The sequence below is a fragment of the Megascapheus bottae genome, chromosome 19, assembly GCF_031878675.1.
Source record: "Megascapheus bottae isolate mThoBot1 chromosome 19, mThoBot2.hap1, whole genome shotgun sequence".
Lineage (NCBI taxonomy): Eukaryota > Metazoa > Chordata > Mammalia > Rodentia > Geomyidae > Megascapheus > Megascapheus bottae.
Window position 1 is genome coordinate 5,159,740 of NC_143527.1, and position 72,089 is coordinate 5,231,828.

Sequence of the window (72,089 nt, forward strand, 5' to 3'; positions counted from 1 at the left end):
AGGAGACAAAGAGAAGAGAGGAGGGGAGCCCGAGGAAGGGAAGAGAGTCTCCAAAAACACTACACAAGGCCTCTGCCTTAGAAAGAGAAGAGGCTAGAACGGCAGAACTGCCCTGACAACCCACAACAGAGAGAAATTAGGAGCTAGTGTTTCAGCCTCTGTGCTTTGGAGGTAGTCTGACTTAACAATCGATGAATTAGATGTGCAAACAAACCCTAATTAAGACTGGGGGGGGCATGAAGGGTGCAAGAGTCTTCTATAAAAGGTTTATCTAGTGTACAGCATTCTTCGCCCCCATCTTGGGGGGAAGGAGCGACAGGATGAGGCGATGAGATTATACCCACACTAACCAAGACTTCCCTTTGCCAGGTTGGCAAATATTTCTCTTGATAACAGTGGGGGGGGGGGAGAAGTTACTGAATGTAAGGTATCACAGTGAAAAGCTAGGAAAATGGAGTTGAATCTAGACATTAAAGTGGGCCAGAATTGAAGACAGAACCTAAAGGGTCCTGCTGGGCTCAGGCTGACCACAGCTTCTGCTATCCACAGCTGGCATCAGCATGTACCATCTAAACCGTGTTAGTTCTTACTTCTCATTTCCTCATCTTGTGCAGGTGCCTTTTGTTGCAGAATTCCTCCCAGAGGCTTGTTTGCAGGGATTCTGTTATCTGCAGCCTCCAGCCTCTAGGACCTCAGCCCCTAGAACAGAGGGAGGGCACAGTACACAGAAAGGGAGACCTGACATCCTTCCTCCACCCTCCTCCTGATACAGGGAAGGTCCAGACGAGGCTCTCAGCTCCCCCCCTGGACCCCACCCTTGTGTTTGCTTCTTTTGGCCACGATGGTAGGGACCCCCACTCTGTGAATTCTAAGAACAGCCCTGCAAAATGAGAATTAAGATCGTACTTAGCCAATACTTGTTTATTGATCACTTGCTCTTGGGGACAGTGCTCTTGGCATAGGGGTAACTGCTGTGGTCACTAGCCACGCCTCCCCTCCCCCGCCCCCCAGTTTTTTCAGGTCCTGTCCTAGTGTCACCACTGACAGAGGCATGTCTGGGATCCTACTTGCTCCCAGACAAACCCAGACGCCAGGTGGTATTTGACGGAGCAGTAAAGAAAGCACTTCCACACTTGAGGAATTCATGCTTGAGTTTTGAGGCAGACCCAAGTGTGTAAGCACAAGACAAGAGTCATGGCCTTCCCTCCCTCAGGGCGACTGATGACAAGCTCTTTGAGGTCTTCGTATCCATATTGGTTTACTTACTTAGTTTGTGAAAGAAGCAAGTTCCTCTGTTTCCAGTGGGTAGAAGAGCCTTCTTGAAGCTTAGGACCTAGTTTTACTTTCACAAAAAAATCTGGTGCCTGGTACGGACGCATGCAGAGGTGGGCTGGCTTCACAGGCTAGACGTAAAGCTGGGTTTCTGTCCTTCTCAGGACCTCTAGGTTTGGGGGAGGCAGATGGAGGCTGGGGGGCCTCCCGGGCTGAGACCTTGGCTGATAGCTGGTCTTCTTGGGAGAGGTGGCTGGGCTCTGGGGGTCTTGGCTGTTGGGATAACCAGTATCACCACCCATCAAGACACCACTTCAACAAGTCCTATGGATCTCATAAACGTGAGTGTAACCGCATTAGTTTAAGTCAGACAGGGAGGGGCTGCGGGGGGGGGCGGCGCTGGGCTGGACACCTTCCCCAGGCCCTTGCTAAGATGGTGGGCTATGGAGATGAGGGCTAGATTGCTCAGATGTAAACTTCATGACTGACTTTCTTATGGTCAGTCATATCCTCAGGGCTTCAGGAAAGCAGGGAAAGGGCAACAGAAGTTCAGAAGTTGATGTTATTTTGGGGTGTGTGTCAGGGAAGGGGAGAAGAAAGGATATATCTCCATGTAGGCATAAATAGATTTTCTGTCATTTTTGGAAAACCAAAGTTTCTTCCAACAACCTGGGCTGCAGTCGTGGCCCAGTGGCGCAAATACAGCAGGCTCTTCAGCATCTGCTGTGTTAGGAGTAGAGGAGCAAGAAGAAGGAGCTGTGTCAGGGGACTGGGCCTGGAGGAAAGAGATAGTCTGTCCACAGAGTGGGCTCGATGCTGCTTCCTGGTGCTTTTTAAGAATATTTTCCAAAGAGGGCCTTAGCACTCTTGAATATCTTGTCAGATGCGCAGGACCTAGAGTCCCTGGAACACATGTGCAAGGTTTCCTCCCCCAGGAACCTCGGGTCCAGGAAGAGCGTGGAGGTGAGGAAGAGATGGGAAAGATCAGGAGAGTGCCAAGGGATTTGTGGTCAGGTGGGCCTGGGCTTCAGGATGCTTCCTCTCCCCTCGTGGTGGCTGTCATGGCTGCTCCTTCCTGTCTGACTTGGGTGGGGCAGTGCTGAGGAAAGTTCTTCATGTGGAATTGTGCAGAATGCACGCTCCTGGCACAACTATGCAGTCTCTGCGTGTGGATGGATGGTGACAGTGAATCCAGCAGGTTCATTAGAGGCAGACGTGTGGGTGCTTCCGGTCCTTATGGATACGAATATGCTATAATCAACGTTCATATATTTTTACATATATGTCTGCTAAATTTACTTCCCCCCCTCCTTAGGATAAACAGTTGAGGTGGTTTTGGTAGGTCTATGGATATAATGTCTTTTTATTTTTACATTTCATATAGGTTGGTTAACTCTTCACCTGTAGAGCAAGTGTACAAAGTGTAGTCCAGGGCATTCACTTCTTCCTGGAGAGACCAGCCAGCTCCCTCCCCTCTGAGCTCTTGCTAACAATGGGCTTTACTATTTTTTTCTGTTTATATATTTGTACATTTGATTAGCAAAAGTTGGTTTATAGTTCACGTTTTGTGACTTTCTTTTGATATTGATTTAATAGCCATTGGGGTTTTTTTTTTGAGAATGTCTTTTATTGTGGTTGATATTTTAGTATTTATATGTTATGTTTTATTGTGGTTGATACCGAAATACTTATACTATTGCTTATCTCTTTGCTTTGTTAGTGTATGTTTGACATGAGAGAAGTCTAAGTTTTCCTCATTGTAGATATGTGTACATACATACATACCAGTGCATACATATACATATTTATAGACACATAATATATATCTATAAATGCCATACAGATATATCCTCTAAGCCCCAATTCTATCTCTAGTCCTAGGTTTATAAAATATGTATTCTCTACTTTTAAGAGTCCATTTTTCTCATGAAAATTATGAATACATCTAAATTTTGTTATGTTACATTTTATTATGCGGAATGCATTTTTCTGAGTTGTTGCTTAGGAGGCCCTCCAGCTGATTACACCATTTTTAGGGGAATTCTAATTTATCATCAGGTTTGTTTTGCATGTCAGGAATACTTTTCATTTAAAAGTTTTCCATTCACCTTTCACCAGATTCTTTTACCTCCTCTTAACAGATGTCTTGATTTACTAACTTAGTAGGGAGGGCAAAATTGTGATCCAGAAATGTATCTATGCTTTCTACTTAATAGTTTTGCTAACCAAGACCAATTTGAGTTATGCAAAGATTTGCAAGGAAAAGCAAGATTAAGTGCTTGACTCTCTGCTTTCCTTGCCCTGGGTTATAAGAATGAATTGGTGTTCTGGTTACTTTCAGAAAAACAAAAACAAAAACCCAGCATGAAGTAGGATTTAATGTGAGGCCCCAACCCGGGCTGAAATGGTTTTTGCTGTTTCTGGCTCTGTTTAGAGATGGTAATGTTTTAGAGAATTCTTGCTTTAAAAGCCTTTCCTGAGCATCACTAAAGTTCGAGGAGGAGTGGTCTGTCGTTGTCTCTCAGATGAGCTTCCTTCTGCCTTGCTGTTTTTCTACCTTGTGTCTGTGAATTCAGGACTGTCATCCCGTTCCTTATACAACCATTCAAAGCTAACTGTTAGGTTCTCTGTATTACAACATTTCAAGATTCTCCCAGAAGGAAGTATCAAAACTAGATAGATGATCTTGACAGAGAAACAACAAAAGCTGTCTCCATTCTGTCTCCCTTAATAACAGCAAAATGTTATGATGGTGTCGCTGATGAGACGTGACGTTGATGACAAACATGATGATGCTCATGTTGGTGGTTTGTGTGTGTTGTTGTGCTTTTGTGTGTGCTTCTGTATGTTTGCATATGGATGAGAATTAGAAGAGGTAGAGGAATTTGGGAATAGCTCTTGGCCTATATAAATCTGGATTATGTGGGGCAAAACACTCACAGATAGGAAACACTAACCTCCAATCTTAGCTCCGCAAGGGCCCCGTAAACATTTGTGCAGCAAAGGGCACAATTGTTGTCTCCTTTCATGACAGAGAAATGGGATCACAGAAGACTCCAGCTCTTTTTCTGTAAGCTCAGATGGCCCCAGAAAGCACTTTCCTGTCTGCCAAATAAAGCTTTTTATTTTATTTTATTTCTACTAGTGCCTGTGTTGGAACTCAGGGCCTCATACTGTTGTTTAGCTTCTTTTTTTTACTCAAGATTGATGCTGTACCTCTTGAGTCACCTCCACTTTCTGCTTTTTGCTGGCGTTTAGAGATGAGTTTCGTGGACTTGCCACCATTCCATGGCAATGTTGCCTTTTCCTCCCAGTATTGTGAGTTACATGGCCTCAAGCACAAAATCTTCATGGAGGACTAACCAGTAACTTAGTACATCAAAGTAGGAAACCAAACCGATACTGCTGTTCCCTGATCCACCTGGAAAATGAAGGCATTCCTAAACTCTAGAAGCCACTAAAAAAGGGGAGGCATTTCTCTGGAAATATCAATCTGTGCCCTTTTGAGAATGTTAAGTGACTTTTTTTTTAAAGAAAGAAACCATATTCAAAAGGAAAGACAGGAAATATGTTTAGATAGGGGAACAGATAAGAAAGCTTACTGAATTTAAGAGAACACTGAATATATTGTGCTTTGATTGGCAGGGGGAAAATGGGGAAGGTCAGGAAATGAACTTCAAGTACAGTTTTTAGGTAGTTTCCATTTAGAGTTAGCTTAGAGCATAAGAAGTGTCCCCTTTCAAACTGGAGTGCCCGAAGGACAAAAGTAAAGAGGAATGGACCTGCATCTGAGTTGAAACGACTCTGAGTAGCCCATCAGTAAAGATGCTTCCAGAAGCAGGGAGACTTCCTGGCTTCTCAAGTGGTCTCATCAGAAAATACTAGCTACAGCATCAGGTGGCGGCGAAGGTGAGGACTTGTCTGTGGTGGGGAAGAGGATTCAGAGCAGGAGATGAATCTGCATCCCGCAGGAGGGCAGCTAGCCAAGCTTCCAGCAACATGAACTAAGGGACAGAGACCTTAGGTCAGTGGCCCCGGGGTCAAACCACCTGAAGTGGGAAGACCTTATCCACGACTCAGCTGGAAGAAGAGGCAGGACACCTGAACTCACATCTCAAGGCAAGTCACATCCCACGTAAAACTCTGGTAAACAGTGAGAGCAAGGGTCCTGCTGTACGGAAAGCAGAAGTGGCCGCCAAGGACAGCTATGTCTAATTGACTGAGTTTATCTCCACAAGTAATTTTGTTTTCCTTGTGGGTCACGGGGCTTGAACTTGGCCTGGGCGCTGTCCCTGAGCTCTTCAGCTCAAGGCTACCACCCTTCCCTTGAGCCAAGCCCCACTTCCCATTTTCTAGAGGTTAATTGGAGATCTGAGTCTCAGGTCCTTTAGTGCCTGGGCTGGCTTTGAACCTTGATCCTCAGATCTCAGCCTCCTGAGTAGCTAGGATGACAGGTGTGGGCCATTGTACCCAGCTGTTAATGGGTTTTTATAAAAGTTCCACTTAAGTACTTTTTGTCAGCCTATAGGAAAATTGTATTGATGACTTGATACATTTTTTTTAACAGTCAGTGTCTGGGCTGTTAGATTTAAGTTCCTTTTCTTAAGGAGCAAGTAAGGATAAAATTAAATCAAGCAATAACTGTGCCTTGCAAGGATGTATTATACTATGCAAAAGCCAGCTAACTTTCTGTGGAGAGCTCAGGAGCTCAGTCCAGAGCGGTCTGCCGACCTTTTGACCAAAGACAAACAGGACACAATAGGAGTGTTCAGTTGCTGCAGTGGTGGACCCTCTGAAAAACTTGGTCCTGAAGGTTTTCCACGGAACTCGGTCAAGCTTGTCATGTGACTGGAAGTGGGTACAGCAGTCTCATTCTGAGGGACAAGATCTAATTGTTGCTGGGGTTCTAAGGAAGCCATGGTTTAAAGGACCCTGTGGTTCCTGATTTGAAGGAATCTTATTGGAAACATGGGCCTCCATGCAGCTAGCATGGCCCAGAGAAGGTGCCTTCAGACCCTTCCATCTGAGAAAAAGAGGAGAGAGCAGGGATCTCACACCTGACTTCCCAGGGTTACCAAGTGCTCTTGGCCCCTGTCTCCCCTGTACTGTGCTGGCTAGCAGGTGATCAGCTATGTGAGAGAGTGCAGAAAGTTATCACCAAATCTTTTAGCATGAATTGGGAAAGTGTCATTAGGATAACTGAGTAGTAACCAGACTCTGTGCAATGTTCTGGAATAGTAGGTGAAACAGAAAGCAGAAGTGTGGAACTGCCTGTTGAAATAAACAGCATGTGTGAAAATGGCTGTCCAGGTCAACGGGATCTCCCACTTAGAGGAAGCTCCTGAAACAAATGCTTGTGGGCTTTGCTGAGATGTTTTAAACCATTGAGAAACCCAGTAATACTTTGATTAATGGCTTCCTGGAGGACAAAGTTCTTTTATACAGACAGCTCTATTAGGGGTGGGGGGGAAACCTCCAGCCAAAACCCCTTCATAAATCATGCAAAAAAAAATGGCTGCCAATGCCACAAAAATAGCTCTGACACAGCCTCTATTTGTCTTTGGTTAGATGTTGATAAATAGACTCATCTCAAGCAAAGTTTAACAGTGGAACTTTATCTCAGGCACATGGCTCTCCAGGCCCCTTGGTTTCAGAATGTGTGTGTACGTTTTGGTCACTTTCCATCCCGTGGTGCTGCATGCCTTGGGCATGCACTGATCTTTTCTAGTTCTTCTCCACTAGCTCCCCGTCTCCTCATATACCAGGCTATCTCACTCCCAGCTAGAAGAAGTTCTCTGGTGAGAGCCGCTTGGAGAGTACAGGATACTGTCACATCTAATTTGTTTTCGTATACTGTCACGCTCCATGTTTAGTCCTTGTGCCTCTTAACTCCTACCTATACACCTGCCACTTTTTACCCAACCTACATTTCTGACATTCTTCCTGAGCCCAGGCATAGGTGCACACACACGCATTTGTTAGTGCGTAAGTAAGCATTTCTCTGGATTTCTATACCTTCCATTATTGACGTGACATCCTGGACTCTGGTCTTCTGCTACTGTGGAAGTGGGGCATGCTGTCTGACACCAAGCCTCTGCTCTTAGAACGTGTGTGGGGTTCATTTTCATTGTGGACCAGGGTGATCGGGAGAGCGCGTAGCTTTAACAACGCACAGCAAAATGTGGTGGCTTCTGCAACTGGGAAGACATGGGGGAGCCTTTGAACTTTTGAGATTCACGAGCAATCATATATTTTTAGTGGAAATTTTCACTAACACAAAACTAACCATTCAAATGCACGATTCCTTAGCATTGGATGTATTCAGGATGTTCTGGAGTGGTCACCCTGATTATATTCACGATTGTCGCCATCCACAAGACGAACCCATTCCTTAAGCCATCACTCCCTATTTTCTCCTCTCTATAGCCCCCAGTAACCAGCAATCTATTTTCTATGCCAATGGCTTTGCCTCTTCTGGACATTTTAGATCAATGTCATGGCATTTTACAGGACCTTTTATGTCTGCCTTCTTTCACATTACATAGTATATTTTCTAGATTCATTCACATTTACACAAATCACTACTTCATTCCTTTTGTAGCTGAATGGCATTCTCCTGAATATGAACTTAAAGCTGTCTATTCACTTGCTGGTGGATGCTCAGGTTCTTTCTCCCTATGGCTATAATGGAAAGTTTTTCTATAACACTAGTGCACCAGTGTTTATCTGAGCCTCCAGTTTTAATTGTTTTAGATGTGTGCCTAGCAATGAAGTTGTTAGGTCATATGATAATCCTGTTTGGAACGTTCTCAGGCAATCTTTCTCACAGCAGCTGCACCATTTTACATCCCTTTGAGCAATGTACACAGGCTCTAAATTTCTCTGCAACATGATTGCTTTCTCTATTTTTGATTGCAACTGTTCTAAGTATAAAGAAATTTCTCATTATAGTTTTGTGGTGTGTGTGTGTGTGTGTGTGTGTGTGTGTGTGTGTGTGTGTTGGTAATGGGGCTTGAATTCAAAGCCTGGCCACTGTCCCTTAGCTTTTACTGATATTCTACCACTTGAACCACAGCTCCACTTCTGGATTATTTTGGGGTGGTTAATTGGAGATGAAAGTCTCAGGCTTTCCTGCCTGGGTTGGCTTCAAAGTGCAATCCTCAGATCCCAGCCCCCTGAGTACCTAGTCTTACATGCATCCAATCTTGGCTTCTCTTTATAGATTTTATTTTCACGTTGACTAATTATCTTTTATTTTCCTTTTGCCTCATTTGACTAATTTCTTCTATTCGTAGGCCATGTTTTAATTTTTTTGGTTATTTCCCTATCCCTGTATGTGACTTCTTTTCTTTCCTAATCATATAGAAGCACAGCTGATCCTGAGAAAGACATCCTAAGCAAAAAGAGCAGTAATCATTTAAAAATTATCATCCCATCCATAGTAACAATTCATGGCTGCAGCAGAAAACCAGACTCAGAAGCAATGGACTAGAATGGAGGGCTCAGAAATAAGCACACATAAGCTGGGCATGGTGGTTTATGCTTGTAATCCTAGATACTCAGGAGGATGAGATTTGAGGATCTCGGTTCAAAGTCAGCTCAGGCACAAAAGTCCATGAGACTCTTACCTCCAATTAACCACCAGAAAACTGGAAGTGGCATAGTGGCCCAGGGGTAGGCAGTAGCTTTGAGCTAAAGAGCTCAGGGATAGCGCACAGGCCCAGAGTTCAAGCCCCATGACAGACAGACAGAAAAAAGAAAGAGAAAGAAAGAAAGAAAGAAAGAAAGAAAGAAAGAAAGAAAGAAGCACACACATATAGCCAGCTGACTCCTATAAACAAATTAGAACACATGTTGGACAGCAGACGTTAAGTCATGCTGGGAAAACTGGTTATCTACAGGTAGAGGAGTGAAACTAAATCCATATCTCTCTGCCTACAAACAAAAACATCTATTTTCAGTGGATAAGAGACCTTAAAATAAGATCCCAAACTTCAAAATACTAGAATAAAAATATACTGGTATTTCCTGATTGGATTCCAATTGTCCAGGATATAAGAGCAAAAAGTCACTAATGGGATTGCATCAAATTAAAATGTTTCTGCACATCAAGGAAACAACTATAAGAGTGATGAGGAAGCCTACAGAGCGGGAGAAAATCTTTGCAAGCTACTCATCTGATGAGGTATTATTATCCAGAATGGGCAAAGACTTCAGAAAATTAGACACCAAAAGAATAAATAGCCTACTTAATAAATGATTCAAATAAACGAATCAAACAGCTTTCAATAACTAGAATGCTTCCAAAGGAACAGACTAGAAGAACCAAAAATAAATCCATGTATTTACATCCAATTGAATTTTGACAAAGGAGCCCAAAATATTCAATGGAAGAAAGCCTGTTCAACATATGGTAACTGGGGAGAGGGGCTACTGGGAGAGGGAGAGAGAAATGGAAAGAGGCAAAGTAGATGAACATCCAATTAGCAGGTTACATGTGTATATGTGAAAATAGGGCTGAAGCTGGTAGGCGATGGGGACATGACGCAAAACGGCTGCTCAAGATGCAGTATAAAAATAATTGAACCTATGAAATCAAAACCACTTGGGCACTTATTTGATGATAATAAAAATTAAAAATTGTTTAAAACCAGGGGAGACGGGCCCTAGCCTCTAAGGGTGCCCAGGCTGCAGCCTTGAAGGCTGCCCAGGGCCCTGTGAAGGCCCCACAAGAAGCCCTCTGTCTGCTGGTGACAGGACTGCTGGCCAGTGGCCAGTGTCATTTCCACCAATAAACCTGAGGCAGGATCTGGTAGGCTGAAAACAAAAAGAGGCGAGAGAGCCAAGAAAGAATAATGGGTGGTAAATTTAGTCAGAGGATAGTAAGTGTATGTTTGGAGCTATTACAATGAACCCCCTTTGAAGAATCAATGTACACAATAAAAAGAGGTGAGTAGAAATGATTTCACACAACAATTGCATCGTTGTTTCGCTGTCATCTGTGTGGAAGTTGTCCTGGCCTAAGATCCCTTCCATCTGACTTAGATTACGGTAATAGTTTGTTAGATGTTGCTCTTTTTCACTCTCCACGTAGCAGCTAACAGGTAGTCACACTTGCCTATCCTTTGTAGTCTCATCGCTAGACTGTGCTCACATTCCTAGACTCTAATCACAGCTTCAGACTGTAGACAGGCCCTAGAATGTATTCACAACTCCAGACGATAGTAATACCCCAAGACTGTGCTCATGCCATATCCTGAAACTACGCTCTGTCTTTATTTTCTTTTCCCATTTTTCCAAATCAGGTAGCGTGGAATTGTTCCCAATTTGGATTCTCATGAAAGTTAACTGGATAATGTTCATAGATGATATCAAGTTTATTTTTTATTGTTACTGCTATTATTGTTATTATTCCCTATTGCTAGTCAGTTGTGGGACTTGAATTCAAGGTCTGGGCACTGTCTCTGAGCTCTTTTGCTCAAGGCTAGCACTCTAGCACTTTGTGTCAGCACCACTTCTGGTTTTCAACCGGTTAATTGGTGCTGTCTCATGGGGACTTTTCAGCCTGGGGTGTCTTCACACTGCAGTCCTCAGATCTCAGCCTTCTGGGTAGCTAGGATTACAGGCCTGAGCCGCTGGCACTCAGCTCAAGTTTATTATTATAGGTCACTTTTTAATGCTACCTGCCAATTATGTGAGACATTTCTTATGGGCAAAGACCATGATCACTCTACGCTTGTGTTACCAAGACACTAATTAATGTTTCTACTAATAATGTAGAAAAGTTTAGAGGTCATTATTGCATTAAAATCATTTACAAAAAAGAATACTTTTTAATATGTAACAGAGTGACTAGAGAGATAATATCATAGGTATGAAAGGTTTATGAAAATAGAGCACTACATAAGCATAAGAGAGCATGATACATTATTATATGTGCCCACTACAATTGAATTCTAGTTCTCATTACGTTGTGGATTTCATGTCATCTGAAAAGGTTGCCATATTAGATGTGAACATGGAGTAGTTGATGCTTATTTATAATTATTTGGACTGAATCACACAGGAAATTCAGAGTTAGCATTAGGCAAATCACCTTTAATGATTCCTTCTTTTCCTAGATTTTATATTTACTTATATATTTTTACATATTTATGTAGTTAGTTTGTTTGCTTGTCTAACAGTCCTGGGGCTTGAGTTCTGGGACTCAAGCTTGCTCAGTTTGTTTGCTCCCTGGTGGCACTTTACTACTTGAGTTACACCTTCAGCTAGACATTTTGTTTGTTAACAGATGATGGAGTCTCTTGGACTTTAATTCCTGTTGGCTTTGAACCTCAACACTCTAGATTTCAACCACCCATGTAGCTATGACTGAGCCATCAGTGCTCCACCTCTTACCATTTTTATTGAGTTTATCAGTGGGCCTAAATGCTGTACAATCAGCATTTTATATAGAGGTGTAATTTTCATATTGACAAGTTAAATATCCTTCACAAATTCTTTTTTCATATAGAGGTATGATTTTAATATTGACATGTTAAATGTCCCTTACAAATTCTTTTTTTTAATTGCAAAGATAATGTACAGAGAAGTTACAATGACTGCGCTTCCTTCAGTAAGAATGACATCACCCCACTGGTAAGGGCACGAAAAGACTTGGAAAAAAATCATATTAAAGTGAAGAAAGCCAGACCTGAAGAAATACAAACTCTGAAGAGTGAGAATTGTTTTACAAGGGAAGGAAGGCAGCGGTGATGAACTTGAGAACCCATCCTGCCTTGATGTTGTGTTGTGGTTGGGTCAGGGTGTAACCCCTCGGGGAATGAGTTGAAGAACACAAGACGCTTCTGTCTAGTGTGTAACTTCTCGTAACACTATAGTTCTTTCCAAATACAAAGTTGAAAACTATCTCAGAAGTTAATGGGAGATTTGTGTAAGTCCTGGCTGCCATGGTTTCTTGTGTCTGGAGGACATCTGTGCTCTGTTTCTCTCTGCCAGTGCAAATGCAGGTAGTACTGGAAGGAAGGCGAGAGATTGTGGGTGCCACATCAACCCTTCTCCAGTCTCTGCCTTAACCTCAGCTGGACCTTTCTATCTGCAACATGTTTACTAGCACTTTTATGCTTTATTTTTACTTGGCAACTAAATATGAGAGTCAAGGTCAAAATCATGCGCACACATACACACATGTATCTCAGAGACAGATGTAGGATGAATTGTATATACATATATAAATGATACATTATATCCAGAATATATAGTCACTCTGTAATGATATGTGATATATAATATATATGATATTTGTAATAATACATCATATATTATAGATGATATAATAGGGAAAAATAAGTATCATATTAATATATTATATAATATAGAAAAGAATATAAAAATATTATAAAAGAATATATTATATATCCTTTGTAATATAGATATTCAATATTATATAGACTATATAATATATAACATATATAATATAAATACATAGTCTATATAATATACTATATACTTTATTATATATACACATATGTAAAATTCCTTTTAGTTTTTATGCCTTCCTACTTGAATAGAAGTTCCATGAAAGGAAGTGTTGTGTTTTTTTTTTTTTTTGCCAGTCTTGGGCTTGAGCTCAGGGCCTGAGCACTGTTCTTGGACTTTCTCAAGGCTAGAGCTCTACCACTTGAGCCTCAGCACCACTTCCGGCTTTTTTCTATGTATGTGGTACCGAGGAATCGAACCCGGGTCTTCATGCATGCTAGGCAAGCACTTTAACCACTAGGCCAAACTCCCAGCCCGTAAGTGTTGTGTTTTGAGTATGTTATCGTATCCTTACTGCCTAGAACAGAAGTGGACTTGCTGAATGAAGGTTTAGACAATGCAGTCTTGAGAATAAGCTGTTTCTCCGAAAGAGAAGCACCTGCAGCCTTCCATGATAGCAGAGCTGTGATAGAAGCGCGCTTGTCTTTCCTGTGTCACACTTCAGAGGAGAAGTTGCAGCTGATAATATCTGCAAGGAAGGAAGCAGCACACTGTTCTGGGTTCTGGCTTTCATCATATACAAATGTTTATTTATGTTTTTTATAGACCAGCCTCCTAAACAGTTCCCGGGATGGACTCCCTTCCTTTCCTTTTGGCTCTTCTTCATGTACACAAAGGTAAAGACAGTCTTTATGTCAATCTTTATTACAATTGCATATCGTTTTTGGTGTCAGGGGTGACACACCCTAAACATTTTAGATAATTTCTTCACTTTTTCTAGCAAATTAAAAGTTAATGAATGTCTGTTCTCAGCATCCCTTCATCTTTAGTATAATATCAGTGGTATCTGTCCTCTCTTGGCAATTTTGTTTGTTTGTGGTCTAACCGATTCTGGGTGTGGTTGTCGATTTCAGCTCTCTCTGGAGAGACACTGTGGGACACAACTGTGAAACTGACTGAGAAGCTGACCCTGGAATGTGCATACTCGCCCACGGAGTTACTGACCCAGGTAGAATGGCTCAAGGACAGTGGCCAAACGAAAGAGCATATTGCCACTTTCAACCCTAGTTTGGGTCTGGGAATAATGAAACCCTATACGAACAGGGTGTTCATCAGAAACTCAACAGAGGCTCCCAATGTTATAACCCTGAACTTTAATAATGCCTCCGAAGCGGACACTGGCTTCTACACCTGCCGTTTAAACACTTTCCCACGAGGGAGTATGGAAAAGGTCATCCAGGTGGTCAAGACAGGTAAAGCACTGAAGAGTTTTATTTTCCTTTCCTCCACTTGCCATATTTAATTCCGTAGATAACATAGTTTATTTTATTTTATAGACAACATATTTAGTTCTGTAGAAGGCCCATCTACAAGTTGCTGAGGGCTTTATCCTCTTCTGGTGTTTTCCAATTTCCTATTGAAAGTCTAGGATGCCATTCTTTCAAAGCAGTGCACCAAGAATCCACCTCATTCTTCCTAAGATGCTGTCCCCTCACATGTCTGTATGAGGGAGCCCTGCGTTTGTATTGCCTTCCTGGTGACAGGAGTTTAACCTGAATTGATGTTATCAGCAGGTAAGTAAGAGGCGAAGCCCCTCACTCTCATGGCTTTGTCCCAGCCATGTGGCAGCACTTCCTTAAAAGAGCCATTCAGCTCTAGCTTCCGTTCTTCCACATGATCCATTCATGAGTCCCAGGCAGGCTGACTTCATCTTTCAGTCTTGCCAAGTTTGACAAGAGAAGACTCTCACTTCTGAAAAAGCCAATCAGAAAGTGTCTTCTGATACCTTTGAGTGTTTCCTGCTGTGTTCACCAGATTTATTACCCCCTTCCCCAAGTTAAGGAAAGAAAGCCCCAATTTTGAGATTGGTTGTAAGCTGTGGTATGGGCAGTCAGAGAAATAATCCATGTTGGTGTGATGATAAGAGTAACACCGGTTGGCACGTGTTGTCCCTGTGTTTTTATCATGTGAGATTTTGAAGAACCTATTGAGTAAAGGCCAGAGAGGATTCTTCTACTGTTTTGAGATTTGGAAGGCTGCATTTCCCCCTCTTTCATCTGAGGGTAATCAGTTTAAACACCAATTGATTTTCAAAATATACCTTAAAATTTCCTTTTGTGCATTATTACAATATGCCCTCTATGTTATACTGAGGGAGTTCATTGCCAGATTAGCATTGAGAAATGTAACTCTTGGAATCAAGAAACTCTGTTACCTCCGACCATAAGAAAGGGAAGTGGGTGAAGGAGCTGAGCCATGTGGTCCTGTGTGTACTGACTTCTATTACTTGTCAGTATGGAACAGTGATTTTTTTTTAACCATCATTCATCTGAATGCCGACAATGCCTCAATTTTGGTGACGCCAAAGAAATGAAGTCTGTGGGTTTTTCTCCAAGGCCTTAGACCCACAGTGTCCTTGGACTTGTGTCCTGTGGGGGTAGAGCTGTAATCAGATGTCAAATGCCAGCCTGGGCACTGAGCCCCTTGAAGCTCAGAGGCGGAGCCATGGGCATGCAGCTCCTTCCTCCCTCTTCTCTCCTCACACGCTCAGCCTAGACTTGGGCAAAGACCTTCTTTTGAATCAATGGTATCGTCAGTGTAGAATTAATGTGCTAGCTACGTGACAAATGTAACCGTAACCCCTCTACACGTTACCCCAACAGTAAAACACAATTTTTAAAAAAAGAATTAACGTGCTAGTTTCAGAAGATACATTTCTTGATGTTAAACAGCTTAATGTTATCGCAATGGCTGCTTTACATGATTAGTGGGAAAAGATGCTGAGATGACGTAAAAGGTAAGGTTTCAGGACAGAAGTAGGGTCTGGGGAAAAACACTGTCTTTCCCGATTCTCTGGCCACAGACAGTGAAAGTAAATTTCTGCTCACAGAAATGCCCCTCAGATGCGTGATTCACGTAACATGTCCTACTAGTCAGCATCTCCTGGGTATCTACTAGGTATGAAGTTACCAACGTTTCCCTGAGGGCTAGGAGCACAAAGGGGCTCTGCTGGGACACTGCCAGGCCTGCCTCCTGCGACCTTCAATACATAACCCTGCCCCATTACAGACCTTAATCCTTCTCTCCTTTGACTGAAACTTGCAAGTGGTCTATAGCTGAATGTCTAAGTTCAGGATGAAATCTCCATTCGAATTTGGACTAGAAGTCAGGGAAGAGGAGCTTCAAGAATGGTTCCATGGTTTATGATGCAAGGATTGAAAACGGATGGCTTTATTTATTTGAAAACAAAACAAAACAGTGGAAATCAGAGTCTGGTTTGGCTTAGAGGAGAGGAAACCTGTGTGTTTCGGGCATGAGTTGTGATTAGGCGTCGTTGTGACCATCAAGCCGAAGGAGGTCCAGGGCCACCCAGTGCACGTGGAAAAGGTGGTCAGCAAAGGACGTACTCTGAGGCTGTGGGTAGGAACAGGAGTGTAAAGCCGTAGCTTGAATGACGGCCATGTTAAGTGTGCAAAGGCATGTGTGTGGAAACACAGGAGGAGTGGAGGGAGGGAAGCAGTGGAGGGACCAAGGCGAGGCCGATGGGCCATCCGTTGAAGAGGAGCAGCACACGAGGCAGAGTGACTGGTTCTCTCACCGTTGGGGCAACTCTCTGTCTTCTGCACTGACTCTTAGCTGGCCTTGAATTCCACTCCCTGCCGGCAAGGCATTCTCAGCCGGGGCACCATGGGTAAGCAAGCTCCTAATCATTCCCTGAGTTGCTGTTGCTGGCTCTTGCCGCTCACCGCCTAATCTTGTCACCTCCAGGGTGGATGGCAGTGCTGAGAACTCTGGGGGTGGAAGGGACTCTGAAGGCCCTGCTCATCTCCATGCCATGTCAGTTTACGCGTGCAGTATATCTTGATTTATGTTATCGCTCCCTCATTCTCTCTCCTCCAGCAGCAAAATCCAGAAGACAACTACTAATTTGGAATTGTTTGTCAGTGGACTCCAGATAATTCTTTTGTTTTGCTATGTTCTTTGTGTGAACCATTGTTCACTTACACCCATTCTACTTTTACTTGGTAGGTTTTTTTTTTTTTTAATTCCAGGTTGATTGCAGGTGATGGGGTGGGGAAAGCACACATGGCTGAATTGCTAGAGAAGGAATTTACAGCTTTGGGACACCTCTCCCTGTTGCCTGAGCATGTGCTTAGCCTGGCTGGAGATTTCTTCCTCTAACTTTTAGTGATTGTGACAACTCAACACCTCTTCCTTCGGTCTTTACCACAACAGCTCATCCCCCAACACCCAAAGAACTTGCCAACCACACGATGGGAGCACATTTCCTCTGCAGAGCTGTGTGGGTGCTCCTCCAGGGTGGGGAGGTGGTTTTGTGCATGAGTAAGAGCTGACAGACGCCATCTTTGGGGCTCTTGGGGTCACTGTGGAAAAAGTGCAGCCCACTCAGGCCTGAGCACTCCCCCCGCCATCCCTCTCTAGGTCATCACAGGTGGTTTTCTTCTTTCTTCTCAAATTCCTGCCATCAAAGGCTGAACAATAGAGAGAGAATTGTTCTGTAGCACTTTCCCTCGGAAACATTTCTGGAGGATTGGTAGCACTAGATATTGGTACACTTGAGAGAAACCTTATAGGAGTTTACCCATGGACAGGACACACTGTCCACTGGAAATAAAAGTTACAGTTTGCCTTTCATAAAATAATAATGAGGGAAGTGTGTGTGTGTGTGTGTGTGTGTGTGTGTGTGTGTGTGTCCCAATGCTAGGGCTTTCACTCAAAGCCTCCATTCTTGCTGGTTTTTCTACTCAAAGTTGGGTTTTTTTTGCTGGTTAATTGGAAACAATAGTCTCCTTTCTGCCTGGGCTGGTTTCAAACTGTGGTCCTCCAACTCTGCCCACTTAGTAGTTTAGGACTACAGGCATAAGCCACCAGTATCCAGCAAATGGGGGGGGTGTTAATGTGTATATAAACAAGAAAATAAGTCACCGAAAGACAAAGGAAAAGCAAAGCTTCCAACTTTCCTTGCAGGTGTTTTGGGGAGAGGCTCCCCTTGATTTTCTCCGAGCCAGTGCCTGCCCAGGTCATAGGAGACATCAACAACCATGAAAACCATTCAAAAATAGGACTTGATTTCTAGGTTATGCTTTTTGCTGTTGGTTGTTTTTGGATTGTTTTTATAGGGAGTGGAAACTGCAAATAGAATGTTTTTTTTTTCCTTCAAGAAATGGTAGGAGACTATTTTTGAAGACATTACAGATTAGGAAACTGTTAAGGATTTTAAGAGCATCAAGTCAATCCTTCAGGGATCAATGCAAAAATGGCTTCCTCAGGCAATGTCTTTTGTACTTACTCTAGAATAGTTTTAATTAAATAACTCAGCTGATGGTGCTGTTGTCCCTTCCCCTGGAGAAATTATCCACAATCCAATAAATTTCAATGTGAGAAAACTTCCCCTGACCTAAGCGATTTAGCTAACTTCACATTTTAAAAGTCAGATACACCAACTGCCCAGAGAGAAAGACCCATATATACTATTGGTATGAGAGAGTGCATAAGGATGGAGATATCATAGAACTGTATAGAAAAGAATGAAGAGGACGGCCTATGAGAACAAAATCGGGGCATAAGTTCTGTATTTAAATGTTTCATCTAACTAGCAGAATAGTTCCAACATCTAACCTTCTCACTGTAGTGGACTAGTTTCTAAGGACACACCCGTTTCTTCCTGGCAGGCTGAAGGAAGTTGGATGAGCTACCAACGCAGGCATTTCAGAATAACTGAGTGAAGGTGTGTTTGTGCATGTGTGTGTCCACACATGCTATTAGTGTAATTTCCTTCATGACATATAAGGAACCAATGACTAAAACATTCTCGATCATCTTCCTAGTTCTCCTGTATGGTGGCATAGGATAAATTGGTTTTTCTTTAGAAAGTGTGTGACAGTTGGGCATACACTATTTTTCATCTGAGGACCCCTGAACAATTCTATTATGATCTTAGTGACGGAGCTTGGCAATAGCAGTTGATGTCCACAAAGGCACCATTTTGTCGGCTTCATTCGTTCCTGGCATCAGATGCTCACACCATCCACTTACTATCTTTTCAGAAACATAGTTGGTCATTTTTCATCATTTATATATCATGAGATTTGTAACTTCTTTCTTCTTTCATTAAATCCTGGTAATGGCTTTTAAAGGAAGGGACATTTACTATGACAAACATACAACCACTGGCATTGAATTTTTAATTCTTTTCCTTTTTCACCAGTCCTGGGGCTTGAACTCAGGGAGCTTCTTTTGCTCAAAGCTAGTGCTCTACCATTTGGAGCCACAGCATCACTTCTGGCTTTTTCTGAGTAGTTTCTTGGAGATGAGAATCTCATGGACTTTCTTGCCTGGCTTGCGATCCTCAGGTCTCAGCTTCCCGAGTAGCTAGGATTACAGGTGCAAGCCACCAGTGCCTGCCTTCAAGCTGACGTCCTTTTCAGAAGTGATTATCGGACTGAGAGGAGCCAGGGAAGCTGTTCTGAAAGCTGAAGCGGGGGAGGCGCTTGAAGAAAATCAACTCTGCTAGACCTGAAGTGCGGATTGCCAGCCTCCAGAAGTCTGAAATAAGCGATGCCATCTGTGCCACTTGTTGATGATGGTTGCCTAGAGGCTTCTGTTGGCTGTCTTGCTTTCCATGAAATGGAGAGAGAAAGTTTGCACACACAACTCCTGTGAAGCGAAGGCATTTTCCTGACTGGTGCTGGATGTTTGTGGCATATCATATTTCCTGAAAAGTTTTGAGAGAAGAACCAGGAGGGGAATATCAGATGAATTCCCTTATGGAGAGTTAGCTTAAGTGTGAGCTGGAATAAGGAAGGCTGGGAGAATATTTTAGAACAACAAATGGGAAAAAATGAGAATTGTGTCTAGATGCTACTCTAGAGAGGTGTGATTGGGAGAGAGAGAGAGAGAGAGAGAGAGAGAGAGAGAGAGAGAGAGAGAGAGAGAGAGAGAGAGAGAGAGAGAGAGAGAGAGAGAGAGAGAGAGAGAGAGAGAGAGGGAGGGAGGGAGGGAGGGAGGGAGGGAGGGAGGGAGGGAGGGAGAGAGAGAAAGAGAGATCGAGCAGGGTACATGTTGAAAGAAATAAAAAAAAAGAATCAGGACCTACTGACAAAGTAGATGAATGAGAGAGAGATGATAAGGGAGATAAAAGGAATCAGTTTGAAGAACGGACTGTGACCCTGAGTGTCTGTGATTAAAGGTGGAGAAGATTGTAAAATTTGATTCTTTTTGTGATTGGTTTGACTCTCCTTGGCATGACACTTATCTCTGTAGGAATTCTTGGGAGTGAGTTGGTTATTCCTTTTCTTTGCAAGGTCTTTCTGCACCCTCATTCGAATTTATATTTGGTATATACTAATTACCAGAATCTTCTTCCTCCTTTCTAGTGGACAAATGAGGCTCATTGTTTTTCATTTCATGTCTGATGTAGAACTCCCTTTTGGGGCAGGACTATTGAAAAGCTATGATTGCTCTGATATATGAAGACGTTTTGCATATAGCAGGTGTGGATTGTGTCACAAATGTGAACTGGTAGTACCTGCAGAGAAAGTTGAGAAGAAGTTTCCTTCTTGTGGTGAGATCAGTTTGTCTAATGAAACTCAAAGGAGGAGAACTTCTAAAGGGAGAAAGAAAGCTTCTACCTGGCTTTCAGGCCTGTGATGTTATCACAGAAGAGAATGTTTAGGGCACATTGAAGTAGAAACCAATAGAGTTGCTTAGTAAAACAAAGGAGAGAGGGTATATACACAGACAAGGGTGCAGACATAGATGTTAATGGGTGTGATTAATGCTCTGGCGCTCAGGAGTACTTATGGTATGAAAGCGGGCTGAGGATGTAGTTGAAATTCCCCTTGGAATGAGTGCTTTGTTTGTTGGTTGGATTGGTTTGGATATTTGTTAACCTTAGCCATTTTTGCTTTTATTCTGCGATGTCAATTCTGTCACTTGGACCTGGAGACTTTAAGGTTGGCCTATGGATGAATTCTGGTGACATATGACACAAAAGACAGGTCCTGCCATGTGCTCCCGTCAACACAATTGTTCTATCTTAAGATAATCTTCTTTATCAACACTTCTTGCACTGAAAGGAGACATTTTCTCTAATATTCTCCCCATCCTGGCAAAGGTCTTAAGAAAAAACTATTCTTGTTCTGCTTCTAGAGTGTATTCACTCTAGAAGTTCAGAGAAAAAAAATCAATTCTTCTCCTTTTAAAAAATGCACCTATGTTGCAGCTTAGTGAGAGCTTAAAGCAAAGAAAATCATTTCTGTGTGCTTTGAGTCAAGTTAGTTACTCCTTAGTAAAAAGAACTTTTCTCAAAATTCCTGGCTTCTGTCTCCCACACCTCATTTTCCCTGATTTTTCTTGGCTCAAAACCACATTATCCTTTAAGAGTTCTTGACCCTCCAACCTTATTCCCTGAAAATGTTCTGTTGTTTTTGCAGTTTTCAAGTTCTCACTCCTATTCTGAACTTGATGTGTTCAAAACTTTCTGGAATTTACTTACAATCTTTTGCTAGATACTTCTCAAACAGTCCTTTGGCCTTGTTACTTGTTTGTGCCTCTGGGCTTTATCATTTTCCCCAGTTGAATTAATTAACTTTATTTTGGTGGGATGCCTTCATTTGATTGTCACCCTTTGGCTCTGCCATTCAGCCAGAAGAAGTTTTGTTTTAAGTACTAGCCCTTAACATCAGTTAGCATATATTTTCCCTGTACTTTCAAAAAAATTTTTTAGTATTGAAATTTCATTTGGGATTTTTTTTTAGCTCTCTAACCATACCTTTTAGGCTTTTTTAAAAACCAGAGTATTTGCATTTTATTATAGTTTCCACTTGTAACTATGCAAGATTTCCAGTGAACTATTTTGACTTGCCTTTTTAGTCAGAACTGCCCATAGTCATTTGATCATGGTGGTTCTCCCAAGTGCATAACCTATGCATCTATTCCAACCACAATGCTGAAGAAAACCCTCACCCTCTTCTTCCTATGAATCCAGCAGCCAAGCACGAGCCCGGTCCAGATCTTCAGGGACAGGATTCATCATAAAATGTACATAATGTGAAGCCTGTCAGTCTTTCCTACTCTAATGCTGCTGTCTGCTCTGTTTTGCTGCACGGGCAGCCTGGGGTTGGGTCTAGGTGCTCAACAGCAGAACACAAGGCATAGATTCCACGGCACAAAACCCAGGCTTCGGTCACAGTTGCAAGGTAGATCTAGATAACCTGACTTCATAAGGTAACACTGTTCTTTTTTTTATGATTATAAGTGTGAGGACTCAATCCTCCGTTGATTTTTATTGATTTTCCTTTATCCCAAATCAGATGTGTCATATCCCTTCAGATATGAAGGTTATGCCTTTTCTTACCAGTTTTCTACAAATCCTCTTAAATGTTTAGACCTATGGATTTTGTGGAGATAAAATTATGCATTTCTGCAATTCTATGATAACAGGGCTTCCCACAAAAATAGCATTAGTATTTCTTTTTAAGGCCAGAGAAGATGCAATAAAACAAAGAAAGAAGGAAAGGCAACTTTTGTAGTTTGTGGTCAGACATGTCAAGAATCCTGTGTTGGGTTCCTGTCAGTCTAGACCTCAGTCCCCCCCAGTCCCAGCCCCAGTCTTGGCTTCCTCTTTGTGACCTGCTCTCCATATTCAGGCTGTATTTTGCTTTTGCTACCACATTTCTCCTTCAACACTGCTCTTATTTGCTTTTTTTTTTTAAATATTGTTAGCTTTGCACCTTTATTGGCTTGCCTCATTTCAGGCCTCTCTGGTAATAGACCTGGATAGGCTGGCATTTGTTTTCTGTAGTATGTCCTTGAAATGTGGCCTGAGTCTCAGGTTTTTATTGACATAGTAGAAAAGATGGTTTGCAGTTTCTATTAAATCCCAGTGTTTCTAACTTAAGTCTTTAACTCTTCAACATTAGCTCTTTCATTTATTCCAGAAGGTTTTTATCTAAGACTTTACAGACTCCACAAAATACTCAGGGCTTTCTTCTTGGCAGTATAATTATTTTTTGTTTTGTATAATATGTTTGTGTTTATCTTGAAAATTACACATATCCTTTGTAGTCAGCCCAATTAAAAATCTTGCAATCCGCATCCCCAATTATACAGTGCAAATTTTCTGAGTGAATTCTGTTTTTCTCCCGTTTTACACCTTGTGCACCACTGAGTAAGTGATGGCTGGATGTTTATCATGAGCATTTCCTGTATTTGATGCAACTGATACTAATGGGGAATGAAAACAATGAAGCGTTTCAGGGGTCCCTTGTGTATAGCAATCCAGTGGCATAAATACTCTCAGTCTCTTTCATGTGTTACACTCTTACTGAATCTTTTAACACCGAATTTGCAATTGCAGTACGATACCTGCAATCTCTTGTAGTATGTTTCTTCAGGGACCAGGTAGGGTTTGCTCACAGTTATTGCCCACAAATACTTCACCATGAATCATTTAATGTTAGATCCTTAAGGGCTGAGACGTTTGCAATGAGTTCCCCTGAGTGTTAATGACACAATGGCTGGTGCCGTGTGGGGTGTGACCTTCAGTCAGTTCATCCTGGGGTGGCCCTGGACCTCATCTCAGAGCACCTCCCTCAGTCAAGGCTCTTAGTAAGTGTGACGCTTCTTCAGGATGAATCTAAGATGCTCAAGTCTTCCTTCACCAGCCTTCTCCCTGCTACCTAGAAGCAATGAATTCACGGCTAGAGGGGGAATTCTAGGATTGGTCTCTCTTTCACAGACTTTTGTCCCTCAACAACCTCCGTGTGTGTGTGTGTGTGTGTGTGTGTGTGTGTGTGTGTGTGTGTGTGTGTGTATCGTGACATCTGAGGAGGAGGAGGCTGAAAGAGCTTAATGGAACAGGACTCTCCAGATTGCATAGGCCAGAGGTAGAGGTGGGGGGATGGAAGGAAACGTGGCTGTGGGGAGCCATGTCTAAAGCTGGGTAGAGTAGGAATGTGTGACCCTTGTTAGAGGCCCTGAGAATTAGGCTAGGGGCAAGGTTGCAGAGGCCATGGCTGGTTCCATGAGGACTAATGATAGTGCTTGCAGGTGTGGATTCTCACTGTGACTACTGTCAATGATTTTTCTAAGCAAAATTAGTTGTATAAAGTTTCACAATGAAACCACTGTAATGTTTGCAAATTGTGCTTGGATAAAACTCTTGCCATTTATATTTTTTTTCTTAACTTCCTTCCCTTCTCTTTCAGTGATTTTAGTGGACTTCAAACTTCCTTCATCCATATGCATAATGTATTTAAACATATTCACCTGCATTACCCTCATGATTCCTGTTTTCCTTACTACTGCTGCCTCCCTTTTACAATCCTATTGTGTTATTAAATTCTAGGTCTTGATTCTGCATATGAGTGGAAATGTGATCATTGTCTTTCTGAGCTCTGCTTATTTGGCTTAGGATGGTGCTTTCTATTGGCTTTTTTCCCCCAATGAAATAATTTCATTCGTCTTTATGTTGAGGAGTACTCCATTGTGTATATTTACCATGTTTTACTCACCCACTCCCTGGTCTTTGGGCAGCTGATCCATAGCTTGGCTCTCGTGAACAGTGCTGCTGCACGTCTGGGTACCCAGGGGTGTCTACAGTGTGTCACTAACGTTCCATGGGCTATCACTGCGTGGAGTTTTAGGCTAAATTTCACAAAAACTGCTGGGGCTGCATCTGGAAATGAATGGAAACCAGGAGGACGTGGGTAGAGAGGACAGGGCTGGTCTGCAGTCAACATCACCCAAGGATGGGTGAGAAGGGGCTCTCCACGTGAGCACGTGGACCCCTAGGTAGGCTGGCAAGTGTGAGGAGGGAGTGAGGAATGCTGGGTGCGTACAGGGGATGATGGTGGACAGAGGCGAAGGCTAGATTCTTACTGGACACATGGGGATGCAGAGATCACCAAAACACACCACATCACAAACTGTCCAGCCTTTCATTTCTGTTCGACATCCTCTCCTCAGAAGCAAAATGGAGGCGAATGCAATGAACATTCATGGGGTACACGTATTTCATATAGAAATCTCTGGCATTCTATTACTTACAAAAGGACAAAAACGTATGTTTCCTCCCCTTAGTGGGTTTAAACTGTGGTTGATAAATCATTTACTCACCATAAAAGATGTAGACCAATGACGCATCAGAAAATATTAGTCCTTGGTTCAATTCTTGTATAAATATTAAGAAAACATTCTTTTCCCATACTCCGTGAATCAAACACATCACTGTTTATTGTTGAGATGACATGTCTTGAGTCTGTTCTTTCTGGAAACCATTTTATTTCATACAGGTTAGTCTGACAGCCTATTTTTTTTTTTAAGCTTTAGACTTAAATTTTAGAAGACATTTTTTTTTTCAGGGCCCACACTCAATTGCAGAAGAGGAAATAGGAAGATGGGCAAAAGTGACATTAAATTATTCCCCAGGGCTACAGCATCCCCAGATTCCACTCTTGAGCAGTGGCTTTAGTTTATTTCTCTTACATAGCTTTCAAGCTACCTGGGTGACTACCTAACCTCCTTCCACCCTGTAAGGCAAGGATTTTTAGTTTGTGGCACCTCACAAAGGAATTGCCATCTTGAAGACTTTTCTCTGGTTGTTTAAGCCCTTCGTAATTTATTTATATGCCTCTCTTAGATGCCTTATTTCAGCCCATGAGTAAATTACTTTTGCTGTTGAATACAATTGAAAGGAAGCTTTGTGCTCCTATTACTCTATACCAATATGCCTTGAAATGAAATTGCATGCTGTGATAAACTTCACCTTGATCCAAGCACATTAGGATATATTTGTAATTGCTACGACTGGCTGGGGCACATCCTGTGATTAGACTGAGATCCCCAAATTTTATGGCTTTCTGTTTTGTTTTGCTTTTAAAAGGCAAACCTATAAATGTGATAAATGTAATTCCAAGATAATGGAGTTAGGAGGCCATTACTGAAGGCAATTGTAGAAGAAAATGGAGAGTGTAAAATGATGACTTTAAAATATTTAAAATTATGTATGTGGAAATTAAATTACAGACTTTGGAGGGAAGTTGTGCTCTGAGCCTGTGAAATGGAAGTCGTTCCCAATTTAGAGAAAGAGTTTGCAGTGAGACAAAAGAGCCAGAGAGGATGGCAAACATTATGTTTAAATATTTCAAAAGGAACCATCTCAATTAATTTAGACACTTAAAATGTCATGTAGCAACAAGCCATATCAAGTTGTAGGAGGCACATTTGCCTGAGCTCTTTCTGAATAACTAACAGGAAGAGGATCGTGTTTTTCTTTGAAAATTTTATCTTTGCTTCTAGTATTTGTAATTTGAATGTAGTTCTTACACAAATTCCAACAAGTGGAGAATTGAACCACAATTAAAAGCACTTAGGATTTTTGGTTAGTGACATTAGCCCAGTACTCATTGTATTAGATTAAAAATTCATGCACTCTGATAATTCAGCAAAATGTTTACACATTTTCTTAGATTTCTATGTATGCTACTACTAGTAAAGTAAATCAAGTGGCAGTAATTCTCTTTCACAGTAAGTACTTTTGCAAATCTTTAACTATTTTTAACTCATATTGGAAAATATAATATAATAGGTATAGTATAATATAAATAGGAAATAAGTGGCTAGCAATTTATGATAAGATGGTATGTATTGTAATATGATTTTATTGCTATTATTAAGGTGTTATACAGAGGGGTTATCATGTCATGGAGTCAGGTAATGAGTACAGTTTTTGGGGGGCCGTGTCACCTCTTCCTTGACTTTTTCAGTTTTCCTCTTCCATTCCTGTGCACATGTTGCTTAGTTCATTTTCCACATAGTGTATCCTGAATATCATGGCTACAATTGTTCCTTCCTCCATTTCTGCACCCCTCCTTTTACAACACTAAAAAGAAAAGCAAGCCTCAAAAAGGAAAACAAACATCATTATTACCAATGACAACAAATCCACTTTTCAGAATTTGTTTTGATAAATAGTAGTTAAATGTTCAGAGAAATTGTGCTCTTGCGTTCATCCACTGAGAGTATCCTCCTGTATGTGAATGCCTAGAGTCCTGTATAAATTACCATGTCCAGTGGTAGTTTAGATCTCGCTTCCACATCTGAGAGGAAATGTGATCCATGCAAGACGGAATGTATTTTATATGCAAATATTCAGGTACTACTTGTATGAGAAGGCAAATGGAGTGGTAAATGTATTCACTGTCATTTACAACTACCACAAACTATGAACTGTGACTCAGTTACCCTAAATTCCCTAGTGATTAGTGCTGCTAGTTCCAAAATGAGCAATTTCTGATGAAATCCTAACTAACTTGCCGAAGGGAGATCTTTCATGGCTTTAAAATAGACCTGGGAATTCCTAGAAGAGCCAGATTGTGCTAATATCATTCAAAACAATTTTGCGAACTTTTGCTTGCACCAATTTTCTTTCAAAGGAGTAAGGACCGTTTTGTGTTATTAACTGTAATTCCTCAGAGGGTTGTTAAGTGCGGTCCAGAACTCAAAGCATACTCTTGAATATAGAAAGTTCTTATTTGACTGTGTGCTAGTTACTTTAGAGCCTGAACAGTTTTATTTTCTTGGGAATAACAGAGTGACAACAGGATGCACCTGAAATGGTTTTGGTAGTCATTCTCAATTAGCAGAAAGTCAAAAGTCTGATCTCTCAGGGTCTTCTTTTAATTTTTTTTCCCTTCCAATTTCTTCCAGTAGAAATGCTTTTCTGAAAGAGCAATCTATAAAAGACCCAACACAAATGCTGAACTCTGTAGCACTTTGTGAGAAAATTAGCAACCTGCAGAGCCATTGCAAGGCATTGTAGCCATAGGTTCAAGTCAAGATTTGAAAAGAAATACTTCTCCCATGGTCCACGAACACAGTGGACTTATTGCAATAGGGAGTCCATTGTGAGTCTCTTTTCTACTGGTACTACGTCCCTCTTCTTTCTGACATTGCCAGTGTCACTCAAATGTGGTAGCTGACTGGAAGCAATCGAAGGAGGTTTCACTGAACTCCTGGAACAGGCTAAAAAAATCCCGGTCCATTTTGCACACATCCCAAGGAAGATGGTGTGGCAAGGCAGGATGTCAATGTTTCTCATTTTCTGATGAAATATATACAGCCAAATTTTAGGATGGAAAAGTACTGTGAGTAATACTAGACATTTTAGGTCGTTGCTCTGAAACAATGTGATAAGCATTTTTGATTATAATAGAACCATTTTTCAAATTTTGAAAATGTCACGAATGAAAGGAATGCAGTTCTCTCAAGTCATTTTGTTTCCAGAAAGTTCCTTAAGAGCAATAGAGATGACAGAGGAGGCAAGCCCCTTTTCTCCTGTGAGGAGGTCTGTCATTCTCTTGGCCTGCCTAAGACTGCTTCTGTTTTTCCTGGGCTGTTCCATTGCTCACTGTTACGCAGTGTGTGTGTGTGTGGTGTGTGTGTGTGTGTGTGTGTGTGTGTGTGTAGAGTGTGTGTGTGCAGCCTTGACTCTGTGCTCTCTACTCCCAAGCAGCTGTTGCTTCTCCAAGGGACTTTACCAGTTATGTGCTGTTGGCGGTCCATGATAGCTAACTTACAGAACACGACGATGCTGCATCAGTGACTGGATAGAAAAGAAAGATGGTCTATGTGCATGCACAATAGAGTTGGGTCCAGCCATGAAGAATGACACAGGGAAATGGTGAAACCGTAGGTCATGTTCTGAAAAATAACATCCTTCATTTGTGGAATTTAGGATGGTAGAAGAATGGACATGAAAGTAAGGTGGATACTATTTCTGAGTGAAAGGGGAGAAGACCGAAATGGAGGAGAAATTGGGGGGCAGTGGCATGAGGATAAAGTCCATTATGTGCATGCACGAGAAAGTCATATTGGAATCTATTTTGTAAATCAATATTTGCTTATAATAGTAAACTGGGAAACGGAAATGTCAAAATAATCAGCTCTCTGATCTGTGACAATAACAAATCCTTTAGGAGTATTTACCTTCCCAATTAAAGTTGTGTTTTGTTTTCAAAGCTCTGTTAATCCAGTGTCTCAAACGTTCCCAAACGGCCTTTCCTTTCTACCAGAGCCTCCACATTCTCCACAGGAAGCGTTCCTCTGCAGGTTTTTGTAAAGGTCCCGGGGGAGGCCAGGGCAGGGAACCTGACAGGTCTAGGGAAGACACTGCTGGGGGCAGCAGGCCTGGCAGAAAGCTCCACAGGTGGCTTATTTGCCATCTGCCTATTGGTGCCCACAGCATCTGCTAGTGCAGCTCTGTCCCCTGCATTCCCTCCAACTGCTGGCTTGGAATTGTGGACATGGGTTGTGCTTGTTAACAGAGCATAGTAGGCCAGAAAACACTGGCTCTAGTCCTGCTGCCCTGGCCTAAGTGATGTCGTCTATGACATGATGCCTGAATGTGTAGCTGACTAGATTGTTTTAAGTGTTGAAATGCAAGGCACTTTCTGGGTGTCAAGCAGGTAACTAGTACTCAAGAAAGTGTGAGTGTTACTATAATCTGACACAGAGGTTAGATTCTTATCAGCCTCTTGGGATGGATCATGTTTCTGACTGAAGAGGAGAAGGTGAAACTCCCCACAACCAGGTAACAATCTTAGTCCTGGATTTTTTTGGGTCATAATCCAGATATGACACTTTCCAAAAATGTAGTTTTATTTTTCTCTTCCTTTAACAAGGCATACACATGGGCGTCATCTTGAAAGTCATCACCGCTTGCTTCATGACGACACTGATGATTTTGGTTTCTCTGGGCTTTGGGCAACATTCTTCACACACTAGAGCTTGCTAGTCATAGACCCATTTAATAGCTACACATAAATATATATATATATGTATAAAATTCCTCATTTCTTTTTTTCATATATTTTTATTGTGGTTAATAGAAGGGTTCCATTATATTCACCAGATAGAAGGCGCATTACTTCACAAAACTGATACCCTTTCTCTTGTCTTGGTCCCCATTTCCCTCCTCCTACCCCCGCCCCTCATCTTGGTTTCCTCCCTTCCCTATCTGATTTCAAATATGCATATATACAATATATCAGATAACAAGGTGAAATACTGTAACAATATGAGATAACCAAGGGACAGCAGATGAGGTGAGAGATTAAAATTCCTCATTTCATGTTCAATTTTTATCCATGTGCACAGTTTTGGTTGTTGGTGGTAGGACTGAACCAAGAGCCTAGGTTCTGTCCCTGAGCTCTTTTGCTCAAGGATAGTGCTCTACCACTTTGAGCCACAGTTTCCAGTTTTCTGGTAGTTAGTTGGAGGTAAGAGTCTCACACACTTTCTTGAGTAGGCCGGCTTTGAGCTGCAGTCCTCAGATCTCAGCCGTCTGAGTAGCTAGGATTACCCTTGTGAGCCACTAGTGCCCAGCTAAGCACAAGACAATCTTTTTATTTATTTATTTATTTATTTTCCAGTCCAGAGTCTTGATCTCAGGACTTGGGCACTGTCCTTAGACACTTTTTGTGTTGTGCCACTTGAGTCACAGCACCATTTCTGGATTTTTCTGTGTATGTGATACTGAGGAATTGAACCCAGGGTTTTGTGCATGCTGGGCAAACACTCTACCACTAAGCTACATTCCCAGCCCAATCATTTATTTTTTTTCTGTGGATTATTTTATGAACATTCCCACATTGAGGTGCTGGTATCTTTATCATAATTCACTCAATCTTATATTTCTTGCCATTAACATTATTTCCAATATTCTGTGTTTCTACTAGTACTTAGCAGCCATATTCATATGTGTGCTATGTCTATGAAAGAGATTGTTTGTTAGGATTGATTTGTAGACATTTCTTCGAGCGTAGATGGAGTGCAAATTGAATGCTGAATAAATGTGTTCTTTCCTTTTGTTTTATTACTGTACTCATTCCCTTATTTCATATGTATAAAATTATTGAATCAGCGATAATACTGCTACTACTACATACATCCATACTCCTTGACATTTATATCTGGATGAAGGGATGTGGCGTTTTTTATTTCCTTCGTACTCTTCTGATTTTTGTCTATCTAGGACCACTTGCCGTTCTGGAAAGATCCGATGATCACATCTATCCCAGCCACACTCACGTTGCTTTCAATGTCAGGGTGATTTTGTTTTTTAAATTAGCTTCATGATAGCCTGACTTTCCCCAGAGGGCTAAGAGAAAGCCTGGAGATCTTGGTAGAAAAGGTATTGAAGTCCTAAACCCTGCCATGCAGACCGGTGTTAAGCAGATGTCACACCACCAGGGGCAGCTTTGGGGTTTCCTTCCGCTGACAAAAGGGAATGAAGGTAAACCCATAGGACCCAATGTCCCCACTGAGGTTATGACCTGTTGTCATCTTGGGATATGGTTTCTCACCCATTTTCCCACAAAATTCATTGACCAAGTCCCTGTACCTGGCATTGTGATGAGACTGGATGTGGTTAGGTTTACTCCTTCCTAAGCACTTAAGGGTTTCTTACGATGGGGATAAAGGTGACAAATAGAATATAGGTGCCAAAGTGGAGCAGAGGGGTACAAAGTTAATGTGGGCTAGGACAAGCAGGAGGCGTTCTCCCAGGAACTCTCACAGGTGAGCTCTGCAGCTCAGGGAGCAGGGCTCCAAGGACCAAGGTTTGTGATGCAGAGACACTGCTGTGCTGAGATCAGAACCGTGAATGCTGTTCATAGGCAAGAGTCCAGTAGGAGGCGATGCTGAGCCACAGACTAGAAGGAAAAAGAGCCAGATGGGCAGGGTTCACTTAGAAAGTTACTCTAACCACTCCATTGAAAGCCCAGGAGGAAAACTCCCAGAAGTGTCTCATAGTTTTCTTCTGTTTGATTTAGAAGTTGTTATTTTTGCTCTGCAGATTCCTCGGCATGGCATTTAACAGCTACACATGAAATACATGTTTTTTACCCAGGTATTATTGGCCACCACGTATGTGTAAGGCTTAATGGAAGTTTATTTATTTATTTTCCCTGCAAGATTGAAATAAATGCAATTCAGGTCTAATTACTTTGTAACTGCTGGGTCACAGTGGAGTAATAAACAGAGAACAAATATTTCAGAATTATTTTTGCGCCCCCAAGGAACTTGGTATAATTGAGTAAAGCAAGATAAATTCCTCCCCTCCCCCCGCAGTAGAAACCACAGTGGTTTATAGGTTGCAAGTACAGCAGTATTTGTTGTGCACAGTTATAAAGTAAGAAGAGAAAATGAGATTGCTGTGGGTGTGGCATGTGGAAAGACCCAGGAGACAACCCTGGCCTTGGAGACTGATGGAATGAAGCTAAGTCAGAATGGCTCCAAAATTAGACTTTTTGTGCATTTTGGCTAATTAAATGGCACTGACTTCAGTAAAGAGCATAGTTTTCGTTTCACTATGGTGCGGACACTGAAGGCTATTTTTTTTAAACAAAAAAAAATTGCAGGTGAGGCTCCTGGCCTCTTCAGTGTGGGCAGCTCTCTGACGCTGTCGGGACCATTGGCCCAGTGTGAACTGAGCGCTGCTCTGGGATCTCTGGTGTCCTTCACCGTCTCCGGGCAGCACACAGGCCTGCGGTCTGATCTGGGGGTCTGCTCAGGTGCATTGCATGATGCAATGCCTGCAGGCCTTTGTGTTTTCTGGGCCAAGTCCCTGCTTTGCTACTCAGCCCTGTTCCCCAGTTCTCTTACCTTTCATTCATTCAGACAAATGACCTCATGGCAGGCCGTCACCGGGGCTCTGTCAGGTCGCATTTTATCTCGACTGTAGCTCTCATCCTTCCAGCATTATCTGTACCTTGCAGTCAAGCAATCTTTTAACTCACTTTTTCTTGTTTGCTTCCTTTACTTCTTATCTGCACTTTAAAGGAAGGACACAACATGACATTGCATGGGGGGGGTGGGGTTGTAGAGATGGCTGGGAAGGCTTATTACTTTGCACCGGGACTTTTGAGGCCCACAGCACCCTAAATGCTGACCCTGTCTTAGGACTGAAGTAACAAAGTGACAAAGGCAGTGGGGATGTGTCCTTTCCCAGGTCTGGAGACAAGAAAAGCAGGAGTGGGAGAGGGCAGTGGGTCAAGATGAAGTTCCTGCGGCTTGAGGAGGAACCATCCAGAGAGGAGAACGGGGTATGAGGTCAAGCCTGGAGATGAGCCCTGGAACAGCGCCCAGGGCGCCCCAACACCTGCCGAGAAGGTCCAGGGGCACTTGCAGAAGCCATCCCCATTTCTTTTGATTATGGCTTGCATACACAATTGTCATTTCTTTAACAATCTTCCAGCTGCCCAACACAGTGTGTGTGTGTGTGTGTGTGTGTGTGTGTGTGTGTGATTTACCTGTTTTTTTTTTCCAAATTGTCCCTCATTTCTTCATTTTCTGTCCCTTTCCCTTGCCCATCTTAATTTGCTTTTTATTTCCTTGTGACTATGACTTGTCTGGTCATTATTTTCCCCATTTTTCTTATTCTGAGTGATAATTTAGAGATGAGAGATAGTTTTGTGAGCTGGTAGTGGGTGAATTGTTACCGCCTGTGAATACTTTTATGGCCACAGACTGAGAAACTAGACAGTTGTGGCATTTCTTTACAATAAGATTTTGACATCAGAACTATTTGCTATTTGGCTACTACAGACCTGGAGTTCTTGTTTAACATAGAAAACAAATCTTATTTTAAAAACTATCTTTAAGCTAGGTGTGGTCGCTCACGCCTGTCATTCTTGCTGCTCAGGAGACTGACATCTGAGGATCTCGGTTCAAAGCCAGCGTGGGCACTAAAGACCATGAGACTTTCATCTCCAATTAACCTCTAGAAAACGAGAAGTGGGGCTGTGGCTCCAGAGGTAGGGCCATAGCCTGGAGCTGAAGAGCTCAGGGACAGAGCCCAGGCCCAGAGTTCAAGCCCCATGACTGACCAAAAACAAACAGACAGAACACGAAGGGGCCTGCAGTTCTCTTCCCCTTTCTGGCCATCACTGATGCAGGAGTGACCAAAATGAGATTCAATCCCTTTATCACTTCTGACCAAAGCAAGAACTGGAAAAGGCATTTCAATGCACCTTCTCCTATTCACAGGAAGATTATGTCTTCCCCTCTTTCCAAAGAGCTGAGACAGAAGTACCACGTGCCATCTCTGCCCATCTGAAAGGATGATGAGGTGCAGGTTATACGAGGGCACTAGAAAGGTCAGCAGATTGGCAGAGTAGTTGAGGTTTACAGGAAGACATATGTCATCTTCATTGGATGGGGACAGCGGGAAAAGGCCAAAGGCACCACTGTCCATGCAGGCATCACCCCAGCAAGGTGGTTATCACCAGGCTAACACCGGACAAGGACCACAAAAAGATCCTGGAACGGAAAGCCAAATTCTGGGCCAAGTAGGAAAGGAAAAGGAAAAGAGCAAATACAAGGAAGAAACAATTGAGAAGATGCAGGAATGAAGTAATCTTATATACAACTTTCATTAAAAAAACTTAAGTGAAGATTGCTGTTCAAACAAACACCCACTATCTTTAAGTAGTTGGGGAAAAGGGTATCAATTCAACATGTCTGTTTATTAGTACAGTGCACCTTGATCAATGGAACCCCTTCTTGTATTTCAAACTTACTTGTATTTTTCTTTTTGGTCATGGAGTTTGAACTCTGGGCCTAGACACTGTCTCAGATCTTTTGCATAAAGCTAGCAACTCTACCACTTTGAGCCACAGTTCCTTGAGTGATTAATTGGAGATAGGAGTCTCATTGGGACTTTTCTTCTTGGGCTGGCTTTGAACCTCAGTCCTCAGATCTTAGCCTCCTGAGCAGCTAGGATTACAGGTGTGAGCCACCAGCACCTGGCTTCAGACTACTCATTTTTATTAGAGATTAATGTGGAGCAAAATTTTAAACGAGAATTTTCAAACACTAATCTGTCAAGCTGTCTGAGGTCTAGAAGTATCTGCTCCGTCCTGGTGAGAGATCCAGAGAATCAATCACCTCTGTCATGACTTGAAAACTTGTTTAACTTTGCAGGTTTTTAGAAATGGCACCGGGATCACCTGGGCCTCAGCGCACAGTAGAGCTGTTGAGTTTGATGTCTGATGATGAACATTAAATACTTCTGCTGGAGCTCCAAAATATTTTAGCATCAGGAATTTATGGATGTTTGCCGGCCTAAGACAATCATGTATATCTGAAAAGATGACTTTGTGTATATATGCAATGAAAAATGACTCGCCATTTTCTTTTTATGACCAGTAAGAATCTTAATTGTTGGTCTTTGCCACTTGAGCTTCAGTTTTGTGTTTCTCATTAAGATGTAATGTGTCAGAAAGTTTTTGTCTAGAGGGTGCCTTTCCAAAATACAGTTTGTGAATTTTTGTGAACTCTTCCACCAATTCAATAAATTTATACCAGTTTTATATGAAAAGATATAAAATCTTTTAAGTGAGAAAAATCTTGGTGGTTACAAATGTATTAACTGAAATATTATAGACTCTAGAGAGAACTCAAATAATGTAATTTCTTAGAAAATCAAAGTTGAAGCCCAAGAAAATCAGCCCAGGAAATAGGTACTTACAGGGAGTCATGACAAGGAGAGAGAGGTAGATTAAAAAAGAGAAGGTGGAAGGGAAAATGCAGTCAAAAATTCATTGTATATACTATGGAATTAGGTAGAAGAGGGGTGCGCATACTGAAGGGGTGACACTGGGCAAAATGGGTTCTGTTAGATGGCACCTCCTTTGTGCAATGATGCAAAGATAATCTTTAAAAATCTTGCTACTACAACGTGAAAACTTGCTACTGGAAGTCAGACATGAATCATGAGCTGGTTGATCTTGTAAAATTCAAAGGAAACAGAGTTTGGTTATGTTTTTCATTATTTGGTTAATGTAAAGACACAGGCTAGCTATGTGTGAAATTTCATATCCTCTTTTTTTTTATTTGCCCACTATCGTTTCAAAAATTCTTTTCTCTTTCAAAAAACTGCAAGATAAAAGTCACATTTAAACTTACCCCTGTGTCAGCTTACACCAGCAGCCATTCCGATAAAGGTTTCTGAGGAGATTGTCCCTCTGTGTCCAGGCACTAGAACGCCTGTTTCTAATCATGTGCTTCTTCCTTCAGATCATTTTGAGAGCATTGCATTACTGAATGAGACCATCTCCGACCTAGACTCAGAAACTGGACAGAATATCACACTCACCTACCAGTTTCGAACGAAGGGGCCGGTGAAAAAAGTCACCTGGAAAAAGATCCAGCCTCATCAGGTAGACGTCTTAACATCTTGCAACTTGTTGGAAGAGAGAACCTCTGCCTCCAAGTACTATAAACAAGTGTGGGCTACCTGCCGGCAGCGGAGCAGGGTGAGCCTTCTCTTCATTCCCAGCATCTCTGTGGCGGAATCTGCCATTTACTGCTGTCTGGTGGAGGCCAGCACGGGAGACCAGGAAACCTACGTGGTGAGGCTGACGGTGCATGACCCTGAGAGTAAGTGTCCCGTGATCTCAAGTGGAGGGTCTTTCATTTGTGGAATCGGTTCATTTACTGTGACTGTTGTTTCACAATATTCGTACTTTCTTTTCTTTTTCTTTTTTTGTGTGCCTGTATTGGGGCTTGAACTCAAGGCCTGGGTGCTCTTCCTTCTCTTTTTCCCTACATGCTGCCACTTGAGTCACAGTTCCACTTTCAGCTTTTTGATAGTTCGTTGGATATAAGTCTCATAGTCTTTCCTGCCTGAGCCAAGATCCTGAGATCTCAGCCCCTTGAGGAGCTAAGATTACAGGTGTGAGCCACCAGCATCCAGGTTAACAATATTTTTTTTTTCAGTATTGAGTGTCACTTTATTTATTTTTTTCATATATTTTTATTGTGATTAATAGAAGGGTTACATTATATTCACCAGATAGAAGGTGCATGACTTCACAAACATTGATACCCTTTCTGATGACATGGCCCCCATTTCCCTCCCACCCTCCCCCGCTTCTCTTGATGTCCCCCCTTCCCTATCCAATTTCAAATAGAGGTTAGCAATATTTTTAATGGTAGAATTTAGGTATGTTAATGATTACTAAACTTTAGGTTTCAGTATTTATCTTGCTAATCCATCTAGCGAAGATGTACTTGTAACAATAAAAATGTTTGTTTTTAGATCCGTGGTATTCCTGAAATTTAACACACACACACACACACACACACACACACACACACACACACACACACACACACACGGAGCAGCTTATCCAGTTCAGTTCTACAACTCCAATCATCTCAGTTCTATTTACTTATCCAGAGGAGGTGACAGTGTTTTTGACCCTAACGTGTCCCAGCGTTAACAAGGCAGTGCTAGACCAGAGCCTGCTCTGTCATGGATCCATTGGAACTCAGCAGGAACTTGAGAATGTGCCAGTGTGCCAGATCCAAGTCCTATTTCTTTAGTCATTTTCAGACATGGGCACAAAAGCAGTGACCTTGAGGCCAATGAGGCTGACCTTCAGGGCCTCCTCTGAGCAATCTCCTTGGAAGAGTCTGCAGTCATTTGTATTCCTTGTCTCCTTTGCTACAACGAAGACCTGAATTGTGTAGAAATCAAGCAGATGAAAACCTCAGTCTACTCTTGTATGAGAGCGAGAAAAAAAGACTTTTTCTATATATGGAAGTGCAAACATAGAGAGGCTTACAGAGAAGATAATACAGACAGGCTGGGTTTGCCTGTGGGTGGCTTTTTTATTCTTCAGACAGAATTCATTTTAACCAGCAATAGACATTTTATTTTATTCTCACCATCTCCTTTTTCTCCCTCCTTCCTTTCCTCCCTCCCTCTTTTCCTCCCTCCTTCTTCCTTTCCTCCCTCCCTCCCTCTCTGTCACCTTTGCATATGCTTTCAATCATTCATTTTCTTAGTCTCTCCTTTGACATTTCCTAGTCTGTGGCTGCTCCTCACGATCTCTGCCCTTATTGCAAGCTGGCATCTCTTCCTGCATTGGCGAGGAAGAAGAAAGGGTTCATAACCCACCAACCTGCTGCCACCCTGGAGCAAGGGATAATAAGAAGCATAAATGCCTGAGGAGAGCTTGTTTTAAGAGCTAGTCACCTATGAACCACCAAGCCTTCTTCTCGCCTCTTGCTAGCAGCAAAAGCCATAGATGTGATGTACCAAGAGCCAGCGTCAAATATTTTTTACAGGGAAGAATTAACAGAGATGCCTTTTGTGCAGGCTGCTACATTTCTGTGGACACAAACAGAAAATAGTATTAAAAGTGGTACATCACAGGTAAAATCAAAATTAAACAAAAGCTAAAAGTCAAAACAGACATTAGGTTTTTCTTTTCTTTAAAACCAAGGCATAAACATGGTCTATGCAGGAAAATGACACATCTCAAAGGTCTTGTCTGTGATACTCTGAAAAGCGATTATAAATATATTAAATCAGGAAAAATGAAGTCTCAGCAAACGTGTTTTTTAAACTTGCTAATTAAGTCCAAGTATGACTGTTTCTCGCAGAAACCAATTTCTTTGTACATAAGCTTTAAGTAATGTAAAACATCTACCATTGGTGGGAAGGTGAGTGTGGTGATGGCTGTTCTCGTGTTCACGGCTTTTGAACAATTGCCCAGTGGCATTTTGATATTTGAGTGACAGACTGAAAGAATAACAAGTGAACTCTATATCTATTGGTAAAAATTGTAATTGATGGAAGATGATCGTCACTGACAGTATGTTTTGGCTTAATTCTTTTTTCAATTATTACAAGTAAAGATTGAATCTAAGAAATGAGACAGAATGCAAGATAGATCATTTATGTGCTCTCTGGTGCAATTTGATTATTTCAAGACCTCAGGCTGTTTGGTAAAAAAATCAATGTAGAGATTAAAGCAGAGAGACAGGTAGAAGATGTGAAGCAGATTTAATTTATTTTATCTGTCAAGGGAAAGGTGATTGGGAGACAAATTTTATAAACTGCTCTACATTCTTTTCTTAGTGTCCATCAACTCCTTTAATAGGATAGCTATTGGATCCAAAAGAGACATTTTCTAGACTCTCACACTTAGACTTACATACAAACATACTGAGACAGCACACACTGAGATACAGTACACACACACACACACACACACACACACATATGCACACACACATGCACCCATGCACACAAACACAAGTATTTCTTCTTCATTATCATTTGCTTAAGTACATCTTCAGAAAAGATTAACTTAGTTAGAGGTCATCCAAAAGATTTGTATGTATTCTCCAACCAAGAATTATATAATAAATTGCCAACTGAAAAATTCATGTACCCAGGCCTTACTATGATTTGAGCAGAGGAAGAAAATGGCAGGATTGTGAAATGGCTTGATGTTAACATTCTTTGCTCTATAAGCAATACATTTGTTTCCCATCCTTTGCCCTTTTGGATATACTATAAAATAGTTCTGTAATGAATTTGAAACATAAGGCACAGGAACGAGCAACTTTATTGACAGTGGCCCAAATAGGTTTGTCTTCAGTGCCTTCCAGATTTTCAGAATCATAATGGAAGGAAGTACCACACAAATGATTTATGAAGCCTTTTATTAATACTTACTAAATGATGTACAGATTTTTGTTGTTTAAATACAACTTATTAATTGAAACAAGGTGTGCAGGGGCTGTCTGCTTCTGAGAGTTGTACATTTTCATGTGTCTCTGTAATCTTCCCCAGTGAGCCATCTCACTTTCAAAGGAGGCTCAGAGCTGAGGATGTAGTAGGGATATTGGCCTGTATTTTTCTTTCCTTGTGCTGTGCTTGGGTATCAGGGATGCTGTTTGGAAAGTATTTTTCCTCCCCTCTTTGGAAAATTTAAGGATAGAAGAGTTGTTGGTATGGATTCTAACTTAAATATTTGGTTTAATTTATCTGTGAAGCTTGTCTGCTCCTGGTGTGGGTGAAGAACCATTTAGTCTTGGATTTACCTTGGCTGGGGAATAAGTAGGCCATATATATGTATATACATATATACGTGTGTGATTGTTGTATACTACATATACACACATATATTGAAATTGAACTTTTGAAGATCAATATTTGGGAAGGAAATTTTCACGAGCTTTGGTTTGTACCTTTCAAAGCAGTCACTTTCCTTTTCAAGGACTTGAAGTTTTATTTCGCATTTTCAACGTATGCAGTGTGAGTTGCCCCTCTCTAGGACTAGAGGCTCAGGTCTGTAAATTCAGGTTACAGGCTCCTGTGATCACCACCAAGGCAACCTAGCAGGTGTTTCAGTGAGGGCGGGGCTGGCAGGGATGGAGCACAGGGGTGGAGGGCTTTCACTGACAATTTTTCCTGTCAATGGCTGCTGAAGATTGCTGACTTGAGGTACTGTTTTTGTGAAAGAAGAAAATAGAGTTGTTTGGGGGGAGGTCTTTAACGTCTAGTAAAATTTTTCTATGGAAAGTTTGCTCGTCACTGAGTCAGGCAGTCGATACTATTTATTACTTGTGTGTTTGTTTGTCTGTTATATATGTTTAGGATTTTGTTAATCCAGACCCTTCTTTCCCATTCCTCTGGACTTAAGGCAGACAGACGACTGTTGGCATGGCGGTTGGTGAGCACTGGGGTGGCATGTCCGTCTTCATGGAGTTGTGTGATGAACCCACGTTAGCGTCTTAATGTGGAAAGTCAACCCACCATGGCAGTCCATGTGTGTGACAGTCCTGCAGCCAGCATCCCAGAGCACCAGCGACACTGCCCACGAGTTAAAATTGCCTCCACCAGTTTTCAGCCCATTTTTGTTTTGTTTTTAAGATTCTGGAGGATCACCGAGTAACCAGATGGAAAGTTCTGGTTCCAACATCACAAGTGAGTCGATTGCTCAGTCACAGCCGATTGTATCATTGCATCTTCACAGTTCCCTCAGCTCACAAGGTTTTGCGTTTGGAAGCACAGGATGGGTCCTGGCAGGGGTTTGGCGACTCTCACAGACTGACCTCTGATGTGCACAGGACGAGGGGCACAGCCCACTCAGCAGGGATCGTGGTCCGTGTCAGGGGCTGCTCACCCAGCAAGGCAGGCTCGCCAGAGGAGCGGGTGAGGGGTTTACGTAACTTTCAGTTGCCCATTCAGACTTCATCTCCAGTGCAATGCTATGGGCGTCATGGTAGAGTGGTCTGTGATAGAGGTGGAGCCCAGCTCTTTCCTTCTCTCTTATTCAGCCTCTCTTGCCCTTTTACCATCCCCCAGGAGGTTGAAACAAGACAGCCTTCCTAAGGCCAGCACACTGGGATTGAGTTTCCTGGCCTCCAAACCCATGAGACAAACACACTTTGGTTCATTATAAATTACCCAGCAATGAAAAGGCAACTTCAAAGGCATCGAGACAGAATCTTCTGTCAGGAATAGGTCTGGGGCAAAGGACAGTCATGCGTCCTGGTGGAGAAACTATGGAGTCGCTGCTAAGTGTTGTACAGCTCTGGCCTTAAGCAGACCTTCAACTCTACTCTTTCCTCACAGAAGGGCAAGCAGCCTTGTATGCTTCCCTGAAATCTGCTGCAAGGCCCCAGGCCTGTGCTTCCTTTCCTCTTAGGCTCCTCTCCCTTCTCCCTTTTTAAATCCTACTGTTCTCTTGTGGGACATTGGCCCTTAACCACAAGATTCCTGTTCGAAGCAGCACTGGGGCTAATGGTCATTGTAGAACCAGGTGCCAGCCTCATACAGAGAAGGCTGAACTCTCAGATCTCCCAAGTTTATTTTCTGTATTTATATACTCTGAACACAAATATGCTCTCATATTTCTATAGCTTTAGTGAAATATAAAACATTTAGTTCCAATTAATATTTAAACAGCAAGATGGGGCCTTTTCTGTATCTTATTGCAACCTATACCTGGTGAGTTTTCATCTTGATTTCAGTGAAATATTTCCTACTTTGTTCTTGAAGAGCAGCATAAAGTTAACACTGTAGTGAGGACTTATATCGGTTACACCACAGACATCTGAGTAATGCTCTGGAGAAGTAGACATGGAAACAGAGCTTGTTCCTTAGGCTGAAAATGGTGGTGCAGCTGTACAGAGAAGGAGAACAATGTGGTGTACGGATAAACCTCAAGCTGGAATATGATCTCTCAGGTCCTGTACACAGACTGTAGGGACAGAAGAGGTCTCATCATTTGCTATACACAGCAGCAACAACCAAGTTCCACCCACCCCTTCCCCGAAAGTGCCTAAAGGGAGCCAAGGAGACATGCATTGATACCTCTGAGGCCAAAAGCAATCTTTAAATTTGTTTGGGAAGTTATGCCCTTGTTTCTTGAAGTCCTTTCCGTGGAACAGAGCCTGAGGGATAAGTCTTCGGCATGAAGGAGCCCAGAACCATCAGGTCTTTCGTGTACCTGATGTCTGCTGAAGACTAGAGTCACACTCATGAAGACAAACAAAATTATCCCTAGCAAAGTCAGCAAGGGAAAGAAGTAGATGGGGCGAGCTGAAGAAGAAAAGCCAGCACGTAGCCAAGACCACTTTAATGAAGAACAACTTAAAACATGCAAAAATGTATCCATTCAGCAATGGCAGAAAGGCTCTAAAAATGGATGGTCTGCCTGGGAGCTGCGGTCTGGGTATAAAGTGCCCCTTCAGGCCTGGTCCCAAGCTGGTGTCACGATGAGTTCACCGGAGCTCTTTTATCGTGTGCCAGTTCCGGAGCTTGAACTCAGGGCCTGGGCTCTGTTCTTTTAGCTTTTTATTTTTCTCTCAAGGCTGGTGCTCAACCACTTGAGCCACAGCTGCTCTTCGGGATTTTTGGTTGGAGGTAGGAGTCTGCTAGACTTTCCTGCCTGATCTGGCTTTGAAATCTGACTCTGAAATCTCAGCTTCCTGAGTAGCTAGGATTACCAGTGCTAGAGTGCCTCAACTTTAACCAGTGTGTTCGTCCATTATGAATTCATAGATTACTAGCAGGACAGCCTCGTTGCAAGAAGTAGGCTGATTTTGTTCCAAGCCATTTCCTATCTGTTCCTCTGTTTCCTGGCTGCCAGGAGAACACAACTCATCTACCACGCCCTTTCGCCACAATCTTTTTCTTCACAGGCTCACAATCAATAGAGCCAAGAAGCCACAGACTGAAGCTTCTGAAACTGGGAGCAAATCTTTTATTTTTACCTTTAAGTTGTGTGTAACACAGATTTGATCACAGGATCACAGTGTTGGAATGTAATACATCAACTAAGGGTTGACCTTCTTCTAGAGGTTGTAGCTTCGAGGTGACTGTATGGACCTTTCTGCATGCAAATTCACTAGAGTGAGCCAGATCTGGGCAGTTTTTGAAATTCTGACTTACCTTGCATTGAAATAGTGCATATTTACAAATTTTAAGTGTGCAAGAAATATAATCTAAGATCAAGAAATGTTTGAGCAAGAAATTAGGATATCTAATTTAATGATACATTCCAATAAATGTATCAACGGTGTTTGCCATCCTTTTATCCTAATGTACTGACTGATCAGCTCTTGCCATACATAAGTCACTATAGTACCATATGCCATGTGCTAGAGCATAATGTCACATTAAGCTCCTATAAATCTCATCCAATGTGTAGCAAAGCTTTTGGCCACTCTGAGATCGTATGGTTCTCATCTGAGTCAAAGTTCTAAAGTGCTCAAGCCATTTAGGCCACAATTTTCCACCAAGAGAGATAAATTGCAGCAAATTTGTACATCAGATTGGAAATTTAGTCCTTCTAATTTTCCTATAATGATAGGAAAATTGTTTATTTTTCTCTGACTTACATCTGTCAGTGGGAATCTGGGGATGCTTTCATTTTGAGGTGTAGCACTGACTATTCACTCAGAAGGACCACAGGTCCTTTAATTCTCCAAAAATTATTTATTCCCTAGGATTGTCTGGCTATAAAACAGGGAAATGTTTCAGAAGTACAGAGGATAAAACTGATTTACACAAAGACAGATGACCTTTGAAACTTGGAAACATATTACCATACTAACGTCCATTCAGCACATATTTCAGATATTCTGAGAACAGTTTGGGGCCACTGATCCATTCAGTGCTCCTCTGAGGTCACACTGACTTTATATTTGTAAAGCAACTTTAGTTTTGCCCTTCCCCAGAAAAGTGACTGTAGCCACAGGGTGAAGCAATCTCTTGGATCCATTTAAACATGGATCCAGCAAAGAGCAAATTATCTATCCTCCATTTTGGATGTGCATGTACAAAATGAATACATTATGTAATGTACATTATTAAGAACATATGGTGAGGGTGCTTAAAAGCCAAAGTACCCCTGTCTGTTTTACTTAAGTGCTATAACTACCCTGGGGGTGTGTTTTTTTTTTAAACTCAGGGACTAAGCACTGTCCTTGAGCTTTCTCAAGTCTAGAGCTCTACCACTTGAGCCACAGCACCACTTCCAGCTTTTTCTATTTATGTGGTACTGAGGAATTGAACCCAAGTCTTCGTGCATGCTAGGCAGGCACTCTATCACTAGGTCCAACTCCCAGCTTTAATCATCATTTTGCAGCTGTCAAAAAGCAGAAGAGGCCAGGAGCTGTTGGTTCACACTGTAATCTTAGCTACTCAAGAAGCTGGGATCTGAGCATTGTGGTTCAAAGCCAGCCTGGCCAGGAAAGTCTTATGTGTAAGACTCTTAGTTCCAATTAATCATCAGAAAAACAGAAGTGGAGTTGTGGCTCAAAGCAGTAGACTGCTATCCTGAGCACAAAAGTTGAATTACAGCACCCAGGCCCCGAGTTTAAGTCCCATGATATATCAATTGATGGATCAATCCATAGCTAGCTAGCTAGAGATATGCATATGAGATTTAATATTCTTTTTAAAATTTTATTATTTTACTTTTTTATTGTCAGGGTAATGTATAGAGAGGTTACAGTTACATTCACCAGGTAGTAGGTGCATTACTTCTCACACACTGATACCCCTTCTCAAGTGTTTGTCCCCATTTCCCTCCCCACCCCCTCCCAATCATCTTGTTCCCCCCTTCCCTTTCCTATTTCAAATAAACAAATAAACGTAGATACAATATACTAGGTAACAAAGTCAGATACAGTAACAAGATGAGATTAACCAAAGGGCAAAGAAAAAGAGAAGAGAAATACCATAGTACATTAAGAACAACAGTCACACATCCCTAGGATATGGAAACAAGAGAGATTTAATATTCCGTGTGAACTCTTCCAGGGAAAGGAAGTAGAAGTCAAGACAAGTTCCCGTAACTTCTGCCTTCGGTGTCTGTGGATTGAAGGTTGGATAATTTTCAGTGTCATGTATTGACTTGGATACATTTTAGCATTTTATAAAAGGGACTGGACAATGACCTGGTGCTGAGGAGGTTATCAGCTCCCGCAGTCCACAAGAAGTCACTCCCTCACACTGCATGTTCCACGGCACATAGGAATCTTACTGTTTCAGCTTCCTTTTAATGGTGTAAAGGAAGAAGAAATTCTGATTTACCAGGATGTGCTAAGATTAGGTAGATGATCAAGATGAGAAAGCGTAGGCTTCTGTGCTGATCCAGCTCTGCAGGCAGGACCTGGCCTGGCACCATTTCTGTTATGAGACTATTCTAAAGGTTTATAACTGAGCCATAAGTACTTGTCACTGGCATAAACTTAGCCTGGGGTGGGGCGGGTCACAGGCCTGGAGTAAATTATTCATTTATAAATTTCACTGACTTGCTTTAAATTGTTTTAACTGTATTTATCTTTTGTGATGGGAGGAAAAATAATGGCTTTATGGTTCAAGACATTTTTGTCCTCCTATGAATCAACACAGCATTGGGATATAAGTGAGAAAAAGTCAGCAAAAAAGTGGCTGCTGGAAATAGACACTAATTCTTCTTTCTTTAAGAGAAGGGCTTGAGGGCTGTCATTATTCATCCAAGATCTATTAGCAGAACTTAAGAGTGAATGTTATGAACTATTGATTAACGTCTTAAAGCACCCATTCATTCTTTTCTTTCTCCTCACCCACACAAGACTCAGCAAATTGGATGGTTGGATGGTTGCAGCAGTGCGTCCATTATTACTGTCTGTGGCAGCGGAGAGGGGGAGATGTGGGGAGGGTGGCTTCGCTGGCTTGAGGCTAGGCTGGTTCCTGTGCTATTCCAGCCTGGCGGCTGATTCTCCACCCTTCCTCATGTGCTTACTTCTAAAGGGAAAGGACTTTTTTATGGCTGTTTTTAAACTGCAAAGGACATGAGTCTACATATATTAGCCTAAAGAAAACTTGCTTTAAAAATTTATAGATATAATCATCACATATTAAATACTCTCATAGTGTAAAGCATGATGATTTAATATACATAAACATCATGTGATAACTTCTACAATCAAATTAATGAACATGTTGTTTATCCATCCATGCTATGTTCATTGTTCACCCTGTAATTGGAAGTTTGTATCTGTTGACTAATAACCTATTTTCTGCATCCCTCCGCTGCTGTCAGCCACATTGTACTCTCTGCTTCTGTGACTTTGACTCTTTATAGATCTCATGAGTGTGGTTATCTAGTATTTGGCTTATTTCATTTAGCATAATGTCCTCTAGGGCCATCTATGCTGTTGCAACTGTCAAATAATCCAATTAAACAACGGACAAAAGAAGACATAAACCAGCCAAGAGGTATATGGAAAAATGATTCGCATCACTAGTCATGAAGGAAACGCAAATCAAAATGACCGTGAATGAGGCTTCACATCATGGGTGGAACACTTGCTTAGCAAATGCAACATCCGGGATTCAGTCTCCAGCACGGGAAACCAAAATGGACGCAATGAAATCAAAGTGAACACACCTCATTTCCCAAATCACAAGGAGATGTCATCTCATGTATTTTTGGATGGTTATTTTAAAATCAAAAGACAAGAGAGAAGAAATGTAGTGAGGAGGATTTGGAGAAAAAAAGAACCCCTATGTGACATGCAGCAATATAGATTGATATAGACTCGGATTAAAAAAAAGTGCGACAATATAACCCAGAAATTCCCCTGCTGGGGATGAAATCAGCACCTTGGAGAGGTCCCTGTGTCCCCGGGGCTCACAGTGGTGAATGTTTGCACAATGGTGAACCTAAGTGTCTACTAACAGGTATTGTGTGTTGAACATGTAGCACACTCAGGCAGACGCCGTGAGCCATGAACCCGGGGGGGCTACGTGAGGAAATGCAGGCACAGAAAGAAGAACACTTCACAGGAATCCCACCCACGTGTGGAATCAAGTGGAAGCCACTTAAAATTTCTCTTCATAGTGAATCTCATAAAAGAATGGTTGTGTCTAGATTTTGAGTCCTAAATCATGACAAAAAAAAGAGGAATCCTTCAGTTAAATAGTTGCTCAGGAAGCTGTACAGAATTTGAAGAAGTGTGGTGAGACAGCTCAACAGCACCATTGCATCATTCTCAGATGGCAGGCGGTTCCATGCGGCCTTGGAACTCATAGTTCAAGTGCTGAAACGTTGGTTTGGAGAAGGAAGGCCATTGTACTGGCCTCTCCTGTGGGCAGGGACGGCTGCCTCAGTGAGCCCAAAGAAATCTAGCAAGACCGACAATGGGCAGATTCCATTTCGTCCCCTCCTGCCAGCTGCACATAGCTGAGTTCCTTCTCTTTTTTGTCTGGGACATCTCATGGGGGCTGTGTGGATGGGACTGGGTGAGGTGGGGGTAACACTGTGTCTCACTGCTCTGGGGCCATGTTCCAGAGATGACTCTTCTCTGGGGCTCGTTTTGAAGATGGGTTCATTAGCTTCTGAGCAGAGTTCTGTGACCTAATCAGGATGGCCGTCCTTGTCATGACTGGACAGGTAGATGAGGTGCACGCTACTGGGGGCATCACCAGAAGGGCATTTTGGTCTCTAGGACCACTGTACATTTCCAGACAATACTGGAGTGACAGTCACTGCCTGATTTCTTTTTTTAACCATTAACTCAAATTTAGTAGAAAGTATTTTTAAGACAAAATTCTGACACCCTTCCCTCTTCTCCGAATTACACACTGGAATATGTTGGATGTAGTTAATATATCAGGCATTAACATACTATTTCAGTAGGGTTTGTTTTTGGACAAACATTTTGTGCATGGATCAGGATCTTATGCAGATAAGATGACATGTTTGTTGATGCATGTATGACTTTGGAGAAGTCATAAATTTTAGGGACACTCTAATGCAAAATTCACCTTTTTTCCTTAGCCCATCATTTCCTTATTGGTATCTACATGCATGTTTCAATTGTTATTCGATCATCGTTATCATACCCTTTCTTCATTTTGCTGTGTTTCTTTTGTGACTTGTGTTGTGTTCCTATTACTACCATAGTTTTTTTGTCTTCTAGGTGAAGCCAATTACCAACATAACGTCCTTGTGGCAGGAGGGATAGTTGGGTCGGCTGCTGTCTTAATTATCATCATTTGTGTCATTTCTTATTTCACGTAAGTAGAGAAAATCACCCTGAATCTTGTTTACCTTGCATCTTTGTTGGAGAAATGAGCATGTGAATCTCTACTCTTCTGTTTTGGGTAATTTTCACACCCCACCACACACATACATAGCTTATAAATACCATTTCCCACGGGTCTGGGTCTTTTCTCTATATCCTTGGTCTCTGCCTTTCCTGTTAGCAAGTGCTTTCAGTGAGTTCTTTCTGTCCTCACTGCCCTGCCTTAGCTCCATCCTCTCCTTCAAACCTATTGACTTCCTCCTTGGTTACCTTTTGAAAGCTGGACTGGCAAACTCCCCCTTTAGTACTTTATATTATCATTTCCTATCTCCAGAATCATTTCAAAACTCACTAACCTATCATTAAGGGCGCCCTTCTTTCCAACTCTAACCTAATTGTCATTTATAGTTCCTTCTTCATTCACTGCGTTGAATGCTAAGAAGTATGACTGAAGCTCTACCTTTTATCCTTTGAACACTTGTCACTCTCTTCCTATCTGCTATGCCATCAAAATACAATTTCTCTCCTTTGGCCTGAGCATCGCTCGGATGCAGGGCAACTCTTACCTCTGCGAGGTGTGTTTGAGGAAGGATGTGGTGTCACCATCTGGAGCATCCTGCTTTGTATTCTAATCATTCTCCCGCTTGTCTCCCCTTCCTCCATCTCTGTGGTATTTATAACCACAGGGATTGCATTCTGTCCAATGCTTAGCATTTGTTCACATTTAATACTAGACTGACAAATGTTCAATAAGCCTCTGTCAGCTTACACCAAAACACAATACAATTGTCTTACCTTTCTCTCTTGACCAGAAATTAGCAGAGGGAAAGAAAGACTCCGAATCTTGGTATCACTGAGGCTTCTCTACTGCTTCACCTTGGTTGATTAAGAGTTGCAAAGAGGGCAGAGGGCAGGGGAGGAGAGTGCAGGATGAACATGTAGGGGGAGGAACTAGACAGAAGGGACCTCAGAAGGTGGCAGCTGTTGGACAGGATGAACCTTTGTGACATGAAAATGTAGCATTTCACATAACGAGCTAATTGAACTGTAGAGAATATTTTCCCACTTGGTTAAATGCAAAATACATTCAGTAGTGTTGAATATATGATCACAGACGAACATCATAGATGTTCTTCTCACCTTGTTGCTGGCCTGCTTCTGGTGGTTACTTCATATGGAAATGTCTTGAGAAATGACCCGTGAGCTTCTGCAATGACCCCCGGAACTCTGCCTGGCCTTTGAAAGAAACAATGCTGTCTCAGATGGGCTGACTTAAATAGAAGCCCAAATAAATTCTGTCTGCCTTACACCCTGGTTGGTGCCTGTGTGTTTAGGGGCTCTGAGAATGGCTACCATCTTCCTGGTTTGTGCTGTTTCCATGTGGAGATCAGAGCCATGGCACCAGTTAGGCAGTTAGGGAAGAGAACCAGGAGATGCACAAAGCTCAAGTTAGCATGAAAGAAAGCAAAGGTATTTTGTGTTTGTAGAAGTAAATAACCAGTGAAACAAATGTTAGACCTACACACACACACGCACACACACACACACACGCACACACACATTCTGCCTGGGTAAATTTTGATTAAGATTTTGATAAAACTTTACTATTATTTTTATCTTAGAGGGTTCACTGAAGCACAGCATCAGCAAATTGGTTCAGTCCAGCTCTCTGCCATGGCGGCTGCCACCCTGTGGCTGTCACCCAAAGGGGGGACTGTGTCTGTCTCAAATCAACCAGTCACTCTCAAAGGGAGGAGAGGTAGCGGGGGAAGGACAGGACCAGGCAGCTGGCCCTGGGCACATAGCGGACAAGCAGCTCTGGCTGCCAACTCCTCAGTGAAGCCTTTACTTCCTCTTGGTTAAATAAATGCTTTGTTACTCTACTATAGCTGCCCTCATTCCTGGCTTTTATTCCTATAGCATCACAGAACAAGGACCCATCATGCTCAAGCATCCGTACCGTTGGTATTTAAAAGCACTTTTTAAAAAAGAATTTATTAACATTGATTTTTACATCATATTTTACATGACAAGTTTAACAAATAAGTGTTCAAGAAGGGAATCTCTATTTACAATCACTGGGACTTAGTATTTAGAACTTAATCACAATTAGGCTAAGGGTTTGTATGTCATAGAAATATATTAATTTATGAAATAAAACATTATGTCTATAGAGTCATAGGTTTTTATGTCTATATAATTATGTTTATATTTCCATTACCGTGTCCATAGCATTGGGTATGCAGTTATTGAGTCCTTGCTCTTGTACTCTTTGGATTTAATATCCGCATATTAAGGATACCATGCGCCTTTTGATCCTTAGGTCTTGACTTGTCTCACTCAACATGATTCGCTCTAGGTTCATCCATTTCCCTGTGAATGCCATTATTTTATCTTGTCTGTTGGCTATGCAGAATTCCATTGTGTATATATACCACATTTTCTGTATAAAAGCACTTTTAATTCTCCAAGTCATCACGAGAAGACCCTGTGTCATTTCTGTAGTGACTTTCTATGGACCATTTTCAGGAACATCAGTGTAGTTTGTTATTAATACACCCTGGCTGGATAGCTATAGAATTGTCCTTACCATCTGTGAGTCCATAGAGGAAGGGAGTGCAGAAATTCAGGTCATTCTGTGGGAGACAGATACATGAAGCAACTGTGAGTGGCTATGGCTACATATTTACTTGGAGATCTGAGCTGGGGGTTAATAGTTAAAATAATAACCAATGCTGCAATATAGTGCTTTAATATTCTTTCTTTAATTTATATTTTAGAAGGAGGAAATCTACAAATTTCCCATTTAAAGACTCCTCTGCTACAGAGAATAAGGTGAGTTCACTCATCTTGTGATTTATATGGATCTTGGAGATGAATGTATTTTGTAATTAGAAATCTTTTTTCTTTCTTCTTTCAATAACATGGACATGAAGTTGCCTGAAATTTAAGCATCTAGTCTTTGAAGGAAGACAGCATTATTCTTTGAAGGAAGACTAGTTTTTTTCTGAACTCTTCTTTTCTGACATGAAAATTTCATGACTCTGACATGAAATAATATCCATTAAATAAAGGAGCAATTGCACAGATGTAATAACAGTTAATATTATGCACTTTCAAGTTCCTATAGTTCCTAGGGCTGCAGAATAAATCATACCAGTGGGATAGCTTAAAATGGAAGAAATGCATTATCTCATGATTTGAAGGACTGATGCCTCTCCCCCCAAACATGATGTATTTTTTGGGGGAGTGAAATCTGTTCCATGCTTTCCCCCTGGATATCCTGTAGAGAGGAAATCTTTCCTACACTCCTTGGCGGTGTTTGGACTGTAGACATTGTTGTCTGTCTGTGAATGTGTGTCTGTCTTCATATGGAATTTTTCCTGTGTGAGTCTGTGTGCTTGCACTGGACTAATGTTACCAATGATGTCAACAAAGATCTTCTTTTCATACAGCCCTATACAAAAGCTCTGGGGAGGGCATTAATTTCAGATGCAGCCACTATTGAATCCAGGATAGAGCAAAGCATTCTCTCCTGTTGTAAGGTTATCACGAGGAATAATTAAACAGCAGAAATGGTTCAGAAGCATAGCATGAGCCCTGAGAGGCCTCATGTGTGGTATTAATTACCCTTATTACTTGGAATTCATTTATTAATCAGCGAGGGCTCCAATTAGACTATAAAGCAAAATAACTTGTCTATGGGTTACAAGACTCTCATGAAGTATAAAACTTTACTTCTGGATCCACTTTTGTTCTGTCTCATGCTGTTTAATTAAAACTAGAGAGACTTCTTCTCTGAGTGTGCAAATATGAGGGAGCATTATCTTCCGATAAGTCAGGTTCTCTCTCCTTGGAATGCATTATTCGGTTTACTGAATTTCACAATGAAACATGGCTATGGGTCCTCCTTTAGCTCACATGTTGAAATCTAGTCTTCCTCAGTGTGATGAGAGGAGCTGGGGTCTTCCTTCCTTGACTGGCAATGAGGGTAGAGTCCCCCAAACCACATCAATGTCCTGAGAAGAATGGATGTACAACCTCTCCTCTTGGTTTGCTTTCTGCACTGAAAGACTTGGCAGGGCAGCGATGCCCGTCTTCAAGTCAAGAAACAAGTCCTCCACAGATATTTCACCTTGGACTTTGTTTCTCTTCGAATGTGTGAAGTAAATGTTTCATCAGCCACTTATTCTAGGCTGCTCTTTTCAGCCTTCCAGACTGACAAACATTTTTATCAACCGTGGTCCAAAGCTGCATCAATTTCTCTTCACTTTCTTTGCAGCTGAGTTCTGCCTAGCTGAAAAGTCAAGAGACAAAAGGTCTCTGGCAACCCAGCATGCACTTCACACTTCCTTAACAACCTACCAGCTGCCCCTTTTCTAAAATGAAGCAATTGTTCTTTGAAAAATGATCATTTTTCCTACGAACCCATGGCTGGCTTTTTGTCACTAATTGTAGAATTTGCTGTCTTAGAACCCATTAAAGCGATGTTCTATCATATCCTAAATCTAGATTGCTTTTTTCCTCTTTTTACTTAACCATTGGCTATTCAAACAAGTTTGAATAGTAAAGTTGTCATTTATTTTATGGGAGATTAAAAAAATCCCTTTTACCAGTCTACATTAGCCATCTTTTTTTCATATATATTTTATTGTACTTAATAGAAGGGTTACATTATATTCATCAGATAGAAGGTGCATTACCTCACATACATTGATACCCTTTCTCATGTCTTGGTCCCCATTTCCTTCCCCCCACCCTACCCCACATCTTGTTTTCCCCCCCCTGGATAGGGAAGGGGGAAAAATACATTAGCCATCTTTAAAGCTTTTTGTCAAATGATATTTTGAAGGATGAGAAAAAAATTTAATTGTGAGTTAGACTGCATAAGATAAAGGCAGTAGAGTTTCTTCTTGAGTTTCAAGCCTAGGTCTTTCATAATTTTTAGAAAAACAACACAAGTAATAATGTGCTTGAATTATTACCTTGAAGTTCTCTTAGGGATACCAAAATTTCTCGGAACTTCCACAACTAATCAAAAGATTCCATATGTATGTACGTACATATGTATCATTGATCTGTACACATGTATGAGTGCATACATGTGTATCTGTTTCTCTTTCTCCCTAAATGTATGGATACATATACGTATACTATATATAATGTATATAATATATACACCCATACAGATCTTCCTTCCACTGGCATATCTTCTAGTCAGATGGAAAAAGCATCATATTTAAATTCAGGAATTTGTTCATCCCTCTCCATCCCCTGCTATTTGTCTTTGTAGAAAGCCAAGACCTGCAGAAGTCAAGCCACGGATGAACCGGACGACATCTATGTGAACTACCCAACCATTTCTAAAACAACAAAATCCAAGGTCTAAGCTGTTCCCATGATCTCAGTGCATTAGGATCACTAGTTTAAAAAAATGTTATCGGGCCGGGAGTTTGGCCTAGTGGTAGAGTGCTTGCCTAGCATGCACGAAGACCTGGGTTCGATTCCTCTTTACCACATACATAGAAAAAAGCCACAAATTGTGCTGAGGCTCAAGTGGTGGAGCTCTAGCCTTGAGAAAGTCCAAGGACAGTGCTTAGGCCTGAGCTCAAGCCCAGGACTGGCAGAAAAAAATGTAATCTGACATGTGGAAGGGTATCAATGTATGTGAATTAATGCACCTTCTATCTGGCAAATATCATGTTACCCTTTTATTAAATACAACAAAAAGAAATCCATAAATCATCTAAAAAATGTAATCTTGAGGTAGTTGTAAAAAGACTTGCCATTTAATAAAGTGTTTATGAAGACAATGGATCTCAATGTCACTTCTTTCAACATTCTCACCCATCCCTTCCTTCCCCACTCTCCCCTCATTCTTCTTAATTTGGTAAACTATGTATTGTATTCTTGACAGAATTCTTCCCCAGGTTCATTTATCTCCTCTTTTTCCTTGATTCCATTCCATCCCTTTTCAAGTACCCGTTTTTTATTTTGCTGAACTTTGGTTTTGCCTTTGCAAGAAACCACACCATTTGTTTTCTCCCTTGAATCTACCATAATTCACTTAATGCATTTGTATACACGTACTTACTACTCAATGTATTTACTTGTAAGTCATTAAGCTTGGTCTACCTTCCACATAAAAGGGAAAATGAATCCTTTGTCTCTGTGGGCCTAACTTACTCCACTTAACATTTTTTTCCAGTTCTTACCATGTGACAAATGGTACAATATGCTTCTTTCTGACGAATAAGTATTGTGCACATATACCACATTTTCTTGATCTATTCATCCATGGAGGAACAACTGAACTGATTCCATACTTTGGCTGTGGTGAATAGTGCTTCAATGAACACTTTCTCTGACAGCTCTACTGCATGCTGGTGTGGAATGTTTTAGATAAATGCCTACCCCTGAAATTCGTGAATCATAGGGTAGTCATAGATTTAGTTTTCTGAGGAACCTCCATACTGCCTTCTAAAGAGGTTGAACAAGTTTGTATTCCCATTAACAATATTGAGAGGTGCCTTTCTCCTTCTCTCCATACCAGTATCTGTCACTGCTTGTGCTTTTGACGAGAGGTATTCTGAGGTGAGTCGGAATCTCAGTGGTCTTTCATGACCAGAGATGTTGAACATTTCTTCATGTGCCTATAGGATACTTTTACTTCTTTTTCTGAGAAGATTCTCTTTAGGTCATTCGTCCAGTTATTAATTGGGTTGTTTGGTTTGGGGGATTTTATTTTTTTTAAGTCCTCTGTATATTCTAAGCCTCCACCAGTATCCTTTCAGTTGCCTTTCTTTCATTTCATGAGAGAATAAAACAATATTGCCCAGAGAACATTCTTAATAGAAATGTTTCAGAAAGTCTGAATCAAATCAGCTTAGAGGTGAAAGGCAAAGGGCTGGGTCATATAGCCAAATGATTAGGGGAGAAGAACCCGAGCAGGGATGCTGGGCAGGACTTCTACGTGTCCACATTAAATCTGGGCCACTTGGGGCTCTTCCCTCAGAGTTGAGCCACTCCGTGGTGCTGGCCTTGCTCCATGGCTCTGCAGGCCGTGCAGTCTCTCCCGGTTCCTCCATCGTAGCTACCAGCAACTGTTGGTAAGTGGCAAGCTCTTCTTTTTGGGTGATGGAGAGTTTGCTTCTCCAATACAATGAGAAAAATTGCTCATCTACCTGTTATTCAGTAGATAACATGGCCAGAGATGAGAGCATTTCTGTAGCGCTGGGATTGGACAATAGCTTCTGCCTGGTCAATTTAGGGTGCGATAGAAGAAGGACCTAAAACTAGTCATGGTGCTGAATAAATGTCAGTGATACCCGCAGGACATGCCTCCTGGCCACTCACTAAGATGCAAATACAGAAGGGCTCTTTCTTAGATCCTTCTCCTTCCTAATAGAATTTCCACAAATATTTTAATTGTTTTGAAAAAATTTTAATTGCTGAAAAAAATGAAAGCCTCCCCCAATACTTAACAAGAATGATTTAGGCCGTTCTTTCCTCTTTTCTACATGTACTTTCTCTTCAGAGTTGGGGATTTTGAGGTTGTCCTAAATAAGCCTCACCTCTCTGGCAGTTCCTCCAAATGGAACCTCCTTTCAGTGCATCCACCATCTTTCTGGACATTTTTCATAGTGAAACACCTTCAGTGTAATCTAGTATTACACCACACTCACTGAGGCATTGTAACTCTATTAATTTCCTTTTTCCTTCTAAAATCTTCTATTCTCTAATAAGAGAAACAGATCCAAAACAGACCTGCAGAACAAAAGAACAAGACCAAAACAGAAATACATGATAAGCAAAACCTTTATATGCATGGGCTGTTTTGGAAGGCATATAGATGCTTTCTTTGAATTCCATTATTTTAATAGCCATTAAAATATTTAATAACCAAGTGGAGAGAACTATGGACTGGGAACAAGGAAGTTAAATTTGTTAAATTCTTACTATAATGAACACAGTTTGGTCTGGGAAAGAACACATCATTCTTAACTTTGAATGTGTATGTGTTAAGTAGGTTATCAGCAATTATGTGTGAGACACAGATTCAGAGAATATATTCTAGATAAACCTAAATCTAAGATAAAGATTTCTGTATCCTAAAAAAAACCCCAACAGATGAGTAATGAAAGTCTACTTTAAAGACAAAGAAAAAAAGATTTCTCTATCCTGGCATGGACAGTCATATAGAAAGTCTTTGATTATACAACTGCTTGGGGGTGATAAGTTCACACATTTCAGTGTTGATATTTAATCTTATCTACCAGGGTACTCATATGAATAATTTTCTTGGCTGTAAAGGACTGGTAAGAGTTCTAGAAGGAAATCCATGATTCAGTTTTACTTTGTGGTATAAGCTATTGCCACACTGTGAGTGTACTCACCAGAAAATAAATGCATTGATCTTTAATGTCTTTCCAATGTTAATACTTTATGATTCCACTTAAACAGAATGGTCCTAATAGCAGTTAAGTTCTGTCATAAGCTAGGTTAGAAACCCCCCCCACAAAAATGCATAATCAAGTCTCAGTAACCTATTTAATAAAGGGCTTTCACTTTATTTTGAAAATAGCAAGCTGATAAGTAAAGGAATAAGTAACATTTCAAGGTTAACAGAATATGATTGTCAGAATTGTTTGGTTACGTAGTTACATTTCATCACATTGTAACAAAAGTGTAAGGAAATCATTTAATAATACAGTGTTAGCAATATTAAATAACCCATGGATAAGACTATCAGTTTGGTTGTTCAAGATTTCAATCATGCAGGTTAGGTTAAAAGTAAGACTTGGGGGCCAGCTTACCTTTAAAGTGATGACGCAAATTTTTATTTTTTGTACAACTATGTTATTTTCTTTGATGCAATATCATTTGCAAATTTCAGAGTCATTGAAAGAATGGATCAGGATTGTCTACTAAAGATTGAAGTATGTATAAAAACTATAAATTCAGCAAAAGTTATTCTTCAACTAGACATCATATATTTTACCAAGGGGAAAAATCACACAGACAGATTTAAAAATAATTACATTTCCTAATTTTATTATTGCCTCATCACAATATTTTCTGTTCTGCCCAAAATTCACATTTAGTTTCCAATGATAGCATTTTCTTTGCAATTCATTCCAAAAGTAGTTCAATTAGCATTTACATACAGATGTCCCCAGACTCTTATTTATCTGGAATAGATTACAACTAAAAACAAAAAGTATATTCACATCATATCATCCTTAACAGAAACAATTTTTTTGCTGCATGTTTTATTTTTTAACAAGGATTTAATGTTCAAAGTTAATTTTTAATCAAAATGATCATAAACATCTTATTTAGTCATCCACAAATGACATCCCTTTATCATGTACAGTGAAGACTTCACAAAGTCTATATAAGTTAATTTTTAAATAAAGATATACAGGAAGGAAACATCCAACATATACTTTATTATATTTTAGAGATGCATGGGGCCATGGATTTTCAAGATGTGTGAAACTTCAAAGTAAATAAAGCAGCTTCAGTGGCACAGATAGTAAAGCCCAAAATGTCTGTGTGTGTGTGTGTGTGTGTGAAGATTCTGATGCAGGGGAAATGATAAGGAGCCATTGATAGATAATGGTAAAGCCACCTATTAGTGAGCAGACTACGTGGTGATACAATTCATGAAACATATGTGATAACAAAATATCTCGAGTATCATACAATTAGAAAAAATCATATTCTTTTTTTTTGGCCAGTCCTGGGACTTGAACGCAGGGCCTGAGCACTCTCCTTGGGCTTTCTTAAGGCTAGAGCTCTGCCGCTTGAGCCAGCACCACTTCCAGCTTTTTTTCTATGTATTTGGTACCAAGGAATCAAACCCGGGTCTTTGTGTATGCTAGGCAGGCACTCTACCACTAGGCCAATCTCCCAGCCCCGAAAGATTCATATTTTATGCAGATAGTTCTTTCTTTGACATTTGAACACATTTCCCTTCTCTTTGTCAACTTATATTCATATGCCAAGAATAAACATTGCTTGTTGAGCTACACAAAACATCAGTGAATCTGAATTTGATTTAATCCAATCACACTTAAATATTGGATTTCTTGTTGATGTTGAATGCCAAAGTAATACTGCCATTTTATTCTGCATTTTGCCTGTCTTTATGTCCCTCTATTCAATGATCTATGATCTGAAACTACCACAAAAATCCCTTTTTAGGTGGCTTCCCAAATTTCTGTTGAGAATGAAAGTTTTTTTTAATGAAAATGGAAGATTTTCATTTAAGAAAACACAGCCCCAATGTTTATCAATTATGTAACACAGTTGTGAAAAAAAGTATGACCCTAAGGAACAGTGTAGCTCCAAAAATATGAATTATGATTGCCATGTGAGGTGTCTGTGGGACTTCAAAGCGCATGCCTAGTTTTTAAAATTTTAAATATTATTTAGAATACACACTTTTGACTTTAAAACAATGCTTTGAAGGATAATTTAAGAGTAATAATACTTACACGAATGATTCATGACCTAAAGAATAACTGAAGCCAAATGACAGTGGCTCAAACCTGCAATCCTAGCTACTGAGGAGGCTGAGATCGGAGGGAGCCCAGACAGGCAAGTTGGTGAGATTCTTATCTCCAATTAGCCCCAAGAAAACTCAAGTGGTGCTGTGGCCCACAGCTGTAGATTGTTAGGCTTGAGCCCAAAGAAGCTCAGGGATAGAATCCAGGCCCCACATTCAATCCCCACGCCCCCAAACAAACGAACAATCAAACAACAACAACAAAACCTTAAAAAGTCATGAATTGTCAAGAAGACTTCTTTATGAGCATAGTTGGTCATGAGTCCAAGAACAAAGATGTCTGAAAAATAGGGGAAACAAACTACAGGGTTTATTTCTAATGAAGTCATGGGGTATTTTTCAAGCGCAGTCACCTCTGAGGGAAGAGCTGAGTCAAGTTCAGGTCCAGGACTGAAGTAGAGGAACCCATTTCTGGCTATTTCTTCCATCAGATTACAACCTCCATGGATTTCAGTTTTCTCCCAGGGCAAACAAAAACAATAAGACTTTTATTTAATCTCACCTGGTCTTTAAGATTACTTCAGTGAGAACTAGCGTTACAGCTGTCCAGAAAGGCATGCCAGCCATGTATGATACTTCCAGGAAGGTCTATGTGTTATTTACGTCTCCTGTGTTGACATTATTGTAGCTGTGACACAGATTCACATTCTTGAGTAAGCAAGCATGGATGTGCTTGGAGTGTGCTTACTTATGTAAGAGTGTTGATATCTTCTGGTAATTTTAGCCTCTCCTCCAACTCACTGATAATACAGTATGATGATTAGACTGATCAGAAGTGGGCCATAGGAAAATAATTCTCATTTCACACATTCACTGGGGTAAACTAGTTTCACCAGACTGAAAGAAGCATCTGTTGATAGTGTGTTGACATCACATGGCTGGTGTCTTCTTCAGCTTGCCCACAGGGTGGGATGGTGTTTATGCAGAAGGCAACATCCAGCCCACAGCCTGGGGTAGCATGTCAGGCAACTAGAGTCCACCTATTATTCTGCACATCCCAGTGTGTTTATTAGCATCTAGTCACCATCCTCCGTCTCTATTATTTCCAAGGATAATTGTACAGTGTAAATTTCACAGCCTGCAAATATATAGTTAATAAGTTTTATAGGGCAGAAATTAATTGGTATAGTAGATCACCAACTCTTTTAACTATTAATCCATACTAAGGGGGCAATATTTTTCTTTAAAAAATCTATTTTGAGAGAGTGGTGGTACAGAAATTGTATAATTAATGATATAAAATAACTGGAAACTATGCTATTATAACATCTTAATAAAAATCAGAGAAGAGTAGAAGCCTCTCACTTGGAAAAAATTTTCATGCTTTTCTTTTTGCTTTTGTTTTTGTAAAATATGAAATGTTTGAGGCCTAAAGCTCAACTCCAATGAGAGTACAATGGAAATTTATTGTGTTATGTGAGATTAGTCAAAACTAGGTCAAAGTTTTTTTTTTTTAAGAATACAATTTCTTTAGCTTTTTATTACACAAGGAAGATTTTTAGATACTGGCCCAAGAATGAGGAGTAGACATCAATCTTTAAGATGTATGTTTAACATCTATTATAAAGATACCACATGCAATAAATTGTATCTGTAGGAACGACTAACAGTGTAAAGCTATCAGTCTACTGCCTGTATGTGGGATAGAAGATATAAATGACTGACCATTTTATAGTGATGGATGCTTTTCAAACATAACTGCCTAACAAAGTCAGGGAATAATTTTAGAAAGTACTAGCACTAGTTACTACTAGGTGAGAGAAGTGAGATTTAGTTTTAATAAATATTTTCACCTTAGTTTTACATGTTCTATCAAACAGCATCTTCCCTAAGATATAAGTAAATATATAATTTTCATTTCATAAAGTTCAAATTGTGGTTGTGGCCAGAAGCATTTGATCCATAAATATTTTCAATCTGCTTAAAAGCCATGTGTGCCCACTGTTCAATACATTAATGAAGTGTTTTATCTGCTCCATTCCTGGGATACTGAGCTATTAGCTCCTGACCGTTCATACTTTTATTCACACTAGATTATCCTAAGTGGGTCGTGTGTACATTGATATTATCAGAAGGAAAAATGGGCACATAAAAATAGATCCCTCCGCATGATGTCTCTGTGAATCACTGGGTGGTCTGTGCTGTCAGAGAAATGGTTATGCCTGCTGGGATTTCCATCACTGGTTTAGTCCAGCTGTAGGTAGAAAATAGTGACCCTTGCCAGTCATGTACAGATCATGTGCAGAAGCCCCACGGAATCACATCCATGGGTCAAAAGATGTCTTTGGTTCATAGCAATCCTTCCCTCCTTATGAAAAGTTGCGAGTATCTTCAAGATATGGTACAATCTCTGGAGGGAGAAAGGATTCGCAAAGTGTAAAGCCATCTTCCATCACAAACCTACATGCTCAGCAGAGTCGAGCACACAGCTACAGCCGTTCTGCTAACTCCAGTGGAAGCAGTGTTTAATGAAATTTCATGAGGTGGGGATGAGTAACTTCCTATCTTTGATTTTCCTAGGCTTATCTGCTTATTATTTTATTCCAGTGAACTCTGACTGGTGTCAGGTGCCTTCAATGACTAGAAAGTCTCCATCACTCAACAGCTGTGACTTTGGCTGTGTGGTGAAATACACTTCTACCCTTCATCAGGCTGGAATAAAGCTCCCCAAATGGACCGTGGTGTATTTTCCAGTGTTCTCTCACTGGAATGGCATGGAGCTCGCGACGCAGGAAGTACGTTCCTGGGTCACGCTCTGTTTGAATGACTATTTTTGGAATAAACTGGCCCAGGGTTATTACGGCCTGATGGTTTATCCATTATGCTTGTTGGTAACACCAACAGGCGTTCTGAAACAGCTGCATGCAGACGCTTGTCTGCCACCAGAGCCCCCAAGAGCAGACTTGTGTCATTAGCAGAATCCCTGTGGACCTGCTGTCTCTGCTTCTGGCACGTTAATAAAGCTGAGATGTGAACACAGACCCCTGAGGGTCGTTCCCAGAAGTCCCTGGTAGAAACTTGTGGTGGCTAAGCAACGGCTCGACTGAGAAAGCAGCCGGGGGCAGCTGCACAGGAGCTGTGCTGGGATGCGCTCAGCTTGGAGTTGCTCTGGAGCATTTGACTCATGGAGTTTCTCAAGCAAATGCCACATTCAGGTGAAGACACTTCAGAGGTCCACGCCCTCAAAGCCGGGTTCCAGGGAGAGAAGGCTACGTCCTTGCTGCTATGTCAGCAGAATTCACAGTGCAGAGAATGGGGGTCATTTTCTATGGATCTTTCTTTCTGTCTTAATCCCCAAGGCCTGAGGAGAATTATTCTTTATAGCCACATGGACGAATCTTAGGATTAGCATCTGGCTGGGGTTTTCCTAGCCACTCCACTCCACGTGAGTGGTGAGGAGTGGTCCCTACACGGCTCCCACTGCCCATACACCAGGACAACGGGGGTGAAAAAGGGACTCATTTTTTATGTAGTGAAAAAGGGACTCTTCCAGGAGGCTCACTGTGCTAGTGAAAACAATGTTGCTGTTTTCATGCATCAGGTCAACTGTTCATCTTGCCTGTGCAGGCCTCTTTGAACTCACCGTGGAGTAGATGTAAGATAATCATAGACGCATGGTATCAGATGATCCACACAGAAGACTTTTTATTGTTTTACTGCCTACCCTAAAGGCACACACGTATATTGACTAGAATTATTTCCCCTGTTCACATGGAAATGGTCATTTCTTCTTATATCTTGCCAAGTTGTCTTTTGTGTCAGGACTGAAAAAATGATATCTGATCCTCTCGTATAATTTCAGACAAATTAATACAAGGAACCCTCTCAAGACTCTCAAGTCCTGGCTCCCAATCTATCCCAAGCCCCTGCTGGCTCTTGGCAAAGGCCTCTGGGAAATCCTAAATCTTCCTATTGACTGCCTGCTGTAAGTCCAATGGCAAAACCTAGCTGAGGTTTTTGGAAGCCTCTTTCTGTGTCTCCCCCAAGGTGAAGTGGAAGGGCACCCTTCCTCACGCAACTTGGGTGAGTGGCAGAAGGACAGACAGAGTCAAGGACAAGGCAGGACAAACCAGACAGAAGTGTGTGATGCCCTGGCTGCCTTTTATGTTTCCAGAACTTGCTTCTTCTAAAATGTCCACTTAACTCTTGTCACAGGAGCATACTCAACAACAGAAATACTTTCACTAATAAGAAGCCTTTTTTTTAAAAAAGAAAGAAAAACCCAAGCACTATTTTAAGAAGAGCTATTCAACAATTACAATCATGATTTTAATGCAACAATTCTCAACAGTTGAAGCAAGCACATCCTGTCACCATTAGCACATTGATATATATTTGTTACATAGAGATGGATATAGCAGCATATCCAAGTCTATATTTGTCTCTACACACACACACACACACACACACACACACACAGACACACACACACAGACACACAGACACACACACACACACACACACACACACACACACACACACACACAGTAGAGCTATCGGGTCCTGCTTCATAAAATGTTCTAATTTCAGGTTCCCTTGTAATTTTCACGGGGCTTATTTATATGAAGAGTTGAAATATCATTTGTAGAGTTTACTAGATTTGTCTCTGTCAAAACCAAAAAGCCACAGAGCTCGTGGCGGGTCAGCTTTGCGACCCTGTGCCCAGAGGCGAGAACAGGGGGTAGGCACACATGCCTGCAGTCACAGTGAGCGTGGGCAACTCCCTCTCCCAGTTCCAAGGCTTCAAGAAGTTAGTGTATTGAAATGACTGTTCACACGACTTGGATTCTACTTTTGTAAAACATAGATTTCCCCCACAGAAATTCAATAAATAAAGGACTTAGCCACTGAAGCAAGGAAGCAGAACTCCAATGTTTAACCTTCCATTGGGGTCCAGGCTAGACCGGACCCTGGTCAGTGTGAACGCAGTTGGTCTTTCGGGAGGCAGAGGATGGCCCACAGGCGGCCCAGGACAGACTGTCTCTCTGGTCAGCAGCGCCTCTGTGTGTCACTGGATGAGGCTGGAGCTGTAGCTGAACCCGTAGCTGCTGGACCTTGACAATGGTGGCTGAGCATTTTCACTCTGTTCTGGGGCATAGCTGGGAAAGGTCTGTGCACGAGACATCTTAGATGGACCGAACCCATGACCTAGAAAGAGAGTTGAGAAACAGATTCAGAAGAGTTATAGATAGATCAACAGACAGACAGACAGACAAAGACTATAACAACTAGGCGGGGCACCAGGGGTGAGTGCCAGTGGCTCGTGCCTGTCATCGTCGCTACTTAGATGAGTGAGAAGCCAGCATATTCAGGGAATTCCATGAGACCCTTATCTCCAGTTATCCAGCGAAAAAATCCAGAAGTGGAGGCATGGCTCAGATGGTAGGGTACCAGCCCTGAGTTCAAGCCCCAGGAAAGGCATGCATGTGCGTGTATGTGTGTGTGCACACAACACACCCCGAAACAAGCCATTAGTCCCAGTAGAAGACGGTGAAACTTCAACATGAAGCTTGTTGGAAGGAAGTTAGTAAAAAGTATTTCACCATTTTGATCTTTTTGATGATATAAAAGCTGTTGATAGAGACCCATTTTTCTCCCAAAGGAATCTTTCCAAGAACGTTGGATGTGAGACAAGTAGAATTTCTAGGAATCACAAATTTCCAACCTTCAGTCCTTGAACAGTAGAGAAGCCATTCTCCTTACAAGCTATTTGTGATGGAGAGCCCATTAGCTTCTTTTCTATTATTCTCACTTTCAGAATAAGAAGCAAATCATACTCTTTCTTTAGAATCTCTATGAACAGGCACACAGCACCTATCTAACCAGCTACCATCGAGGTCCCCAATAGCAAGCTTTGCTCATGGCAGAATTAGGGGATCTGATTTGCCCTAGGGAGTTTGTGGGTCCTGGATAACTGAAGCCATATCATGTGATACGTAACCCAGCAACGTGATCCTCCTTGATGTTTGCTGAAAAGGAGAAAGTTAAATCTTGCTGAAAATATCTTTAAAGAATGAACATTCTGTCTGCTTTCGGTTGTTCAGCAGCACAGCCTAGAGAGAAGACATTGTCAAATGCAAACCAAAACAGAAGTGATTGCTAAACACTGGTCACAATACTAATGTCAGCCAGAGGAAACACATTCCTTCAAAGAAAGCTTTCACATGAATGTGTCAGCAGCTACCATATCTGTTTCTTTGAAAAGATTTTAACGCGTAATTATTCTTCACACTTGAGAATGACTTGTACCTAATGGTTGGGCTTAGTGAAGAAAAATAGATCCAGTATGCACGGCTGTTTTTCAGAGTTCATATTATTCTCAAAGGACTGGATATATTTAGTTGGAGTTCTGCTTGGGCTGCTCTCTGGGGTGAGGGGCCCTGCGAAGAAGAAAATCTGTTCATGCAGACCCTTCCGGCAGCTCTTCCCAAGGCCCTCCGGGGCTTCTGCCCTTCACCATGTCATCAACTTTAAGACCGTTTACTGTCACATATGTCTGGCAGCACACCCAAGAAATACCCTTCGGCACAGGAGCGTGGATGTAGGGAAGAGATGCAGAAGAAATGGGTAGAAAAATTCTCATTAAAACAGGCAGCACTGCTCCAGTATTGAAGTATCGTGGGACCGGGGCACAGAAATCCTATTTTTCTCTGCTGTTTGTCTGATGGTGTCATGGAAGGGGGAGGAGGCACAGACATGTCACACTCAGAAGGCAGGTGCACCGCCCACTCCTGGAGGTGGCTTTCCCAGCCAGGTGCTTCTGGTCTTCTGGAACTTTCTGTAGCTTCTGCACATCCTCCTCTCTTCCACAGCTCCATTTTCTTCTAGGGCCCCATGGGTCAGGCTGGTCGTGGGTGCTAGTATTGGGCACCTGCCACAATTCCTGTCGGCTCCTAAAGTAGCCCCTTCCTCAAATCCCCAGCTGAGCTCCTGTTCTCTTTCAGGATGATCTCAGTAAGGGAGAATGAAGCAGAGCAAAGGTGTGTGTGTGGGGGGGAAGGTCAGGAGGGGCAAGAGAATGGGGGGGGGTCAGAGGGTACGCAGACCCCACCCTCTCTGGGAAGGGATCCTTGCCCGGTGCCAGGCCCCAGGCGGAGGATGGACAGTCAGGGAACACCCTTCTCCCAGGAGCTGGTACCTTGCGCCTATACCCTTGCTGAGATTGCAGGGACTGTGGTTCAAGGCCAGCTTCCACAGCAAAGTTCAGCAGGCCCCTTCTCCACTGAGTGCTGAGTGAGGAGGCGTATTCCTGTGATCCACGCTGGGTAGCACAGGACTCAGGCACGCCTGGCAGGAAGCAAGGCCCTCCTTGAGAAATGTCTGGTACAAAGCAGGGAGGGAAGGGTGGCTCAAAAGTAGAGCACCTGCCTAGCAAGGGTTATTCTCTGAGTGCCAATCCCAGTATCACCATAAAAACAAAGGCCTGAAATAATAATAATAATAATAATAATAATAATAATAATAATAATAATAATACATAGCCCTTGTTCCTGCTTTCGGTTTTATTCCACTCTTGTTTGTACAGGTGTGGAGCCATGCTGGAGGCACGCCTTTTACTCACACCACTTGTGAATTGAGAATTGTGAGAGTGAACCTTGAGGTTGGATGTTCAGAAGAGCTTTGGCCTGTGACTACCTTTCTTTTTTTTTCTTCTCCCTAGCATATCATACAACCCGCCTTTGTAGTCCCCCATTCACACACAGAGGGAGAATCCATGACTGTTCAGAGGCTGCAAGCCACCAGCGGGAGGCGAGCCAGACAAGGAGAGCAAACGGTGAATGCTGCTGGCCTGGCCTGCTGGGCTCTGCGGTGCAGACAGAGGTGGACAAGCCGGCGGGGTACCTGCGTGTGTGGCAGGACCACACACATGGGATCATTCTTGTCATTCTGTTCACTCTTTCCCCAGCGCCTCTGGGCACTGTCTCTCACGATTGCATGTCAGGAATATTATTCTTTTCCAAGGTCATCTGTGCTGGCTTCCCATCCTCTGTGAATCATTTCTACTCTAATTGAAAATTAATTTACGATGTTTCTTACATCAACCCATTATTTACTTCAGACAATCGGGCTGTTTAGTGCTTATCACAAAAATAACACACCTCCATCAGAACTGAATATTACGGAGGCTTTGTAAATGCTGTTTGAATTTTTTTTTTTTGGCAACCATAAGCGTGGGAACAAAAGAGAGAAATAATTAAGCGTTTTCTCAGCGTTTGTTGGAATGATGCCCTTGGGTACTGTTGATGAGAGCAAAACAAAACAGAACAACCCTCCTCAACTTGGTGGCTTCAATTAAAAACTTGATGGACCAGACTCGCTCATTGCATTACAGGACCGTGCTAGCAAATGCCCCTCCTTTCCTCTAGCTCACTGGAGACCAGGAGCAGGAACTGCACGCTCAGGAGGAGGGGTGCTATGGAAGTGCACTGGAAATGGAGAGTTTGCAGACACTTGCCCTAGCTTAACCAAAGGAGGGGCCATCCCTTCCCAGACCCAACAGCCTCCAGAGCCTGGCAAAGCAAGGAGGGCCGAGCCCTGCCAGTCTTACAGGGAAATTTCCCCATCACGAGGGGAGGCAGCCACAGTGGTAGGAAACTAGAAGGAACCCCAATTGAGTACACGAATGCAAGAACTAAGAGGAGGACAACAAGAAATCCATCTCCAGGAACAAAGACCCCCACCTTTGACCACACAGATGTGCGAACCAATTTCCTTCCTGATACAGAATCTGAAAGGACATTTATTTTAGTAGGAAGTCAGATGGGTCCCAGAGCATAAAACCTGTAATTGGCAAGAGGAAGTAGCCTAATGATGCTTAGGAATTTCTTGTGTGTTAATGATCTTTGTTAAAATCGGAAAGAAAAAGAGAGGCAGGGAAAGGAAAAGAGAGGGGAGGGAGAGGAAGGGGGGAGGGAGGGGAAAGGGCACTGTTACTTCAAATGATTGAACGAAATACAAACACAAAGCACAAAATAAGTAAGTGAAGAGAGAAATCAAATTGTCCAGTGAGGAAGGGAATTGTCTGGGAATGGCCCAGATGGTTGGAGGATATTGCCTTCTTCCATCAACAAGCAGTTTCTAACTACTAGCAGGAAAACAGGCAGACGGTACCTTCAGGCCAGTGAAGGAGGAAGCAGAGGAAAAAGCACTTGAGATGCAGAATAAAGGTGTGGAAACATTATTACTAAGTACTGAGGTGACTTGGGTAAAGATGCTCTTTTTAAAATTGTAATATATAAAAGGGTTACAGTTTCTAGATGCTTTTTATAGAATGTATAATATTTATACTTGAACTTTACAGGCAGGTAAAAGTGAAAACTATAGCAGAAGTAGAATCCGCCCAGGGTTGACTAATATCTTATTAATAATGTACAACACGTTCATGATGCTTAGAAAGGACCAGTGTCCAGCCCTTCTGACAAGGTGTACTTGAGTTTTAATCCATTCTTTTAAAGTTAACAGTTACTCTGGAGCTCTTTTGGTTAGGTCCTGGAATGGTTCAGAAATTCTTTTGGAGGTTCCATGATGTCAGTAGCTTTACAAACTTGAATAAAAAGTTGAAGCCAGCCTGTCATCCTAGCTACTCAGGAGGCTGAGATCTGAAGATCAATATTCAAAGCCAGCCCGGGCACAAAAGGACCTGAGACTCTTATCTCCAATGAATCTCCAGAAAACTGCAAGTGGGGCTTGGCTCAAGGGTAAGGCGGTGGGCTTGGCTCAAGGGTAAGGCGGTAGCCTTGAGCTGAAGAGCTCAGGGACAGTGCCCAGGCCAAGTTCTAGCCATAGAACTTGACCCATAGACACACACAAAAAAAGTAGAAAAAAAAAACATCTCCAGAGATGTCATCCAGCCCAGGAGGGCTCAGGTGCGACATGAGAGGTCACCTCGAAGACAACCATCAGAGCAATAGACTTGGGGTTGTGTCTCATGTGATAAGGGACCCACAGAGCAAATCTGAAGCCTTAAGGCTTTTTATTTTTATTTTTTAATTTATTTTTGTATGCTGCTGGGTTGGAATGGAGGGCCCAGGGCTTGATGAGCAAGTGCTCTGCGCATGAGCCATGTCTCCATCACTCCCCCTACTGTATCCAACCTCCTCACACCCAACTCCACCAGCAGAATTCGCAGAAGCAATGAACGAGGGGCGCTCAGAGGGCTGGTTCTTTTCCTTTCCGTATTCAAGAGTCCCATGTCAAGCAGACACGTTGAAGAAGGCAAATGAACATTTTTCACCACAGCGTTCACAGAGGACAAGGCTCAAGGCACTGTATCAATCTCTTGGGCTGACACAGGTACATGGCCCAGCTGCACTTGGGACAGACTTGTTTCTTGCTGCAGTGTGGTCATGCCATAGACAGAGTCTGCACTCTCTTATTCTTCAGGAAAGCCTCAGGAGATGCTGTACACTTGGGCAGTCTGCCCACTGGCTGCAGGAACCAGAGGCTGTGCTGCTGTTCTTGTGGTTTGTGGTTGTTTGTTAAATGTCATAAATTAAATGTGGGGAATATGATAGTGCTATTTGTTTATTATGGTGCTGTCAACTGGCCTTTCATTTTTGTTCATGGGTTTTGTTTCACAGAAACATTTTTTAGTGAGGATGAGGCTCCTTACTCAATGTATATTTAGAAATTTGAATAGTAACCGTAACATTATACACAAAACTATTGTGTTAAATAAATTTACCTAGGACACAGTGTTCAGAAATTTCAGACTAAATGTGATATCATGGCATTATTTTAAATGTGTTGTCAGGTTTTTAGCAATTCAATGCATGCTTGTTCTACAATGGATACAAGATAACATTTGCCTTTGGTCTAGGAACTTCTGAAGTGACTTTAAAACTTAAGTGTTGTGTCTAAACTTGCTTGACTTGACAAAGATTTCTTAAAGATTAGCTTAAATCAAAATGGAATATCACAGTAGAAATTTGCCCATAGCTTTTCCTTTCCACAGCTGACTTTCTAAACCAAAGCCTTTTCGTCATCACAAACAAAATTATCTCCTTAAATTTGTAAATATTCAATGTATATATTTATAAACATGTCCTTTGTTAATTTAACAAGGTCACAATACCTCTCTAGTCTGACTTCAGATTCTTTAAGTCCTATCAGTATGAAGTCAACCCTCATTGTTTTATTACTAGTGAATATAAAAGTTGTGACAGCGGGCAATAGATGAGACTGGAATACAGGGAAATAAGCCATGGAGAGTTTGTCATACTCTATTGAGAGGACATATATTTCCTACTAGGTGACAGAAAGTGTTGGAAAGATTTTAAGATAGTGAATGGTTGAATCAGATTTCTAGCTGTATCCTTTTCTACCATATCATGTATGATGGATAAAGATTTCCCCCAGACAGAACACTTTCTCACATTAGATCACTGGAGAGATAAAAAGAAGTCTGGATTTATGTGTGTTCCTCAGAGTTTCGTTAAAACCCTTATTCTTTCCCAGTGTATCAGTAATCCGCCAGGACTCGATAAGACAGGTGAGAATGGCTGATAGGTGGATAAGGACAGAGGGGGAGGGGGCTGATATGAGGGGGAAAGAGGCTGGTGTGAGGAAAAGCTAGGAAAGTTTATGTTCACTGAGAAAGTTATAAGATTCCATATTCAAGGTTCTCAATCCGAATATTTAACTGTGCACTAATTCCAAAGTCTAAAACTTTCCAACGAGTAACATCAACTAGTTCTAGGAATTGAACTCTGGGCCTTATGCTTTCACTTTGCCTTTGTGCTCACAGTTGGTTTTCTACCACGTACCTCCACTTTCATGGTTGAGCAATTCTTACTAAACAAGATTCTATTGAATTTAGTAGGCAGTGATAAAAGTCTTAATTCTTCCTTAGTCTTTAGTGTTTAGTTATTTTTTTATTGTCGCTGTATGAAAGAACATAGTTTAGTTCTATTTGCTAACAGTGTCTATCAGATCTGAGACTCGTCTGGTGGAGTTTTGAGGTGTTTTAAATATACTATAATATTTTGGGCGATAGGGATAATTCTACTTTTCCTGTGTGCATCCACATTTCATCCTCTTGCCTTGCAATATGAGTTAAGAATTCAAGCACTATTCTGAATATGAACAGAGAGTGGGCAACCTTGTCTTGTTCCCAGTTTTGTGGAAACACGGGCTTTACCCCATTTACTAAGTGGTGATGTAGGTTTGTCATATAAAGACTTTATTATATGGAGGCATGTCCATTCTAGCCCTGCTTTCTTCAGAGCTTTTATTATGCTAAGATGCTGATTTTGTTAAAGGCTATAGTTATTCTTCTTTTTTTCCATATGTTTTTTATTACAATGAATAGAAGGTTACATATATTCACCAGGTAGAAGGCATATTACTTCACATACATTGATATTCTTTCTTATGTCTTGGTCTAGGTTTTCTTCATATGTTGCTAGGAACATGCAGTTCTCCTGGATGTGATTTCTATGCTCAATTCAATGACAGTTTGCCAACATTTCCCAAATGTGAGGGAAATTATGGACAACCAAGTATTGCAGGCATTTGTAACTCTAAATGGATCTGTTCCATAGCCCACTAGACTTAAAATGCCAAGACTGAGAACAAAGAAAAAATATTGAAAGCAGCAAGACAAAAATGTCAACTCACAAAGGTAAAAGCATCAGAATTACATCAAACCTCTCAGCAGAATTCCTAAAAGCCGGGGAAAAGTGGAACAATAGATTTCAATCCCTGAATGTACACAACTGCCAACCAATATTGCTCTACCTGGAAAAAATTATCCTTTCAAGTCATTGCAGAAATCAAGATTTTCTAAGAGAAGCACAATATAAAAGAATCCATAACCACTACACTAGCATTGCAGAAAACAAAAGAGATCTGACATACTGAGAAGAGGGAGACAGTCTCAAACCTGAGCGCCCAGGGGGGACTAAGTTTCATAAGGAGAATGCAAGGACAGGATAAGGAGGCGCTGCAGATCTCTGGGAACTTGGTTTGAAGCACCTGTGTCCCTGCTGAGAACACCAGGCTGGGCTCAGCCATGGTGTGTGCGGTTCCATGGCAGGTTCCTCCATCACATTAAACACGGGTTTCCTTTTTGTGTTTGGCTAATGACAGTTGACATGGGAGGGTTTAACCAGGTGACATGCTTGACATTCCTAGTGCAGGCTATTATGTTTAGAAGGTGGAAATAAATACAGTACAGAGATGATAGGAGTTTGATTCTATCATTTCCTCCAGGCAGGGAGGATTACATATATGATTCTTAGTGAAAAATAATTGAAGAGAAAATGCCTGGGAGAGCAGAGATGGGGTGGTAAACACTGCCAGGGTCTGGAGACTTACAGAGAAATGGGTTCTAGCAGGTTTAGGAATAAGA

At 41.6% G+C, this 72,089-nt stretch overlaps 2 protein-coding genes and 1 pseudogene across 5 annotated transcripts in view; 2 read left to right on the forward strand and 1 right to left on the reverse strand.

The window, feature by feature from the left end:
• Positions 1-1,345: 1,345 nt before the first annotated feature.
• Cd226 (CD226 molecule) lies at positions 1,346-53,786 on the forward strand. 4 transcript variants are annotated; one of them, XM_090352972.1, is made up of 8 exons: positions 1,346-1,613; positions 13,357-13,427; positions 13,665-14,003; positions 35,854-36,216; positions 40,511-40,564; positions 48,061-48,157; positions 50,946-51,000; positions 53,459-53,786. In XM_090352972.1, exons 2-8 carry the CDS (start codon positions 13,382-13,384, stop codon positions 53,552-53,554), a joined length of 1,050 nt encoding a protein of 349 aa, XP_090209098.1. In that variant the 5' UTR covers positions 1,346-1,613; positions 13,357-13,381; the 3' UTR covers positions 53,555-53,786. The 4 variants fall into 4 exon arrangements, with proteins under 4 accessions (XP_090209098.1, XP_090209097.1, XP_090209099.1 ...); XM_090352971.1 differs by lacking the exon at positions 1,346-1,613 and adding an exon at positions 4,924-5,391; XM_090352973.1 differs by lacking the exon at positions 1,346-1,613 and adding an exon at positions 4,924-5,181.
• On the forward strand, positions 33,743-34,248 carry LOC150049572 (large ribosomal subunit protein uL24 pseudogene; annotated as a pseudogene).
• Positions 53,787-62,241: 8,455 nt separating the features above from the next.
• Positions 62,242-72,089, reverse strand: part of Dok6 (docking protein 6) — a 254,819-nt gene continuing 244,971 nt past the window's right edge. The window contains exon 8 of the mRNA XM_090352975.1: positions 62,242-63,886. Coding sequence (XP_090209101.1) covers positions 63,747-63,886 — 140 coding nt within the window. The 3' untranslated portion in view covers positions 62,242-63,746. The remainder of the gene's footprint in view (positions 63,887-72,089) is intronic.

What these genes read in the sequence shown, in the direction of transcription:
- Cd226 (XM_090352972.1), top strand. Translation starts at nt 13,382, where the DNA reads ATGGACTCCCTTCCTTTCCTTTTGGCTCTTCTTCATGTACACAAAG. An exon ending in CATCCAGGTGGTCAAGACAG is followed by an intron (nt 14,004 to 35,853) that starts GTAAAGCACTGA and finishes TTCTTCCTTCAG; the next exon opens with ATCATTTTGAGAGCATTGCA. An exon ending in TGTGTCATTTCTTATTTCAC is followed by an intron (nt 48,158 to 50,945) that starts GTAAGTAGAGAA and finishes TTTATATTTTAG; the next exon opens with AAGGAGGAAATCTACAAATT.